The sequence below is a fragment of the Eutrigla gurnardus genome (genome assembly GCF_963514095.1).
Source record: "Eutrigla gurnardus genome assembly, chromosome: 4".
Classification (NCBI taxonomy): domain Eukaryota; kingdom Metazoa; phylum Chordata; class Actinopteri; order Perciformes; family Triglidae; genus Eutrigla; species Eutrigla gurnardus.
This window is the reverse complement of record NC_139918.1, coordinates 16130729-16202495: the sequence shown is the minus strand read 5'-3', so window position 1 is coordinate 16202495 and position 71767 is coordinate 16130729. Positions and strand designations below refer to the sequence as shown.

The following is a 71767-nucleotide window of genomic DNA, read 5'->3' as shown; positions in this document are numbered from 1 at the left end:
TGCGACTGTGTCAGGCCGTGGAGTCCATCTGGATGAAAAACAAAACCCCCGTCGCTCGCCTCATAAATGTAAATACGTGTAACTGGCTTTAATTTTTCATTCAACCGGGGGTTTGTCTTTAAAACACCTCTTTTCACGGGAACTGGTAGTAGCACACTGTAATGTTGATAAATGAGACCAAACATGTCAAATTCCACTGCGTCACATTTTATATGTTTAAGCTCTTTTGGTGAGGATTATGTTTTTATGCTGCTCCCATTAATAATAATGTAATAATATAATAATAATGTATCTGTATCATCCTCAACAGCGTATGATCTGATTCTCACAATCCGTCTCTATCTTATCAACCTATCGAATATCTGATGTCTAGCCACTTAAGAGGATATGGGTCCACAGTTCAGCAGTGAAAGTAGAAAGCCTCACAGCCCAAAGAGCCTTAATCGAGCATAAGTTTGAACGGTTTTGGGGGATCAAGAGAGATTTTGTTGAATCAATCCAGATGATAGCTTCCCATTGTTAATCACTGACCACGACTTCATATAATAAGTGGTGTTAATAAAGTGTTGTTTCAGATGCACTTAGGATAACCCTAACACTCTCTGTCTGTTCCACTGATCAGACTTTCAGCTTCGCTCAGTCTTGCGGCTTTCTGTACATGTGGCCGGGATTTGGGGGATTTATACTAAACGGCCTGGTCAAAGGCAAATTAAATTGTTGAGAGCACTCAGCTAAATAAGCACTAATTAGTGTGGGATATAAGAAGAAATGCATAAATAAATATATATACACACACATACATATTATTAATCTGCAATAATGGTGCTACATTTATCATGTATATGATATATTATCAGACCCACAAGGATCTTCATACTCAAAAGCCAGGAAGTTAATGAGTCATCTTCCAAAAATAAATACATGACATTGGAAAAGCTCTTCTAACTCCAACTCTAATTTGATCATTTGAAAGTCTAATTTGATGAAACACTCAATTAAATCATCTACCGATCATATCCCGCGGCATTTTAATTGTCTGTTATGGGTTGTTAATATTTTATAATATAATATAAGGCTATATGCTGAATTTAACTGAAAAAGTCCTATACAATATACTTATGTTTATAATAGAAAGAAAAGATATTTAAAAAGCATCCTGTTTCATGCACACAGTGTGTTTAATTCACTGGAAATACTTCTGACTTTCATTTCATATTTAAGATGTTTTTCCAGACTTTTTTTTTCAAGCTGCTTGTAAAAATAGAAATTAATCTAATCACTTGCATTTTGGGTCATGTTCTCTAGATAATGACGCTCATTTCTGTGGGCACTGTTAGCTGTTAGCTTTTTTGTAACTAGTACAGTCAGTTATTTCACTGAGGTGTATAGTTGGCTTCTCCAAAACCAAATTCTGCCACACAGCAGCAGTGAACAGAGATTTCTCTCTTTTATCGGCATGTTTGTGGTTTCCTCCATCTGTGTTTTCAGGAATCCTCTTCACTTTCCTTGTTCACATCTCTAGAAACAACAATTATGTGTTTTTAATCAGTTTTCTGTGCAGATGACAACATGTCGCTGGTTAGTTTGCACATATTTAATTTAAAAAAAGAACCTGATGTTGGCTGTCCAACACGGCGTAAATCCCTCCATAATCTTGTGGTAAATCTATATTGCGTTGTTGTTGCTCCGATTGGAGATATAGAAGAAGAAGAAAACAATTGTGTTTCTCATCTGCAGCTTTCATGTTCAACTAGCAGACAGAAGGGTCTAATATGTTAAATAAGATATACTTGAGGAATTGCTTGGAAATCTTGTGACCTTATGATTATCATTTCTATTGCAACATGTGTTCTTCTAAATCCTCTTGGTTATACAAAAAACAACATGTTTTTCCTCAAGATATAATTGGTAGAAAAGTAACACAAAATCTAAAATCCTAAAAAAAAAAGGATTAGAAGATTATCGAGGACATTCAATTGTTATGGTTGTGACCAAAGGGTCACAAAGGAACGTGTTTGCTCTGTGAAATCTTAAAAACATAAAATAATGAGTGGTTTGTTGTTGTTTTAGATGGGAACTTAAGTGCAATCGATGGAGTTGACTACAAAAATGGCTGTCATGACACAGCGCCAACGTCCAGGGATTCCCTCGGATGGTCGGAAATGACACCTGATGGCTCTCCACGGTGCGAGCCGGACACATTTGAACCTCTGATGGATGAAGATGATGAGGAGCTCCTTAATAACGAAAGAGAAGACCAAAGTCGAGACAGGATGAGCAGCACCTCATCGCCACAGAGTCCATACGAAGACATGAGGGAGGCTGAGTGGGAGCCGCTGTCTCTGTCTGCCAAGGTGAATGGCTCCAACTGCAGCCCCTCCAGAGCCTCTGAAGACCTTTCAGGCAGGAACGGCCACGTGAAGGAAGAGCCTCACTTAGAGCTAGGTGGTCTCATAGGCAGAGCGGGTGTTCTTCAGGCCGAGGCTCTAAGATATAGGCAGCTCCCCACAGAGGAGGACAGTGAGGGGGAGGCAGAGGTGGAGAGGCCTCCTCAGATGGACGGCTGGGCCCTGGGCCTCCATGAAAGAGGCCTGGAAATGGGCCGAGGGAGAGTGAACTTCAGCCTGTTGGAGCAGGCCATAGCTCTGCAGACGGAGCAACGGCAGGTCCTGCACCATGCCTACAGGGAGATGGACCGGTTCCTCATGGAGCAGATGACCAATGAGAGAAGGCATCACAGGATGATGGACATGGACAGCAGACTCACCTACCACGGAGGAAAAGGTAACAATATGGAGGGAAAGAGCTGTGATGTAAAACGATGTAAAGACAGACAGTCTTGAGATCTACAAAGGGATAATTACGGGAACGATCGGTTTTCACAAATGTACCTTCATCCAGTGTAAATCCACTTGAGACCACTTGTGATTTGGATGATTGGGTGATCCCCCCCCCCAAAAAAACCCAAAACATGAAAAAGGAATAAAAGAAGCATACGCAGGGGAGGGGAAATCAGAGGGAGGAAATCCTCTTAAGTACTAAAAACATTTTGGCAACAAGTGAAGTAATAAATAAACAGACTAAAATAAAGAAGAATACCATTTTCTGATGGAATTGCTACTACTCAGAATATTGGATTTTGATAGGAATCAACTGGATATTTAACCATGACCATAAGTCTTAAATCCTCCTAAAGTACCTCTCATGTTTCCCTCGGATTCTTCAAATCACTGGAGCTAAATGTGTAATCCTAGATGTAATCTTTCGATGGATGGGCATTAAGAAGTGAATGTTGAACTGCAGCCTTAACTAAAATGACAGATTAATAGATGCATTTTGTGAAAAAGTGTCTAGCTTTGCATGATATTTCAATCTGTTGACCTTTGTACAATATGCAGGAAAGTGCAAGTGCATTACATGCATGTTTCACTTATTCCACTTCGTGATGAGGCAAAAACAAAGGCAGGAGGGCTCTGGCATGTTTAGGCAGCAGTACAATGGATGCATTATATTTATTAATGCAAAATCTTGTTTTTACTGTGTCCGCAGATTCTCCACGTACAGATAAAAAAGACATCAAGTGTCCAACTCCTGGCTGCGATGGCACCGGTCATGTGACCGGTCTGTACCCACACCACAGGAGTTTGTCTGGATGTCCTCATAAAGTCAGAGTTCCTCCAGAGAGTAAGTCACACAAGCAGCTCTGTGTATACATGCTGTATAATGGATGGTTTATACGCCTAAAAAAACTGCCAGTTGCAGGATTTATAATCACAGTAATTGAAATCCTCTTAGCACAGACCCAAAGACAAGAGAAACCTGCTTATACATTTAGTTCAATTCAAAGATGTGCAAAAAACTTTTCAAATAAATTTAAAGGATTTTTTTCCGCTCTCTCTCTCCCTCGCTTTCTCTTAAATGCGCTGCAATGTGTGAATATTGAATTCTCTTTTTTCTTTTTCATTTTTTTTTACCCCTCACACTGGCGATTGTTAAGTCGTTTCAATATAACTCAACAAACATTCAACATTAAACAGTAATGTTACAAAAGGAACAGAAAAAGTAATTAACTTTTTCAAAAAAGCGCGTGCTCTTAGACTGGAGGCAGTATTTGCAAATCAAAGGGCTAGCTAACGCAGCATTCAAAAATAAATAGACAACTCCAACAAACTAATTGGAGAATATGTACAGAAAAGAAGTTTCTAAGGATACAGAGCGGACCTTTAACGACGCGTTTGTTTTGAAGAATATAATCGGCTGTCTTGTTACGCTCCTCTTTGCACTAAGCTATTTACATTTCAGGCACATTACAGCATTCCTCACAAAGCCTTTGGTTTTTTCCCCCCTCCTGTTTCTGTCTCTGTAGGATCTATAGGCACTAATGTACCAACCAGTTACATAAATCATCATTTAACGTATGAAAATGTATTTGTTTCATTTCCAAAATGCTCTGCATATGTATTTAGCATCCTATAATCTCTCGGTTTGACAAAGTCTTACATGTCGAATTACATTGGGCTCTTTCTGAGCTCGTCTCCTCCTTCTGTCCTCGTCCCTCCAGTCCTGGCCATGCATGAGAACGTCCTCAAGTGCCCTACACCCGGGTGCACAGGAAGAGGCCATGTCAACAGCAACCGTAGCACCCACCGGAGGTACGTCCGCAGCAGAAAGCCATTAGAAATCTGCACCCTGTTCATCGATGGGTCACAGTATCAGGCTAATGTGTTTGATTTCCTCCCCCTCCAACAGTCTCTCAGGCTGCCCCATCGCTGCTGCAGTGAAAGTCTCCAAACCTCAAGACGAGAGCCTGAAGTGCAGACAAACACCTGACCGCTCGCCGAGGTACAGCTCACTGCCACATAACTCGGGGCATTTTTCACTGCTATCGATGTGCGCAAAAATTACGTCAGGCTTTCAGAAATCACGTTCCGCTCTGGAGAAGTTGGAAAAGCGTAACCGAGGTTATGCAAAAAAGTGATAAACATGATTATTGTTGAGGAAAGTGTGGGATATTTTTATTCACCGATCCCAGCAGAATACTCTATTTCGAGCTTTCCAAGCAGCAATGGTGTGCTTGTCCTGTGAGTTCCTCTCTATTAGAGATGATAAAAGAGCAGAACTCTTTGTTCCCTGTGGATATATCATGGGCAGGATGCCCACTCCTACTATATTAATTAGTCTGGCAACCTGGCTGTGGATCTACAACACACATCAGATCCCAGACTATGTGTACAAAAGCGCTGGCATCCCTGAATGATTCAAAACAACGTCTGTACTTAACTGCTTAATATGAGCTTATTGGGCACTTGTTATTTCACAAGGTTTGCACAATAAAATTAAGTCGTTGTTTTTTTTTCTCTCTCCCAAATTGCCTCCTGGTAGAGCCATCGGCTTGATAAAGAAGTTTGAGATGAACCAGTTGAACTATAGGCTCTCTCACCCAGTAGCAGCCTTGCAAACGAGCCTCACAAAAGACATGGACAAGTACAGCAGAATCCGCTTTGATTACGCCAGCTTTGATGCACAGGTCTTCGGCAAGCAGCCTCTGATGGGGAACAACCAGGACCAGGAAATGGCACATTTCCCTGACTGTAAGTTTCATACATTATATGTGACGCAAACACGCTATTTGTTAACATTGTGTTTGGAGGCATCATTTTAGGTATGAAGCTTTTGTTCAGCCACAAATTTAATTAGTACTCAACGATCACAGATCCATATGCGTATGTCAAGTGTATCATGTTTTACAGATCTATGGTTATTATATTATATATCAACCTCCAACTTGTTTTCTATGTACGAGCAAGTTTGGCTAGTAACGCCTCGTGTCTTTGTAACTGCATTATTCACGAATGATTTGCCTTTTAGCACCTCAGCAGTATCCTGGCTTCCTCGGCGCTCCAGGTGGCCGCCTGCCCACCTCTGGTCAGCACAGCCCGCTGAGTCAATTCAGAAAAGAAGACGGTCTCCAGGCCGCAGCAGCCACAGCCGCCATCCTTAACCTCTCCACTCGCTACCGGAAGAACATGGAGGCTGTCGCCGGCCGGCCCTTGGCAACCTCCACAAAGGTAATCAAATTAGTCCACTTGGAAAGATATTTAATGTGGTCATTTTAAAGGAACTCTGATTCGTGTATAAAGAGGGAAGACATCAAAAGACAGGACTTGGCAACGGCAGCTTGGCGCTCCGGTGGCAGAAACATAAGGAGGTTTCCTCTCTATAAAGCTTTAATGTACACAAATGAATATTTGTGTAATCGCATCAAAAGGAGGAATACAAATCAGCCTTCTTTTCCCAATTACAACTAGCCATCTATTTTTTTAATAAAACATGTGGTAGTGTATTTTCTTCCGACATCAGCTGGCATGTAAAAACCCTGAACTGTTGTCTGAAACTGCCTCTTGCCCGCTGCAGATGGCAGAGGATATTTTGCTTAGTTATATGATCCAGATAGGCTGTGTGTCTACACCAGATAGCATTTAAAAGCAGTTTAATGGATTAAGCCAATCAGCTCAAGGAGTTAACATCTGAAAAGTTTAATTCGCACTAAATCCAAACTCTTCTTGGAAACGTGCGCGGGTCCAAAATCTCTTCGGCTGTCGTCAAATCTGCAACGCGCCGTTGTGTTCGGCTTTCTCTCCAAACTTCATGATTAATATTGATCGGATTCTGTGGGTTACATACTGTACTGTAGATGATTCAAGGTCCCCACACCTACACAGCCCAGATCCTTGTCTCCCAGCTTGTTGAGCTGAGAATGTGGCCCTCTACCAGGTACCAGCCCACTGAATGAATAAAACAGTGTTAGCAAGTTAATCATCTGTTCTCATTTACAGCTTAGTTGTCTTGGAGAGACGTACAAAATAAAGAACAGCTTTCCAGTCTGAAAAAAAAAAACAGGGGGCCATATTTAGAGTGTTATATGTCGTCGGATGCTTTAACTTATCTGCATATGTATATTATGTGTTGAGATATCGCACGCTAAAAGCACTGGCCTTTAAAGTGTGAATTCAAGCTGATTTTACTGATTTAAATATGTGAGATGCTTAAATCATTAATTACATTTAAAAAAAACAACAACAAAACCTTTCGTTTTTAGTTGCAGCCAAACATTAAAATCGTAATAAATCATAAAGTCTTGCACATCCTGGTGTTATTTTTGATTAGGTACGCACATCATCAAATGGCTGGATAATTTAAGTGGACAGCCACATCCAATGTTCGTGTAAATCATCCCCCCTTTAATTAATTTGAAAAGCTCCCTTTTGTTTAAAAAAATAATAAAAATAATGATGTATAGGGTTTAATGAAACATATGCGTTGAATAATTGCTTTCATTTATGGAAAAAGGATTTCAGCATTTAATGAGGTAAAACTTTTAATACCATAAAAACAGCCATAAGTCATCATGCTATTGCGTTTCAGCACAAAAAAAAACGACAAACACATCTGTCAGCGGGGAAACTTATGCCACATTAAGCTTTTTAATTTTTGCTATAATAATGATGACCTAAAACCAGCAACCCCCACTCCCCCCCCCTCACCCCCCCCCCCCCCCCCCCACCCCCCAGCTGCCATCATGGTTGTGTGTCCTAGAAAACAGATGACACAGCTGTCACTGAAAAACTACACACTAGTGATTATTTTTTTTTGTGTTCAGCAGAATTAACGCTGGCTTAGTTTGGTACTTTGTCTGGTGTGAGATAACCACCGTGTGTATTATTTAAATATGTTTGTTTGCTCTGCGTTCTAAGTCATATTTCATGTTAAGAAGAGAAATGTTGTCGGGGTTCAAGTTTACCATATCGCTGCTGTCACATTAATAAGACATCACTCGGTTTTATTTACATTCACTTTCAGCGTAATTAGAATAAAAAGCTTCTTTTTTCTGTTACATTTGTTTTTCATATGTTTTCACACTGCAACAATATGTGAGGCATGCTTTAGTTACTGAACACTTCAGCAGCGTGTTGTGACATGTATGAATTGATTAAATGTTCTAACTTCTGTGCCATCAGGACATGCACATAGAGGTGGATGAAAATGGCACCCTGGACTTGAGTATGAAGAAGAGCAAGGAAAATATCAAAGCCCTGACAAAAACACCTTTGGACGAGCCGCTGTCCCCTCCAGAGTCCGCCGTGGCCAAAGGAGGCAGCGTGCTCATCAGCCCCGCCTTCTACCAGCCGCTGTGTGAGAGAGACAGCTGGGAGAACCCCATTCCTGTCAACTTCAGCACTGCACACGTTTTACACGACACAGAGGTAAAACAGGGTCGGGATATGTTAGGCATGCAGCAAGAGCATGAGGATGAATGATGAAAAATGCTAACAGACAAGACGGTTAATAGTTTATTTTTAAATCATTGGAATTTTCATTTTCTATGTATTCAATTCAGCTGTGGAAATATTATTTTCTGCATTTTTCTCTGAAATAAACACCTCTCAGTTATCTTTCGTATCCCTAAAAATCCGTTCACTCTTAGTTTACTTTTCTTGTAAAAATAATTTACCGTTTACTATTAACATTTAATTTCCAAACATCAAGGTTTAAATGCTGCTTCAAAGAAACTTCCTTCCTGACATCAACTAATGGAAGGAATACTGAGTTGACTTAATTTACTCACTTTGTTTACACAAAAGTTGATACAAAAAATTTAAAGTTTGCTAAAATTCCAACTCTGATCTGGCCTCCCATATCATTCAAGTACCTGAATGAATCTTAATCTGGGCTGTAAAGGTTTTCTTTCCTTTATTTCCCATGTGGTGCTCATTTGTGTAGTTTTAAAAAGCAGGTCAAATGTAGTTACTCCTTTTTTATAAGAATCATATAAAACATCTGGTCACTGCATGTCTTGTCCTTCGAAATAAAAAAGGAAGTCCATACGTCATGACCATACCTCATAAATACTATGTGGATTAAGTTTGACTTTAAATGGATGTATGGTTTACTAGAGTATAAGTATCCATAAGCATAATCGCACTGTAACCCCTAGGGCTTGTGTTTTAAGAGTATTATATACAGCGCTTTTCATTAATTATTCACTTTTAGGTCACCGCCGATCAGGTTTGATATTTCAGACCCTAAAAAGGCCACATTTTATTTCCCTTTTCTGTCTCATCAGGACGATTACGATCACGTCTCTGTCTTGGACGACCAACACTACCAAGGAGACGGCAGCATGATGAGCCCCAAAGCCAAGCTGCTGCTACGGGATGCAAAGAAAGAGCTTTTGAGGTGCGTTGGGTTGTAAAAGGAAACACCGAGGCATCTTCAGTCGGTCGGCTGTTCATAATGTGAGCTTCCCTTTTAGCCGGCAGATGGTCAGTATTAACGACAAACCGCACCTTTGTTTAATTAGGACAGTGTGATATAAGTGAGCCCTGGAACTCGCATCATTGTAACTGGTATGTCTGCAGGTTCATGCGGAGCAGAAATGTATTTGAAAGTGAGTTTTTACCCTGTATGTCCCGTACAAGCTTACAACTCTTGACTCTTGTAGTTAGAGTGCATGCTCTGCTGGGTCTCCTCTTGAGAATCACACCATGAGAAAAAAGTAGGATCCTCTAGTTTCAGCACAGCACCCCCCCCCTCCCTCAGTGACATTCAGAGCCATTATTAAACTGAATGTTGAGCAATATAATAATAATTCTTCTACTAAACTTCCCGCTGTACTAACGCTTTTTTCTCTCTCTATTTAATGCCCATGAAAAAAAAAAAAAAGGTTCTCAGTGTAGAAGAAGATTCAGCTCAAGCTGTGGGAACCAAAGTAATCTGTACATTAAATGCTTTGTGCTCTCCTGCAGCTGTCCGACCCCAGGCTGTGACGGCAGCGGCCATGTGACGGGGAATTACGCATCACATCGAAGGTAAATAATCACACTCTCGTTAGCCCATATACAGACGAGGGGAAGCGGCCGCTTGTGTTGTCGAGTTCACTTTAAATCTTTTTTTTTTTTTTAAAGCACAATGTGGAAAAGCTTCCTCGTGAAGAGGAGGCGGAATTGTGTTTTTCAAATGATTTTGTATAAATATGCTTTGAGACATTGTATTAAGATGATTTAATTCAGCTGTGATCAAAGAGTGCATTAAAGTGACTGTTAGCTCTTTATCCTCTCTAGTGTGTCTGGATGTCCCCTGGCTGACAAAACACTCAAATCACTGATGGCAGCCAACTCTCAGGAACTAAAGTATGCCTTTTCAAAACTGTTATTGTTACTAAAAAAGATTGTGCACGTTTAAGCGGCAGCACCGGGGGGGGGAGGGAGGCATGATTTCTATGTATTCACGCATACAAGTTGCTGCATATTAGCATGAATCCGCCGCTCTGCTCCGAGTCTTCTGCTGTAAATAGCACCTGTCTCTGTGTCTCTCAACCTGCAGGTGCCCAACACCTGGTTGTGATGGATCCGGACACGTGACCGGGAACTATGCTTCGCACAGAAGGTAGCAGAGAAAAATCATCGCAAACCGAGCATGAAATACATTTGTCAGATGCATGACATTCAAACAGATGGTGAAAGTCTCACTTTCTGCTGCAAACATGCTGCACTTTTTGAATTCCTGTTTTTTTTATTTTTTTTTTATTGATATTTTTGGCTGCCGACTTCTTCGGCGATTAAACATTCATTTGTGGAGATTTATACATTTACATTGCTTGTGCAGTTCAACCCCAATAGACCTCAGAGCTGCCTGTAACTGTTCAGCGCTTATTTTACTCTTAAATAGATTTCCTTTATGTTAACCCATACTGTCGCCGATCATTTTTAGCTTGTCAGGATGTCCACGTGCCAGAAAGGGAGGTTTGAAGCTCACACCAAACAAGGATGACAAAGATGAGCAAGAGCTTAAGTAAGAGATTTTTTCCCCTCATCCCATGCTGTCATGTGTTTTTTTTTTTTGTTTGTTTGTTTGAAAAAATAAAAAAAAATAAAAGATTGCGAAAATGCGTCATGCTTTTGCGGCCGAGGCATTATACCTGGAGGCCATTAAGTTAAACAAAGAAAATAATACTTCTCTTGTTGTAACATTAGTGAATTATTTTCTGAAGGATTAGCAGCGTGTTTTTGTGGGATTTTTTTCAGGCTTTTGCATTTTTCCTATTTTCTGAATGGAATATCTGGCTTATTACTCTTCACTGAGTGCTTCCCTTATAATTGTTGTATATCAAGAAAATGTCGAATTGCCCACTCTGATGGCATTGCACTCATTTGCAGCTTAATCATTGTCTGTGAAAGTGTTATTGGAAAAAATAATAATAATGTAATTGATTTGCAGTTTAAATCCAGAGTCAGATATATGAGCCCTTGTTTACTTATACATCTGGACTCCTATTTGTTTCTTTTTAATTACTAATGCAAGGGCATGAGCTTAGGAATTAGACTGGAATAGATCTCATACACATTAAGAGAGAAAGGGAGAGAGAGGGGGAGGGTAGCAAATGTCCCTAGATTATTGTAAATAGTGGGCCATATGGCATGCCTCCATTGTCCTGATGCCTTACATCAAGCTACCTGTAGTAGATGTAAGTAATGGGACTGGTGTTGTTTTGTCCTCTAAGTGCTGCTGCTGCTGTCGAGTAACAAAATGCTGAAACAGGCTTTTTGCAGCAGCACTCTGCAGCATGTGTGCCATTTGTATCATCTCAGGTGACCTTTCACCTTTATCAATAAGGGAAAGGGTTCGCCACCTCCAAATTACATTCTTTCGCATGAGGGGATACATGACAATTATCTGTAATTCATGTCACTCCATTACTGACCTGCAGAAAACAGGCTCTGAAAATGCAACTGACAAACTCTTAATGATATTCAGCGTGACTTGTGCTTATGTTTTCGAGCGCAAAATATCAGCAACCTGAAAAAAAAAAAACGTAGGCGCTGAACAGAGCGTTCGTTCTAACTCAAGTTTTAGTGGATTAGTAACTTATAGTTAATGCGATTATTTTTAGTTTTGGCGACTTCATTTTTAATCAGCATTTGGCTGGATTAATCAACTTAATGGTTAACAAATCTTCCGGTCTAGTTATTGAAAAATAGATTTTTTTTTTTAATGATGTGGTTGTTATTTGTGAGCACTTAAATGTCTGTGTTTTCTCTGTAGCATAGGAATGTCATTAAAATGAAGCTTGGTTACATTTTGCCTGCGTGAGTCAGCAGTGTTTACAACATGTATGGCTTTTCTCTGGTAGGTGTCCAGTAATGGGATGTGACGGACAAGGCCATATATCAGGAAAATACACATCCCATCGCAGCGCAGGCAGTTGTCCACTTGCTGCCAAAAGACAGAAGGAGTCGTCCATCAATGGGCTGCCCTTTGCCTGGAAGGCCAATAAACAGGAACTGCCCCATTGTCCCTTGCCTGGCTGCAACGGCCTCGGACATGCCAATAATGTGTTTGCCACTCACAGAAGGTGAGGTCGCCAGTCCTCCATTTTATCTCTAAACAACACTGCCGGTCATCATGTAGCATTCTTAACTCACGATCTCTTTTCATGCTGAAGTTTTGTGATTCTCCCACCTAAATATTGTGATTTGTGACCCGCGGGGCTAGCTTGTCGGGTTGCCCACTGAACGCACAGAGTATCAAGAAAAAGCACTCCGAAGAGGAGATGATGACCATCAAACTGAAAACCAGCAGTGGTGAGCTACTACTAAGTGCTGTTGCAGTTGCATGTGTCTGTGCATTCAAAATACCAATGTTTGCAGTTTGAACATGACAGATTAAATGATTTGCTCCACAACTCAGGTGTTGAAAACAAAGAAGATATTCAACATTTGGATCATGAAATTAAGGAACTGAACGAATCCAACATGAAAATAGAAGCAGATATGATGCAACTTCAAACCCAGGTAAATATCCACTCTGGCAAACTTTATTTTAAAGAAAGAAAAAAAAGGGACACGGGGTTTGATCTTTGCACGCTCAATTTGACCCTTATTTGTTTTTGTACCCGAAAGCAGATATCGTCTATGGAATGTAACCTGAGGACAATTGAAGAGGAGAACAAGATGATCGAACAGCACAACGACAGCCTTCTGAAGGAGCTCGCTCGCCTTAGCCAAGCCCTCATTAACAGTCTAACAGACATTCAGCTGCCTCAAATGGTACAGTAAGCCTTGACCACAGCCTCCACTACAACTCATTATATCTAACCTGTCCTGGAAGAAATCTCATTTTTCTATGAATTGATGAATTTCTGCTGTGCTGTTTTCACTAATAGTCAAACATGTTTTTGTTGCAGGGACCCATCAGTGAGCATAATTTTGAAGCCTATGTGAACACTTTAACTGATATGTACAACAACTCGGAGCATGAATACTCTCCAGAGTGCAAGGCCCTCTTGGATAATATCAAACAGGCTATTAAGGGCATCCATGTTTAAGCCGTAGAGCTACCAAGAGGTTCCTTTGACTTGGGATAATGGCACTAGATAGCTCTATTTTACTGAAGAGTGATGGCTTGGCTGCATGTATAAGACAAGGCTTCTGGAAATGTGTTTGGCGTTTCCCGGTAAATACACTGCACTGAGAAAATTACCAGCCAGATTTGTAATGCTTTTACTGTTTCTGCATTCACTTGATATGTTTATCCTGGTGAGATTTTTACCCCTCTTGCACTTAATTATTTTGTATGGTTTGCTTGATTTTAATCTGTATGTGTTCATGTCATTCTTATATTATCGCTATTTATTATATTTGTTCATCAGTGTATTTATTTCCTTGATTTTTATTTATTTCTTGAATTGTAAATGCTTAATAATTGAGAAATATGTTTGACTTTCTGCACATTGTAAATTTACATAGAAGCACATTCCAATTTCATGGCATACTTTCGCCATCTAGTGTTGAAAAACTTATATTATTATTAAACCATATGTTGGATCTCCCTTCAAAGTAAAAACCTACCAAAACGACGAAGCGTCGATAACTTTTAAGCATTGCTTTTGCTTTCTTTATTGGAAACTGAATGTATGGTGAGACATGGTGAACATAGAGATAAAAACAAAAATGCAATGCAGCTGTACTGTACCTTTTTCTTCTTAAACCAATAACATCTGAATGCAACCAGGAAGTGACAGAAAAAAAAAAAATGCAATGTCATTAGGTGAACCCGAATGTCAAGATTCAGCTTTGCCTAGCGTGCCACAAGAAGAGTGCAACAAAAATCAGAAATCCACTTTGTCAAGATGTCTTTTTTTTTTTAAATATAGATATTAAACTGCCTTCTGTGCACACACTTTGGAGTGTGCATATAGTATGTGCCTAAATGTATATGAATCCATAAAAGTATACGAGTACTATGTTTTGTGGTAGGACAGTATTATGTGGATGGTGTCTAATTTATTATACAGTACAATTATTTTCATAGGAGGAAATGTTCCTGATGACTGTTTAAATACTGTTGTCTCAGTAGCTGTAATCTCAGAGCCAGGTTTTAAAATCACAACTGATTTTGAAACGTCTGGTTATTGGTTATTTTAACTTTTGCTAGCATGGAGAGGTTAATAAAAAAAAAAAACAAGCCCAGCACCATCTTTTCCTGTTTTATCTTAAACTGCTTACAAGCATTAACACGTCAACCGGTCTTGAATATTCTTGTAATGCTTGGGGTAGATTTGAATAGTAGCCATTTCAAAAACCGAGCTGTCTACCATTACAACTCGCAATTCGATTTCAATCAGTAAATGCAACAACAATACAATAACAATGGGGGGGAAGCATAGAAAATGGTAGTTGTTGGCATCGATTGCACTTTTGTATTTTCAATTATTTTGTATTTTTAGTTCACCACACTGACCTTGACTTCAACAAAAAGAGGGACACTGTTGTCGCATCACTGTACATCTCAATTTTACATTAAGTTAACCCCACTAGAAAATGACACGGTAATTTATTTGAGCAATACATTTTTCATTTCTGCAAAAAAAAAAGAAGTCAAAGACATGTAGCCTAGGACAATTCGAAGAGAATGACAAAAATGGAACAGCAAAAGAGCCAAATTACAAAAAGTAAGACCCTATTTTAAATCCAAATACTCAATGTTTTAAAGAATTTAATCTTTTAAAAAAATGTAATCAAATTCTTTGAAACTAGCAATCCTTTATTTATAAGTTTGTATATTTAATTCCTATACCACACATTGTTTGCTCAGGAAGTTTTGTGAATAATATTTATTTTTTCCCTGTTAGTATTTGATGTTTTGTAATGTGAAATGCTTTTGTGTGGAACGATATTAGTATGATATGAAATTGTATTGTATCGTATTTTCTTTTCTTTTACATTAAAATGTAATGCTTTTTTTCAGTTGAGGTAGTTTGTAAATTGAAACTTCCTATTACTTTTACTATTTCATAATAAACAGATATGCGCTGTGTTGTACAGTTTGTGTATGGTAGAAATAAACTTTTCAAATGGTTGTTTGGTTTTTCAAAGCTTCTGCAGTACAACGATCAAGTCGGGTATTCCATTTCCTTATACATTAGCACCACCTTGTGGTGCATACAACGTATTGCATGAGTAAAAGGGAGCAGTCAATGGAGACGAGATGGACGAGCTGCTTTGTTTAGAAATCTAAATAATGGTTTAAAACGCTGATCATGTAATTGTAATGGTGTCCCCTGTCTCCTCTTCACTTTATCCTCTACAATCCCCCAAAATACCTGAACTAAATCTAAATATAGTACACACTACAATCATCTTCAGTGGCAACTGATGATGTATCAGTTAATCTCCAATTATTGTTTTTAATTGTTTGGTCTATAAAATGTTAAATCAGACCTTCCTGAAGACTAATGTGACGTCTTCTCATTGTTTCTCTCCGGCCAACAGTCCACAGCCCACATATATTTAGTTTATCATCACATAAGACAAAGAAAACACCAACTCCGAGATATCCAAAGAGGATATAAGTGTAGCTCAGGTGTCTGCCTGGTGATACAAATAATCAATAAATCAATCAAATAAAAGGCTGTTCAAATTTGGTCCTACTGAAAACTTGACCAACGACAGAAACAAAATGAAACCCTAAAAATTATTATTATTATAGCAGCGACGACCCATGTCCTTGCCACCATTCTCAAACGTTTGATGTGGAAGTGTGTTCGCCGCCGTGCGCGTTCTGATGTCACACAGGTTTCTGATGTCACAGGTCATGTGACACGGGCCAGCTGAATATGTCAAGGCTTCTCTGGCACAACCATTATACAAGTAGTAAAAAATATTTGGAGGTTATGCAGCCACCCTATTTGTATTATCTTTATATTGTAATTTAGTTATTGACGTTTTTATTAAGGAATAGATACCAAATGAGTAGCTTGTCAGTATCAAAGTATCAATACGATCGATCGGCCAATAAACTTCCCAATCCTGTTTTGATCATCAGCAGTAATTAAATCAGATATAATGGCCAAAGTTACACAAAAAGGGTCTTCTAGACATATATCGCCTCCATATTTACATACTCTCTATGTCTTTGATGCATTCAATGGCCAGATCAAGTGATGAAAAGAGACACAACATGTAAAGTGCAGCTGAAACAAAGGTTTGTGGTAACAACACATTCAAAATATGAGTTTTTAGGTCACGTTGGATGGACATATTTCACCGTCTCTTACATTTTGTGGAACAGACGATCATTTGATTGACTGAATAATCAGCAGATTATAGTAAGTAGTAGCAACATGTTTATTATTGCCATCCTTATTTATTTTCAAACAAACAATTATTTACTATTATTACTTTTCCATTTTCTGTATGTATTCATGTCAAGATGACTATTTGGAAGTCTAAAATTAAAAATATGAGTCTGCTGTCGGCTCACACCCCACACCACCACAAACGTTTGTGGTCTTCCTGTAATGTATATGCTGTGTGTAGCTGAGAGAGTGCCGGTACAGATATATAAACAGCCACATACTCTGACCTGAGCTAACCCTGTAGGTGACAATGTCTGTGTACATTTGTCTAACGATACAGACTGCTATTGAATATTATGGTTTCATGGAAATAATATATGAAGCAAGTGTGGCCAAATTAATTATCTCGCTTTTGTGTGTTTTTTTTAAATAACTAAAAATGTGCTCTGAGGACACTGAGGTCATGTCCTCACTCAGTAGTGTAATGAGCGGAGGAGTTCATATTACACAGTCACAGAAGTGAATTAGTAGTATTTAGAATTCAGGCCCTGGTTTCATGTATCACATACCAATAATGATGTAAACACCAGCCATACTTGGAGAGGAGATGCTGTCAGCGGGGCTCAATACGTCCGTATTACGCAATGAAACTGCCGACTGAGGAAGTCACACATTCTTCACTTTAGAGAACAACCAGCACCTTGCAGCTCAACACCGCAGACACAAAAAGAGGTCACGTATTTTGCCAGAAAAACATTTACGATAGAAGAAAGTTAAATACAAATGCTCCATTATGAATGCCGCTGGATTTTAGTTTGGCTCTTCTACTCCATCAGCCACTTTGCAAACTAATCAACCAGAAAGTTTTGTGCTGCAAAAACAATTTGGACTCTTAATATTATGTATAACATATTAGGTGACTATGCTATGAGAAGGAGAAACAAAGGCAGACTCTTGGGCTTCAGTGGTCTCAAAACAGGATGAATGTGGTTCAGTTTCAACAAGAATTTTCATTATGTAAATGTAACAAAAAAATGTTTTGACGCCAATATCTCTGTAATTGCAGCACTGCAATAAAATGATTGCTTTGTCTTAAAACTTACTGTCTTGCACAGAAAACTTTCCTGATGAGTAAAAGATGAGGTGAGGCGAGGTCCCTGAAACTTTGGCTCTCTGCTGGTGACGGTCCCAAACCTGCAGAACAGACTAGAAAACCAGCTGCAGCTGCTAAATTTAAACCTTTCCTTTGGGGAACGGTGAGGTCACAAGGTGGGTGAAACATTCCAGGATCTCCACATGTTGAACTCACTTTTAAAAGGAACTGATAATGAACAGAAAAAAGGTGTATACAACTAAATAGAAGATAAAAAACAATAGAAGTAAAAATATGAACCACACACACACACACACACACACACACACACACACATACACACACACACACACACACACACACACACACACACACACACACACACACACACACACACACACACACACACACACACACACACACACACACACACACACACACACACACACACACACACACACACTTCGCTGACGTTTTTTGCTTATTGTAAATGTCCGTCAACAGAAACTATTTTTTCCTTGATGAAAAAGCCAGGATCAGGTGAGAGTAAGGTCAAAATAAGGCTAACTGATTGCATTGCTCACAGCAACTCAATATTCAATTAGAAAAATGTACCCCTCTTATCATATTATAAATACTCTGGTTGTTATGTGTGCACTTTGACAGCAGAAAGAGGGAGAGGAGAGAAAGGGAGAGAGCAGAAAGAAGCAGGTGATAGAGAATGAGCAGATATATTAGTCCAGATTGTCATCGCGTCAAAACAGTAACAGCGTTTAGCCCAGAAAAACACCTCATTCCATTCACAATATAACGTCACATACATGTTAATGGATGCTGCGTGATTTGGCCCACATTAAATGCTTTCCAGAAGTTCTACACCCAGAACATACTGTCAACGGATTTCGTTCTAAACAGAACATCTTTATTAAAACACTTTAGTAAATATGCTATTTGTTTATTCTCCCAACACAAGTGAAAGAGAAGAACAAGGAGAGTCTCTGGGAGATGAGAGCGAGAGAAAACAGCAGGGTCTCAAGATGTTGGATAACGACTCAGGTCCCAAACAATTAAAGTCTTCTCAGTACCCACAGGACCAGTTTGGCACACAAAAAGGAGCTTCCCAACAAAGCTTTAAATATCTAGTAATTCATTTCAAAAGTCGCATCGCTATAAAATACTATATATAGAAATGCCAATGTATTCATTGTTATCCAGTGAAATTAGTGATTTACTGAAGAGTTTGATTACTTTAAATGATACTGAGTGCATGTTACAGTCTCAGCTGATCCTAGTTTAGTCAAACTATTGGGTTTAAGAGGAAAGTTACAACTTCAACAGCACAAATTAAAGACAGATTGTTATTTTTCTCTGTAGTGCACTAAACAACAATGATTTGATGAGTTAACTCTAGAACATTCTTCGGAGGTGCATGCACAGGCAGACAGACAGCTAGGCATACAGGAAGACAGACAGGTAGGCTGACAGACAGGTAGACAGCTAGGCATACAGGAAGACAGACATGAAGGCTGACAGACAGGTAGACAGCTAGGCATACAGGCAGACAGACATGTAGGCAGACAGACAGGGAGACAGCTAGGCATACAGGAAGACAAACAGACAGACAGACAGCTAGGCATACAGGAAGACAGACAGGTAGGCAGACAGACAGGCAGAGAGCTAGGCATACAGGAAGACAGCCATGTAGGCAGACAGACAGACAGACAGCTAGGCATACAGGAAGACAAACAGACAGACAGACAGCTAGGCATACAGGTAGGCAGACAGACAGGCAGAGAGCTAGGCATACAGGAAGACAGCCATGTAGGCAGACATACAGGCAGACAGACAGGTAAGCAGACAAACAGGCAGGCAGACACACGGACAGACAGCTAGGCAGACAGACAGATGTATGTGAGCAACAGTGCCTCCCTCTATCGACAACACTTTAAACCACGTGACCTGTGTTTACATCCTCTCCTCAGCTGTTTCTTTCTTCCTCCACTTCGACACAGCGGCTCGCCGTTAGCAGCTCCCTTTGCCTCTTCGCCCGAACCAGCTAACTAGTTAGCACGGTTAACCAGCAGTTAAGCAGCACGTAGCTAACGGTTAGCCAGCAGTTAGCCTCTGAGGGAGGCTGCTAGCGTCTCACACACTGACCGTCGCACTGCACAGAGCGTCCAGTTACAAGGAGAGTTAATGCGACACGACTTTGTGAGTATGTTTTTGTTTTATTTAAATGCATTTTGTGTGTGAGAGTAAGTCTGTTTGTGTCGCTGGCAGCACAATAACAGCGTCGGAGTCACTGAATACGACGGTGTTGTGCGTTTAGCTAGCTGGTAGGACGAAGAGTCGAGCTTACCTAACCTGCTTTGTCTCTGTTTTGATGATGGCGCACTCGGGCCCACGGAGCTAACGTTAGTTAGCCGGGTTCATTGGCCAACTAACACGGCGCCGTGCCGACACTTTACGTCAACTAAAAAAAATACCCACTTCAAACTCGTCGTTTCTACATTTTCGCGTCTTTCTAGTTTACGTGTCTTTTTCTGTTGCAGCCGTTGGTTTCAGCGGGCGGGAGGAAGCGCCGAGAAATCCACGTTTGTTTGTTTTGGATGCTTGTTGTTGTCGTCCGCAGCAGTTTCTAAAACATGGCGGGATGTTTCGACCTCTTTTGTTGTTTTTGTTGTTGTTTTTGTACACAAACCGGTTCAACGAGTCGCCGCTGAAAGATTGAGGTTAATCGCACTGCAGAGAGAGAAAGCTGGCCAGCAAATGCGTTTATGGTGGACAAGTGTGAAGAAAAGCTGCATGAACGCTCAAACACACACCGCCTTTGTTTAATATGTGTCAGGTCGTGTAATGAAAGCTCGAGCCTGCCTTCTCACAGGCGTGTGCTTTGGCCAGGATTTAAGAAACGGCCGTGATAAATAAGGCTTCGCAACGTTTCATGAAAACGCTGTTGTTGTTTTGCTCCATCGTCACACGCAGTGCGAAGAAAGTGTCCAGCCGGCTGATTGGCTGACGGGCAGCTATCTGTGTGGCAACCGCACCACGTGACCGGCTAGAGCGCCGATTGGCTGCGTCGGGTGTCAGTTGTGGGAATGTAGTAACATCTGTATGTATGCCGAGAGCGGACCATAAGAGCATCTATCTGTATGATGTGAAGCGGCACCCCTGCTGGTTGAAAGGTGTGTTCGACGTATTAGATAACGCAGAAGAGAACGCACAACAAATTCAGAGGAAAGTTCCATCGACAGTCCAAATCCAACATGTTCAGTTAATTGTCAAATAAGGCAAAGAAAAGCAGCACATCATCTCTGAAAAGCAAAAATCTATTATTTATGAGTCATCTCTATGATGGCATGTCATAATGGATAGGGTCACAACTAACAATTACCAAATACTCGAACGGTGATTTTATGTAATAGTTTTGTCTATAAATTGTACCCAAGGTGACATCTTCAGATGACTTGTTTTGTCCCACCATATACTGTATATCCAAAACACCTATGTATTCAGTGTAATCTCATACATGACAAAGAAAAGCAGCAAATATTCATATTTCATAAGGTGCAACCAATTAATCTTTGCTTGATTTAGGTTATCAAATATTGTTGTCAATGAATTTCTGTACAGTCCATTATTTGACCGTAAACTTAACTTAAAGTTCGTAGCCTTGCTGGCATCATTCTCAGCACACCAGAACAAACAAAAATAAATCAAATGTAAATAATGCAAGACACAAATGGTGGCAGGTTCATTTAGGTGCCACAAATTCAAAGATTCCCTTTATCCCAAAACTGTATGACCTCTGTTTTTGTGTATATGCAGGGTCAACAGAAACAACTGGAGTTCTGGTAAATATGTTTCACACCCACCCGAATGCAGTTGGTTCCTGTTGTTAGCCGGGTACAACAAACACCTCTGCTGTCACATCCCCTGGCTGTTTGTGGCTAATTAACTCAGAGTCCAGTGGTCAAAGTTGCATAAAAAAGAGAGATGGATGCAAATACACTTTTTATTCAGTCAGATTGCATCATAAATATCACTAGCCTGGAGACAGAGTCGGAGGAAAAGCCGTATTGTTACCTAAATCAAAAGGAACGATCCGCTGCTGAGCACAAACATCTTCAGAGGTTTTCATGGCAGTCTTTTTTATATTCCAGTCCGACGATGGCACTAAAGCAACGGGTCATTATGGTGAGCGACTCATTAGACTCTGGAGAGACGAGACATCTTGTATATTTGTGGAAATGAAAGTCTTTAGCTGATAGTACCACTAACTTTGACAGAAACTTTTTAACAGGAGAGGAAGACACGGCTGTAATGGCAAAAAAATGTTGGGTCTTTATATAATGCATCAAAAAGGAATCCTGTCTCACAGGATTTGAAAGACAACCAGTTTGTTAGAAAGTAGATCAATGTGGCCTTTTTATAGAAGTGGAGAAAATGTCCGGTGGTCATCCAGGTCAAAAAATATTACATCATAAACATTCTACTGTGACTATCTGCCCTTTAGAATATGCAATGATGCATTATGTGTAAAAATGTTTCCCTTGGGGTTGACCCTAGAAGGAGAGAGGGGGTCAGTAGGTCATAGCATTTCAAAGGGTGTATCCTCTGAGGACCATAATGCATTCAGCAAATGTGACTATATTCTACAGACTATATATGGAGGTGCCAGAAAAAAGATTATTGGGTGACGAAGATCATTATGGATTTATCTTCTGCGTGCCATGGATATCCACGGAAGATTTAAATGGGAACTGAGTCTTGAGTTTTTGACGTATCGTGTCATGAGTTTAAATTTCACCTGCTGTTGCACTAGATGACGACTCAGCGTGGTTTAATATTGGTACAATACCGGTAGCAAATATTTGTTACAGGAGTGTTGTTTTGAATTACAGCGTGCAAGTGGTTTTCACCCCACTCAGTGTGAAGAGAACCAGCACAGTCCTTTGCACAGAGAAATACTCTGGTGTATATACGACTCCAATAACATTCAATTCAGGTAGCTTTGTAGCGAAAACAAATGAGCACTAACAGGAAATTTGCATTTGTAAAGCATATTTGCTCAATGTATTAATAATACATTTGACATTGCAGAGAAAAGTCACTGAATTTATTTTCCATACAGACACACCTTTTTAATTACACCTTCCCAAGTCTTTTATCCAGTATCTTATCCTTCAATGTGAAGCCAACATGCTCACCTTTTTTTTTTTTTGCTGCAGTGAATATGGGACAAAGCATTCACTCACAGGCGTAAAGAAATTCAATTTCACAGGCAGAAATCACAAATACAAACATCAGACTTGTGACTGGAGAGTTATTGTTACGTGATTATTTTCTACTAATAAACATTGCTCTGGCAATTTGGTCACAGAGGAACGGACACCATTTACTCTGCTGAGAGAACTGATTAAATGTCTGGATTTCCACTGTAAAGGCTGGTTTGTCTCACACTGCCTGCTGATGGGCATGCTGTACATGTCTTTGAGCTGCCTAGACAGGCCTTTGGTGTTTGGTTACAGCAGCAGGGTTGGTCTTGTGCTGCCGGAGGATCGGCTACAAGTTTAGTCATCCTGCGTGGTTCAGGGAGTCGTCCCTAGCTGCGTCAGAGCAGTCATGACCTGACATGGCGTCAGTGCACTTTCCATACACACCAGGGTTCAACCCAGGGCATCCAGTGTGTGTTTACAACTGGTTTCCTGTTTACAAACCACCCCCCCTTCACTGTGGCAACACGTTATCACATAGCTTGGACTTTTTTATTTGTCTCAAAAAGTGTGGTTGTGTAGTTAATGATTAATCTTTTTCCAAGAGTACAGCTGTGCCCAATAGCAGTTTGCATGAAGAATACTTTGCATGACCCAATTTCCCAGATAAAATGCAGGTAACTCAAAAGGACTATGCATTACAGAGAGGGTAGAGGTGGACCACTATAAAAAAAAACATATCACTGTACATGGTGAGCAAATCAATGACTCTTTTTGCCTGTGAGAAAGAACCAATAGTAAATGACCTTCCCGGGCCTCCCACTACAATTACCTCTGAATCTAATCTTTATTAGCTGAGTCAGATGTGGAGATGCTGAGGAGGCACAGAGGGAATTCAAGACTCGTCTCCCTCGGCTGCATCTCCAGCTCAACCCTTTCATTATGTGCCAGTGTGGGGTACTTTAGACATCAAGGCATCTATAAAATGTTTAAAAAGCAGCATGTGGTCAGAATTTCCTCTTTTTTGTTACGATATGGTACTTAATTGTGTTACGTAATAAAGCCAGTAGCTCAGTAATCACAATGCAAGTAGAGACAAGTAGAGATCCGTTTTAATGGACCCAGTGAAGTGATTCGGGAATTCTTGGCATTCGATTATACATTCAAATAATAGTTTCATCTCTAACAAAATATGTCATCTATACAGTATACAACTGAAAATGGTCATCTGAAGGCTGCCTAAAAAGGCCACTCATTTTAATATCAAATTTAAATGCCCAATGTTGTATTATTAAATTGTTTTCAAAACAGGTAATATGTATCTAATAAATACTCAATTGAGTCATCCTGAGGGGATATCATTTGGAAAACCACTGCTCAAAAATGAATTCATTAATCCTTTCAGTTGTTAATTTCAAAGACGATCCCAATTGTGGGAGAGGATTGATAATATCAGCAGATTTAAGCAGACTGTGTTCTCCTAGCAGGAATGTTGCCATAACGTGTTTATGTACCGTCTCTCAGGTCACTTGCTGCCTGGACATGACCGTAGTCTGAACCGACGCTTGAGGAGTCACAGCGGCGTCGTCGTTCAGGTCAGCCGTTCATCTCCATGTCACTCTGAGGAGGAATCACTCACCCCGAGTACGAGTTCGGCCCTTGTGTTTCTCTTCTCTTTTCACCATGGGGGGAGCCGTGAGCGCCGGGGAGGACAATGATGACCTCATTGATAACCTGAAGGAGGCCCAGTATATTCGTACAGAAAAAGTTGAACAGGCTTTTCGGGCCATAGACCGCGGTGACTACTACCTGGACGGCTACCGGGACAGTGCCTACAAAGACTTGGCGTGGAAGCATGGCAACATACACCTGTCTGCTCCGTGTATATACTCAGAGGTGATGGAGGCCCTCAAACTGCAGCCTGGACTTTCTTTCCTCAATCTGGGCAGTGGAACTGGCTACCTGAGCACAATGGTTGGCCTCATCATAGGTGAGCATGGATCCCCAGCTGTGTTTTCATGTGTGGGAAGTCATCTGATGTTCTGTAACATCTAGGTTAATCAAAAGTACATCATGTGCCTACAAATCAGTGATAATAGGACTGAAAATAGAACATTTTTGATTAGTCTTTCTCGGACCGTAAAAGTTGTGAATGATAGGTGAAAGGACTGTATCAGCTTGCTTGTATTGCCAACAGTCCAAAATTAATAGATTTCTTTTTGAAAAAATAAATAAATATAAATAAATAAGAATGTGATAATGATAGGAGATCAATGTCTTGTCTATACACAAAACAGCTACCTGTTGTATCTCTACGCATAATCCCAATAGGTAATCCTTTTTGTTGAAAATATTGTTCCTGTGTTTTTTTGCCCAGGGCCATTTGGTGTGAACCATGGAGTGGAGCTCTATAAGGACGTGGTTGAATATGCCAGAGAGAAACTGGATGATTTCATCAAGAATAGTGACAGCTTTGACAAGTAAGTACATCCTTAAAAAGAAACATTTCATATTGACAAGTACACCGATTTGCTTTCATGCCGAGAGTTGGATTAATAAGATCAATACCACCCTCAAAACCGTACATTATAAGGATGCAGCCAGCAGTTGGTTAGCCTAGTTTAATGTAAAGGTTGGAAACAAGGGAAGGCAGCAGGTCTGACTGTCTGAATGTAACAGAATCTGTTCATCAGCACCTCTAAAACTCAGTCATTTTATATCTCATTTGTTTAATCCTTGCTTTTGAAAATGACTATTATAACATGTTAATTAGTAGCGTCTCATTAGATTATTAGCTTATTTATTTTAACAAAAACGGTGTTTGTTCACTGTTGGCAGTTTAACCTGTTTTGCTCTTGTGGACAATAAGACAATGTACTCTAAATTAAATAAATATCTACTTCTACCCATCTAATCTGCGTAATGTCGTTAAGGTTCACGATGTGATGAGCTGGAACGAAAGGAAGAGAACAGTTTTCCATTGTTGTTTCAAAACATTTTATCCACTAATTATTTTTTTCCACAGGTTTGAGTTCTGTGAACCCGTCTTTGTTGTGGGGAATTGCCTTGAAATCTCGACAGACAGTCACCAATACGACCGCATCTATTGCGGTGCAGGAGTGCAGAAAGACCATGAAAATTACATGAAAGTACTGCTCAAAATTGGAGGCATTCTGGTGATGCCCATAGAGGATCAGGTAAGAGCTGCAAGCCACGAGTGTGATACAGAATCAACACATCATGATTACTATTCAAAAAGCTAACGCATGAGGGAAAACGCAGTAAAATAGCTTTGACCTACAAGACTGGTTATGCAACTTTCACATGCATTATTGAGCCACAACTGGCCCTGGATTTGAGCAGCATAAGGAGCTCACACAGGGCTACATGTTTTATTTAAAAAAAAGGTGGATGGGTGAGTGTGGACAGACTCTGGGGCATGTGAAAGGGCATTTAGAAAATGTTGGGAAGTTGGTGGAGGATTTGGGGAAATGCTTGACTAAGTTTAGATACTGTGACCGGAGATTTTATTTTGTCAGTTATTTAGGGCTTGAGTGTACTCTTAGTTCAGACTGAGAGGGGCATTACACGTAAAATAAATCAATAAGATGTTATGCTGTGTAGAAGGGAGGTAAAAGGCTTTAGTAAGTACGAAAACAGCCTCCACACACGTATGAATCATGCTGAAAATAATTATACATAATTTGGATCAGAGATCTGAACCGCATAAGAGCGCTACAACTCGTTTCCACTGAGAACATGTCCACACTAATGCAAATCATTTTTCAAAACAACTTTCCCCTCCCTTTGTTCTGGCTTTAATCAGCACCAAAAAGAACAAATATTACTCTCCACAGCAAACTCTGAAACATGTAGTATGAGAAGAACTGAGCTTCAAAGCCGTGGCTGGGTCGAGACCTCCCTATTCCACTCATCCTCTACTGTTCATGTTGGTAGACGCTCTGGAAAAGGGATCTCAATGCAAACGCTCAGGAAAAACTGTTAGCCTTGTTTTTTGAGGACCCTTAACCAATTATTTATATATATATTATAATTGTAATAAGAATCACCTTTACTGGCCAAATATGTGTAGACATACATTTTCATTTGCAGACATATGTATTGCTCTCAATGTACACAGAAATAGACAGAATGGTTAGGACCAACAAAAAGCTGAACAAATAAGGAAAGAATAGGACTATAATGTGCGCACATGTGGGGAAAAAAAATTAAACAAACATTTATATCCACTCAAGTGTGCTGCTAGTTGTAAACTATACAAAAAGTATATATAAACTGAGCAGATAAACATGGGCTGGATGATGATATTGATGGATGTCACATACATATTAAAAAACTGTAGAAGTACAGTCTGTAACCGCAGCAGTGGGTATTTTGTTGTCGTATGGCTGATTTAACCGTTCAGAGTGATGGCCTGCAGGAACAAACTGTTCTTGACTGTGATTATTTTGGCATTCAGTGCTCTGTAGCGCCTCCCTGAGGGAGAAGTTTGAAGCAGTTGTGTCCAAAGTGTGAAGGGCCTGCAGTGATGTTTCCCGTCGGGTTCCTGATTCAGAAGTCTTGGGTGGAGGGCAGACTGACTAATGATTTTCTCTGCAGTCAGTGCTGCCCAGTGTTGTCTTTTCCTGTCCTGTTTGCCGACTGATCCAAATCACACAGTGATGGACGTGAGGAGAACAGACTGGATTATTGTAGTGCAGGAAGTATATCCTCTGCTGGGCCATTTCCCCGTGGTGGAAAAGGCCAATGTCTGTGTTGGACATCCATTTTAGTTCCTGGGAGATGAGCAGACATGAAAAATCTGCTGAAACTGCTCCCGACAAGGTCTGTTGATTACCTTGAGTAACGGCATGGTTTCTAGAAAGGGACATCGCTGTGGAGTTTTTCAAATTCATTTTTTTTTTAACTTGCCGCTTTGAGCACCAGAAGCTGAGTACCATCTAGTTGCATTATATTGAAGAGAAGGCAGACATCTATTCGGTCGATATCTCCAACAATCGGCAGCTCACACCAAAACAATATAGGTAAATAGCAGTACAGGGAAGAGGAGACATGGAATTTTGATTTCCTTTAACAGAATATTAACAAAATATAGTAGTAGTAATAATTGTTTGGAAAAGCCCCCAAATTAACTCAACATGACATTATTGTAGAAGCACTGTATAGAAATACTAAATGTGGCATTAGAAATCATGATGGCAATGTATTTGAGCCATAGCCTAACGTGGCTATATGGTTAAAACATAGGTCTAAATAAAAGGCATTAAATCCGAGTCGTCAAGGTACTTTTTTCCTTTGAATGAACTGTCACTGCATTGTGACTTTACTGGCTGCTTTTACATGTTGCATGAGCAGTTTCTGAGATGTTGGTAGCTACTGCAGGCAATCAGGAGACACTCGCAGTGAATCTTTGGGTCAGCCAGGTTTAATCCAGCCTTCAAAAAAAAAATTACAAATTTAAGATGGATTATCTTTGATTAAGATATAAACAGGAAAAAAGGTAAGAATACTGATGGTATAACTTGTCTTTGTGGTGCTGGTAAGTCCCGGGGAAGGGACTCTAGTGTACTGAAATACTGTCTGATTTGACCACCGGGACCACCCAAAAACACAAGATGAAAGTTCGTAGTAGCTTATGAATGAATACCGCTCTGCTGGTATTGATGGACCTGTATGCTCCACCTCTCCCCAAGATATCCCTTCATTATCATCAGCCTCATGTGGTTTAATTGTGTTTTGATAACTGTCAATACTGTTGAATGGTAATTACTTGTTATGTCCGGTGCGGTCATCTTCTGAGGGCCGTGTCTTACATGCCTAACGTCTCACAGCACCAGACACTGATGATGTGCGTGTCTGATGGGGGCGAGTGCTATGGTGATGTCGTCCACTAGATACTACGATTCTAACAATTAGCAATAATTAGAAAGAAGAAAGCTTTTCCGTTTGTCTGACATTGTAGTAAACTAAATATCTATGAGCTTTGGACTGTTGGTCCCTGGGAGATGTCCCCTTTGGCTTTGGGAAAATGTGACGGCCGATTTCTACAGTGTTTTGGGGACCAAACAATTTTTATTTATCCATTATTTAAAAAAAATCATGAGCATGAGCATATACCATGATAGCTATTCCTTTAATATATCTGGTAGTTTTTCCCCATTGTGGACAGTGTTGCAAATTCTGAACAGAACTGATTGATGGCAATATTACATTTCTTAATGACTTAATTCATCCCATTGGATGAATTCACACTTCAAATTGGGCCTTTTTAAAGATTGGAAACTGTAAATGAAGGTAATTATATTCTGTATGATTTTGCATAAAAGGTCAAAGCATTCCGATTTATCTGGTTTTTAAATTTGCTGGATTAGTATCCAGTTACAAATTCTCAGTTGAGATTTTGGAGAGAAAAATCAAATAAAAAACAATACTACTACATATCAGTATTACAATTTGATAAAGGATATTGTCTATAATTACCGACCCTGGTCCAGTCATGTGTACACCTTGAGATCATTGCCTTTGAAAAACAATTTCACTATGCTGATGATGCTCACACTTGAAGCCCATTGGCAGTAATTCGTTCACGTACAAAGAAGGTGAGGGAGTTAATTTTCCATGAACCTATTTGATCCAGCAGCTTGTATGCAAATGAGATGGGGCTCATTTCTTCTCCAAGGCCAATGTTGATCTTTGGTTACACAGTCTGTGTACATCAGCCAGCCAGAAATGAACACTTGGGATTTGGATAAGATCATTAGATGTGGGAAAGTTGTTTAATAAGCAAACAATGTATTGACAGAGATAATTGCGACAGTATATCTGGAGAGAAAAAAACAGAAAAGTCCCCATAAGAATCATCTCCATTCAGGTGGCAAATGCACAATAAGCAAAAAATAATAATTTTGAAGAAGCTGTGCTTTAGTTCTTGCTCCCCAGTGGCACAAAAGTATTTCATATTTTATAAGTGTCGAGTTCAGGTCTGGTCTCTTTATGCAGCTGACCCAGATAACCAGGACTGGCCAGTGCACATGGGAGAGCAAAAACATCTTGGCGGTGTCCTTTGCCCCCTTGGCTCAGCAGAGCAGAGCTGACGGAGAGAAGCCCGACGCCGTCCAGCTGCGTAAGTTCTCCAGCCTCAACAGAGAAAAACTCATTGTTTTATTCCTCCTAACTTCCTCCTGTAAAGCAGGCCATATTTCTAAGTCAAGACAGTGCATTCAAAGTGATGCGTCGAGACAATTCCGACAGCAATATCCTCTTTGACATATGACGCTCGCCTTGCAGCTGCTCAATACAGCCAGTTGTTTCCCATCCTTGTAACACTGAGACACATCTCTCTTTGATGGCCTCAGTTGTTTATGCTGGCTGAGTTGAAGGACTTGTGCAGCTACATGGATTATTTGTATGTTTGTGGCGTATTGCCCTGAAGGACCGTGTCATCTGTCTTTGTCCTCAGCCCCGGTGACCGTCCGCAGCCTTCAGGATCTGTCTCGGATCTACATACGCCGCAACCTGAGAAACCTGGCCAACGAGGACAATCAGGGGAAGGGGCTGGTGCAAAGAGTTCCCCAGAAGCGCAAACGCAGGCGCTGCAGACGGCGACGCATCAACACCTACGTGTTTGTAGGCAATCAGCTGATCCCCCAAATGGTGGAGAGCGAGGAGGAGGAGCACGCCGAGGAAGAACCCAAGGAAGTGGAGGAGGAGGAGGAGGAAAGAGACATTGGCGACATTGAAATCCTCAAGCAAGTGAACATGTTGAGAGACCAAATAATGGCTTTACCGTTGCCTGAGTCCCTAAAAGCATATTTGCTGTATTACAGAGAGAAATGACTGATTAGCTCAAACCCCACTCTTAATGGGTGCAGCACGTGCTGAAATGCTTCTCTTCACCCTTCTCAGTACAAATGTAGCATTATTTCCATTAAATCTTGATGGCAAAACTGTAACGGAAAGAGACGTCAAAGATAATACTGGATAATAATGTTACGATTGTCAAGAATTAATTGTCATTTTCTTTTGATTTGTATGTCATAAAAAGAATTGTAAAAAGTATTCTAAATGGACAGTTTCAGGAAGCCATTTTCAGATGTTATCACAATGTCAGAATTTCTGCAGAAATTTGCAGAGTATAAAATTGTAAAAGACAAAGTTCTTATTATATTTGTTTAAATATGATCATACAAAGAAGAAGACATTTATTGCAGCTTTTTTAGGAATTTTAACCTACACTTACATCAGTGTTTGGTGATTTAATCATCACCAGAAAAGGAGTTAAAAAATACACTGAAAGTCAAATAAGGCCACATCCTCCCATTTTGCGTTTCAGAGTAAGGCACCCTTGCGTAATCATGAATGGGGCACTTGTGTCATTACTCTTGAGATTTCTTCTACTTTCCTATTACAAGCGAGCGTTGAGAGACTAGATTGGCTCATCGTTTTTTCTACAGGGCACCTTTTGATGTAACTTTTTCTACAGGGTGCTTTCATACTTGTGTTTCCTCACTTTGTATATGAATAGCTGACAACCTACTTGATATGATGAGGTGTTATAGGCCCCCTCTTCTCCATGGTTTCCCTTCCATTGTTGATGCAAATAGTATATCAGTAGATTAATCATATCTGCGGTTTGGAACAGTGTAAAACTGATGATGGGTTTTCAGTGGTTGTTCACATTTTCGGCTTTGTTTTAGATCAGACTGGTAAAGGGGAGATGTTAGTCAATAATGCATGAATTAACTGTGTATGTATTGGGTGTTTCTGACTTAACTTCACATCTTATGATCGGTCACTGGAGGTGATGTCCCATGTGATCAACTTTGGAAATTATTTGACAATAGGAGAATTTTTTTTCCCAGTAATATTTATCAATTAGATGGCCTTGAGACAAATCTCAAATTCTGTATAGTACTTTTTTAAAAATATAAATATATAAAATCAACAGCAATGCAAATCAGAATCGCTGAGGATTTTGAAGCCTTTTGTATTCTGGACTGCAAAAGTGTCCAATGAAGCACCTTAGTCTGCAGCCTCAAGAAAGAGAAAAAAATAATGTGGGCCGCAGACTGGAATTGTAATGTTAATCCTGTTTCATCAAAGTACAATTTGCTTGCAGAACTTCCCTGATAGTGGTGGCTTTTAAGTGCCAACATCCCCCATCACATTAGGGCTTCTGTGAGTTTTCTGGCACAGTCAATTTACCCGGACAATGGTGTATTTCTACAAAAACATTCCACGGTGGAAAAAATAACATGAAAACAGCACATCACTGATCGATGTCACACGTTTCCTTCCTTCTTTACAGTCACAGACTTTGGAGATTTTGTTCATCTTACTTTGAATGCATCATTTAGTATTCCAAAAGCTGAGTTGAATGTTGTTGATATTAATTCTATTCAATATAAAAAGTGATCTATATGTTGTTATCATAGGATTCTGCATACCGTTGAATTTGATTTGTTGTAGCGCCCTCTTGCTGTACTGTATCTTGACACTGGGAACTCTGTAGATCAAAACTCCACTGCTGTCTGTTAAATAGATAAGATATATTTGTGCTTTAAGTCTTTCATTTTTGTTCTGGTGTAATGAAAAATATTTTGTTTCAAAACAGGAGTGATTATTATATTAGCCGTTTGTGTGTGAAGAGGTTACATTTATTTTGTCTTTTTTTTTTTTTTTTTTACATTCATGGGAAAGCTTCGCAAGTGAGCAATAATGGAATCATTTCTCAGCCTCTAATTACCAATAACTTCATAGTCCCATTTGATTTGTGTAGTAGCCATTCAAATTCTCATGACCAATTACAAGCATGCAAACGTTTTATATACCATTATCGAAAACGTAATTGCTAATTAGAGAGCACATTAAGCATTGAAGCAGGGGACCTACAACCTCGACACTCAGGTCACGCCTTGCACCAAAGTGAATGTGATTGCTGTGGTCACATTTAATGTGGACCAGATTTGACTACAAAAATGGCACCCGGTAGAGACCAAGTCATGGACACCTCTGTGCTTCTATATTGAGTTGATTTGATAAGAGCCAAAACAGTTGTGTTACTGCTGTTAACAGGCCCAGGGTGATTTCTCATAGTGCGTGCACTTCATTTTGAAAATGTGTTGTTTCTCCGTAAATGTTTGGCACAAAAATAAAAAGGTCACAATCATTATGTCTCTTTCAAATCACTTTTTTGTGTCTCATTTGTCAGTGATGTTAGAGAATGTGAGCGAGGTGGTCCAGTAGTCAACGAGGCGTCATTACAAGCATATTAAAAAAAAAAAAAAACATGGAAAAGTGCCAATACCTTTTTTTTTTGCCCGCCTTTGTAACTGCTACTTTAATTATTAATAACACAAAGAAAAATAGGTTTTGATCTAACCTCATATTATGGCTTTTCTGTCATATTTATAGATGTTCACTTGTGTACGGTTGTTGCAGTACAACAGGCCCTTATCTGCACATGAAACCCGAGACTCTGCATTACAAAAACGTCCTCTATACGTTTGACTGCCGTAACGTGCATGTTGTGAAATGGAAGATGTTGTGTAAAAATGGTTTGTTCAACCGTGCAGTACACTGACGGAACAATTTAATTTTATATGAAAGAATGTGAAAATGGAAAGCCACTGTTGAAATAGAGGAATTAAAGCTATTCCTATAATGCAATAGCAGCTTTAATGAGATGCAAAGAGTACTGGAATCGTTTTACTCAAGTACAAGGATCATACTTTAAAAAAAAAAAAAAAAAAAAAAACTTTCCTCAAGTAGTGTCAAAATGTATTTTGATAAAAGTTTTAAAAAGTATGTAGAACACAAAATTAAATATAGAAAGTGTCATCATATTACATCATCATATCCAGTGTCCAGACAAATCCTCACAGACAGTCAAGTAATGTTGTCTGATGTGGAACAAAAAGGCTCGACTTGGTTTAAAAACTCTCCACGTCTTGAATAAAATGATATAGAAAAGCAGAACAGCTTAGTCAAGGACTCATGGGGAAAGTAGGAGGATCAAGAAAAAGTACAATCCACTTTAAAAATCGCACATTTCGTGTCCACTGCCTCATTATGAGTTTTCTGAAGTAGCGGTTCGTGTTCAGGGCCACAGTTATAGACAATTACTATGATTTTACTTGAAAGACACTTTCCTCGAGTAGGCCTCATTGTTTGTGTAAAAATATACTTTGGTGAAAGTAAAAAGGTATGTCCATTAAATGAGCAAATTATACTGTGTTACAGGTTTAACAGTGGAAAGAAGGGTGAAGACCAAAAATGCATAGGCTGATGCTATAAAATAAATGAGCCTCCATTAACATGCTGGGCTACAACCAACAGCACACCATACAAACGGACACCACGGCGGGTGCAGCAACAACATTGAGCCAAACTACTTCACACTTCTTACAGCAGAATAAAATATCAGCAAAGTAACGTCAACACGTATCATTTTAACTCCACAGACACAAACAAACTCATTTGAAAAATGTTCCCGGTTCTCCTCCGGAGAAAGTTCCAGACGTCACGGCGAGCGTGTTGCTGCACTCACCAATCAGAAGACAGTCTGTGAGCCTCCATCATTACCGCCAAAGTCCTCAGCTACTCCCCTTCGCTGTTCCCAGTGCATATGAACTCCCAGTGGAACCAGTCCCCAGTGCGCTCCTTCAACAGATAGATAGAGCATATCTACACGTATCACTGCTGGAGGAACATTGCAGCATTTAGCAATTAGCTGGACAAAACGACGTGCACCTGTTGATGATGACGTAACGCGTGGGTGTGTTTGATTCGCTCCACTTGACGTGCTCGCCGTTCGGTGCATCAAACCATAGGTTAATTAGTTAATGCAACTTTTAAAATGGCCGGATATAACCATGTTCACCACGAGCCACAGTGATGTCATTATTTTTTTAAACATTGCCGTGTTGAACCGGTCACCAACTGCTAGACCCCGCCCGACTCGTTTCCCAGGTGAACAAAACAAACATACCTGGAGCTTCTTGTGTTCTTTCCTTCGTCCCATTCCCACACTGGTAACCAGGACGTTATGCTGTGTGACATTTGGTTTTACTCTGTAATGGACTTGAAATGTAGTAAAATTGATTTAAATGAAGAAAATGTAACGGTGTCTCAAAATGACATCAAGTGTCTAAATGTTATCAAGTTTATATGTGTACTGCTGGTGTGTCATTAAATGATTTTTGGACATTTTGCACTTATTTCGCTTGCTTTCGGCTTCAGCATCAGTGGGTGTCGTGAATTATTCCTGTCATGTAAACTCAACTTCATGTGCTAAATCGGCCAACACATGAAAAAATGAAACCCACCACAAGGGAGCCGTGTTATAAAAGGTCTTATTTATTAATTTACTTCACAGCATATTTGTTAATAAAACATCTGCAAAAAATAAACCTCATTCTCTAGATCCTGTGATATAAGGGTATGTGAAGCAAGATAATTTTATAGGACAGAAGCATCACTCAAGACTTCCTTCTTTGCATAGACCGCACCAGCATTACTCTCCCTCAGACACTCATGTCAGCTTAACAAGCCCGCACAGTGCAAAGCACTTCACTGACCCCATTTAATTTGCAATCCTCTAGAGTTTACTTACCCACGGGCCTCTTCTGTTCCCAGTCTGCTTTGTAAATGGAAGGTAAGAGCGTGACTAATTGCGCTAATTGACCTGAACTCGTTTTGAATATGATAGTTTAGTTGTCACTCTGCTGCGTTGATAAACACTTTAATGCAGAGTGAAGTTTAAAGGGGTATCTCAAACCTTCGAAGGCCATTTTTTTATTTGTTTTTATTGTCAATGAAAAGTAGTCGTATTTACAAGCTATCCCAAAACACAACCATCACTAATTTCACTCCTCTGAATTGGTCCACGGAGTACAGACGACAAAGAGCGCACAAGGTTATGCGGTTATCTACCTGGTCGTCTCTGGTGCACATCAAATTAACAAAATGCCATAATCCCTACAAGTAATCCCTCAAGTAATCACTGTAATTCATAATTCTTTTGAGTTCATTTGAATGTCAGTGTTTATTTACATAATCAAGATCTGGGGAGAAAATGCTATAAACATGATGGAAGGTGTTTTCTAATCATGTTTAGTTTGATTGTTAGATTATAGATTATGTGTGGTTGGTCATTCTTTCATCCGTACCATAAAACTATACCTTCATACAGCCATTCTTACCTCAACCTCTGCGTAAACGACATACAGAGAAAAATAAACTACTCAGTATATTCATACAAACACATCAAGAGCGTTCCTTTCATCCAACCAGAGTTGCCAGCAAACGTCTGTGTAATTAAGTTTTATCCAAGTTATTAGATCCAGAATCAGATTTATGCTGCCATTTAGCTTTTAGTTGGACTCTAATTACACTCCAGTGGAAATAAAATTCAAGTATAAACGGAGGCAAAAGTTTTCACCTCAAGAACGCACACAAAGAAATGAAATATAGAAAGTGTCATCATATTACATCATCGTATCCAGTGTCCAAGTGATGTCTGATGTGGAACAAAAAGGCTCAACTCGGTTTAAACTCTCCAAATCTTGAATAAAATGACATAGAAAAGCAGAGCAGCTTGGGGAAAGAACTCATGAGGATGTCGGAGGATCAAGAAAGAGGACAAAATCACTTTAAAAAAACATTTTAGAATCATTTTGTGTCCACTCATTGTGAAGTTTCTCAAAGTAGTGGTTTGTGTTCCAGGAAACCCTAGAAATCTGGAACTCCTCACCAGATATTAAGTACATCTCCCAACAAAGGTCTTTTATTCCACTGCTTTATGCAGCCGTCCTCCATAATGTCATCACTTTCAGTTCTCCTGATCACGGTCACAACTGAAGTGCAGCATCCGTCAGGTGGCGTATTTGAGTTTAGGTGGCTGTGAATTACACGAGATGCTGCAAAGAGAAGGGAAGCCGGCGGTGGTCGCCGTGCCTTGACTCTCCAGAAAAATGGGGTCCAGGCAGGCGACTTTGGCAGCAAAAAAAGCGTGAATACAATGAAGCACGGCGAAGAGGTTTGAGAACTCCAGCTCCTGAAAGAGAAAAAAACAAATCGATGCTCAAGTCGTGCGCGAGTAATTCATTTTCAATAACCTTGTTGCTTTGAAAGGCCCGTTGAATAACCTTTCGCTTGAAGAGCGGCATTAAAGGATCTCTCAAAGTGAATTACCTTTGCTTCAATGGATTTGGAGTCTTGATTTTGGAATAAAAACTTGATCTTGCTTTTTCCATCGTCAGACGATCCTTTTAGTTGGGAGAACTTGTATCTCCACAGGACTGCCTGAAATGTATAAAAGGACAAAAGACGATACGAGCGTGGCTTTAACTAAAAAACGATAAACCTTTATTTAATTCCCTCTTACGTCACTATTTCATGAATAATCCATGTTAAAAATCCACATGGGCCGAGTGAGAAACGTCAGCAGATCAGCCGGCGAGAACATTTTTTGCAAGATGGAAACTTTTTTTTTGCGACCTTCAGCTATTGTTCGAGTGAATAAACAAAAGCTGCACACTGAGCCATACTGTTTCCAGACTTCCTCCTCAGGTAGACAGCTGGCCACGCTTTCACATGAATATGCACGCGTAATAATTACCGTGTCACCAAGCTAATTCATTACAGCACAAGAAATAATGTTTAACCGCACGCAAGAAGTCTCACTGTGAGATCTGGCACACACAAAATAAACACGTTTAAATCGGATGTTCATGAAACGTAATCAGAGTGGAACGGGACGAGTGTCACCTCTCCGGCTTTCCTTTCACACCCAACGTGACAGAGGAGACAATATCAGCATCTTCATGCCGATCACAAGCACCTCCTGTTACATTATATCTGTGTGTTCATTCGGTTTCCTCATATCACCACACTCTGCGTCTGCAATGCTCACATTTACGTAAGTACGTGTTATGCTATTGTATATTTATAATTTTAGTAAATATACTCTTAAATGTGTGACAGCTGCCGATACTGGATAGAGATTAGGGTTTTACATTTATTATTCATACATTGCTATAAAATAAATCACCCAACAGATTTATTAAGTTAAGATCATTTAGCTCTGCTTCCATCAGCTACATTAACTAAGGCTCTAACATTAATGGAGCAGTACAAATCCAACATTATTCAAACATTATAATGTTTAATGGCATAACACTGACAGTGGCCATTCTTATAATGACATAGTCATAACGACCATTTTTTCACTTTTGATCCTGCAAGAGCCCTTTTTCATGTATTTAGAATATTTGCTTTGTTCTGGATATTCACTTTAGTTATGGTGAGTTTAGGTCAAGTATGTTGTTTTTCCTGGTATTTGTTCAGATTGTTCTGTTAGACCAGGCTCTGGTTTCATACAGGTAGGCAGGTACAGGACCAGCATGCACCTGGGGGACTGAGAGCAAGAGAGGACTTGTCTGAATGGACAGTAGATGAATCTATCTTGGCGTGGTATTACTGCGTCTACTTAAGGATCTGAATACTTCTTCTACCGGAGCAAGAATGCAGTTTATGATCCATCCTTTCTGTCCTCATTCATATCATACTGATCAAAGAGAGGACCTACAGCTAAATTATTGACGGACTATTCTACAGTGCTTTAACCATTTATCCACTAGTGATGAGGCGATGTAAGATTTTTATCACGGATCAGGATAAAAAAAACCCCACTTGTGTTGAATTTTCTTTATCCGGATAATCTTGAATATCTAAGTGAGAAATGGAGCCTGCTTTGATTATATTTAGGATAATTTGATTGTTTTTCATGTACCCCTTCATGTCACATGTCTATGAAGGAAAGCATAGATGCGAGAAATAATAAAGTAAAAAAAAAGTATTATGTTTTTAAATATTATAAATACTTGCGAAACATGGTCTATATGTTTTTTTAGTACGGGCACGTTGCTGCTTTTGATCAATATAAATAATAATAATAAAATATCTCATTGGATCCCGAGCCAGCAGATACAGATCAACTTGTCAAACAGTTCTATTTGTGCTGTTTCTGATTGAAACTAATTCTAACATCCAATTATTTTTCTTTTAAATTTGCAGAGAGCGGCTTTTTAATTACAAAGTAATCCGACCAAGTGGATTGTCTGCCATTGCAGTTTACAGATGGATTGTGGGGTTTGTGCATTTCTCTCTGCAAACAATACGCTGGCAACCTTTTTATTTTTCCTTGTGTGACATTGTTGCTTCACGTTGCCGGAGATAAGGCCAAAATCTTAGAGAACAATATGGCGGTGTTTGTGTCCTGCTCATCCACATTATCAGCACCAGTGGAGACGTCTGCATGGCTCTCACACTTTAAGGCCCAAAAGTGTGTGTGTGTGTGTGAGTGAGTGTGTGTGGGGAGCCGTCAAAACAAAATGTGCTGACACTCCCAAGATACACAAACAGTGTTTAGTAACTCAAAAAAAAATACTAAAAAGGGGAGGCTGAGGCACTCTTGATGCTAAAGCACCGTGTCACACTCACCTTAGAAGCTGCATCAAAGCACACGAAGCCCATGCTGAAGTCAACTGTAAGTCCCATCAGGTGGCTCTCCATGATACAGGCGTATGTTTTACACTACAGAACAGGAGAACAACATGTTACCAACAAGACTCCAAAGCCTCTTTTTTTTCCCCTCCGCTGAAAACGTCACATGAGCATCGTCGATCGTTGTAGCGAGACGACTGATCGGCCACCGTGTGTTAAGATTAAAAATCATCCCAAGTTTTAAAACCTGTATCCTCTCCACCTCCAGGAAAGTGGCCATCTGAAAGGCCTTTTCCCAGATCAGCAGCTCGCCCTCCAGCTCCACGCTGAAGAACATGTCCTCCCCGCTCTCCGTCTGGACGCTGAAGCAGTGCTTCCTCTTGTCCAGGAGGTCGTTGTCCTGAGAGAAGACGATGCTGATCAGGTACATACGGGCAGAGTGACGGAGACGTAACAAAAGGACGACAGCGATGCCGTTTCCTGAATCTGAAAGGAGGTTTTGTTACTCTGAAGAGGCTGCAGATTTAAGGTAATTTAAGGTAATGCACACTATTTTTACCCAAATGCATCTGTTTTATAGCTTTATGTAATTCAAATAGCATTGTGTAATGGGTATGGCAGAGGAGGTCAGCTAATATCTGATTTAATATGTGAATCTAGATGAATCAAATTTGCCGTTGTGAGTTTCAAGCTAATAAATTGCAAATAAATTCTCATAATGAAATCCAAAGTGACCAGGAACCTGCAGAGAATGAACAATACAATCAAAAAAAACTTGAGTGTGTCTGTGGATTGAAGTAGAACTCATCCAAATGAATCAGTGAGCTGTAGAAATGCATTCCTCAGTTTTCTACTTTATATTCTCTCAATGTATCCGGTAGGAGGGGGGGCTTCTCTAAATGGTCAAGGAAGAAAAAAAGAAGTGGTTGCCTTACCTTTAAAATCTTGCACATGATCTCATACACGGTAAAACTTTTCTCTGCTCTGGTCCAGTCCCATGTTGTCACCTGAAAAATGCATACATGTTATGTTTGATTAGAACAATGGCTCTAATAAAAAGGGAAAGAAAGCAGAATCATTGTTCCTTAAAGTAAAACGGAAAATACTTTGAAATAAAATTACAATAACATGTTTGCAAACCAAAGCCCTTAATGAAGAAGTTAAAATCGAGGAAGTTCACGTCGCCCGGATTGGCGTCACCGGGGCCCCACCCTGGAGCCAGGCCCGGGGTTGGGGCTCGCAGGCGAGCGCCTGGTGGCCGGGTCTGTGCCCACGGGACCCGGCCGGGCACAGCCCGAAAGAGCGACGTGGGCCCGCCCTCCTGTAGGCCCACCACCCGCAGGAGGGTTCAGAAGGGGCCGGTGCGGTGGGATTTGGGTGGCTGTCCTGGGCGGGTGCCCCGGCGACCCAATCCCCGGACGGTGACTCTAGCCATAGGGACATGGAATGTCACCTCACTGGGGGGTAAAGAGCCTGAGCTAGTGCGGGAGGTAGAGCGCTACCGGCTACAGGTAGTCGGGCTCACCTCCACGCACAGTCTGGGCTCTGGAACCCAACTCCTTGAGAGAGGCTGGACTCTCTTCTACTCTGGAGTTGCCCGCGGTTAAAGGCGCCGAGCTGGTGTGGGCTTGCTCATAGCCCCCCAGCTCAGCCGCCATGTGTTGGAGTTTTCCCCGGTGAACGAGAGGGTCGTTTCCCTGCGCCTTCGGGTCGGGGATAGGTCTCTCACTGTTGTTTCGGCCTATGGGCCAAACAGCAGTGCAGAGTACCCGGCCTTCTTGGAGTCCTTGGGAGGGGTACTTGAGAGTGCTCCAACCGGGGACTCCATTGTTTTACTGGGGGACTTCAACGCTCACGTGGGCAACGACAGTGTTACCTGGAGGGGCGTGATTGGGAGGAACGGCCTCCCCGATCAGAACCCGAGTGGGGTTCTGTTATTGGACTTCTGTGCTGGTCACGGTTTGTCCATAACGAACACCATGTTCAAACATAAGGGTGTCCATCAGTGCACATGGCACCAGGACACCCTAGGCCGGAGGTCAATGATCGACTTCGTGGTTGTGTCATCTGACCTCCGGCCGTATGTTTTGGACACTCGGGTGAAGAGAGGGGCTGAGCTGTCAACTGATCACCACCTGGTGGTGAGTTGGATCCGCTGGCAGGGGAGGAAGCTGGACAGACTTGGCAGACCTAAACGCGTTGTGAGGGTCTGCTGGGAACGTCTGGTGGAACCCTCTGTCAGGGAGGTCTTCAACTCCCACCTCCGGGAGAGCTATGACCAGATCCCGAGGGAGGCTGGGGACATTGAGTCCGAATGGACCTTGTTCTCTGCTTCCATTGTTGACGCGGCTGTTGAAGCTGTGGCCGTAAGGTCTCCGGTGCTGTCGTGGTGGCAATCCCCGAACCCGGTGGTGGACACCGGAAGTAAGGGATGCTGTCAAGCTGAAGAAGGAGTCCTACCGAACCTGGTTGGCTCGGGGGACTCCCGAGGCAGCTGACGGGTACCGGCAGGCCAAGCGTGCTGCAGCACGGGCGGTCGCTGAAGCAAAAGTTCGGGTCTGGGAAGAGTTCGGGGAGGCCATGGAGGAGGACTATCGGTCGGCCTCGAGGAAATTCTGGCAAACCATCCGGCGCCTCAGGAAGGGGAAGCAGTGTTCCACCAACACTGTTTACGGTGGAGGTGGGGAGCTGCTGACTTCGACTGGGGATATCGTCGGGCGGTGGAAGGAATACTTCGAGCATTCGACCGTGTCCCTCGTGGCATTCTGTGGGAGGTACTTCGGGAGTACGGGGTCGGGGGCCCTCTGCTAAGGGCCGTTCGGTCCCTGTATGACCGGAGCTGGAGCTTGGTTCGCATTGCCGGCAGTAAGTCAGACCTGTTCCAGGTGCATGTTGGACTCCGGCAGGGCTGCCCTTTGTCACCGGTCCTGTTCATTATTTTTATGGACAGGATTTCTAGGCGCAGCCGTGGGCCGGAGGGGATCTGGTTCGGGAGCCACTGGATTTCATCCCTGCTTTTTGCGGACGATGTGGTCTTGTTGGCTCCTTCGAGCCAGGACCTCCAGCATGTCCTGGGGCGGTTTGCAGCCGAGTGTGAAGCAGCCGGGATGAGGATTAGCACCTCCAAATCTGAGGCCATGGTTCTCGACCGGAAAAAGGTGGCTTGCTCCCTCCAGGTCGGGGGGGAGTTCCTGCCTCAAGTGGAGGAGTTTAAGTATCTTGGGGTCTTGTTCACGAGTGAGGGAGGGATTGAACGCGAGATTGACAGGCGGATCGGTGCAGCGGCTGCAGTAATGCGGTCGCTGTATCGGTCCGTCGTGGTAAAGAGAGAGCTAAGCCGAAAGGCGAAGCTCTCGGTTTACCGGTCAATCTACGTTCCTACCCTCACCTATGGTCATGAACTTTGGGTCATGACCGAAAGAATAAGATCCCGGATACAAGCGGCTGAAATGAGCTTCCTCCGCAGGGTGGCGGGGCGCTCCCTTAGAGATAGGGTGAGGAGCTCCGTCACACGGGGGGAGCTCGGAGTAGAGCCGCTGCTCCTCCACATCGAGAGGAGCCAGTTGAGGTGGCTCGGGCATCTGTATCGGATGCCCCCTGGACGCCTCCCTCGGGAGGTGTTCCAGGCATGCCCCACCGGGAGGAGACCCCGAGGAAGACCCAGGACACGCTGGAGTGACTATGTCACGGAAGAAAATGGATGGATGGATGGATGGATGTTTGCAAACCCCCACCACACTCACAAGCTCTCCGCTTTACAATATTGGCAGACAAACCACTTTTCACTATTCAACTTTTAAAAATAATTCATGCAAATGTGGCTCGTTGGTTGTTTTAACCAACAACAGATAAATGTTAATACTAACGCTAAACCAGACACTGACATTTAGGAACAGCACTGTTTGACATTAACGTCAAAGCAGATTAAAACACTTCCAGTGCGTTTAAGAAAAACAAACATTTGTCAGTGTCTCTCTCACTACCGTTACACCGCTTCAGCATGCAGAGAAAACCGACTCTTGACCAGTGTGCAATTCTCTGTGCCTAGTTACGGTTGCTAAGCTGTGATTGGTCAATCACTGTTTGGTGTGCATGCATGGGGTTTAGCCAGGGATCAATTATTGATGAATGTTGTGGTTTTTCAAAACTTTCATCTTTCCGTTGGAGGGTAGATATTCCTCAAACTGGAGGTAAATAGTGTTCAGTAATGAAGAATCCTGTTGGATCGCCTGAACAAGCAGCCTCCTATATTCCACCATCCACTCACATTAGCATATTCCATTTACAAGAGCGCCATCGAGGTGAGCTGGCAATTCCAGCTTTCTATCAATCTTTTCTCATCTCCAGTACCTTCAACAGCTTATCCTTCTTGTCATAATCACTTAAGTGGCTGGCAGAATGTAAACAGATTTAATGTTCATCATCAATCAAGAGGAAGATCAATGCGGCACAAAGGATTATGAGTGAACTGCTTCCTTCTTTTTTTTCCTAACAGGAAAGCATCTCCCCCTTCAACAATGCATTAACATGAAATGAATAATCTCCCATGGAGTTAAACGACATTCAATTCATCGCCGAAGTTTGACGGTTTGAAGGAGAAGTTGGCATGCGTCAGACGAGGACTCACGGGAGGTGCTGAAAACTTGAAGAGCGAGGAACCTCTCAAAGCGAGGAACTTTGGTGAATACATTCGGTCCTGAACGGAGTCCTGCTCCTTCTCGTCCACCCAGCCCATGTAGATAATCTATCAAAGAGATGCATTGTGGTCGTGAGGGATGTGGAAGGTAAAAACAGGGATCACAGGCAAACGGGGGATGGACGATATGGAAGAAACTAAAATTAAGAAATTGTTTAAAAAGCCCTGAAAACCTATTTTCTTAATCTATGAGCAACATCTTCTGAAATTAACATGTTAAAGGATGACCAGCTCTCTTCCTATAGTATTGACACTGCTGTCAATATTGGCTGTCAATACTGGCATCAATAGGATCAATACCAAATAGAATGCATGTTTCACATCGGATCAGGTTTGGGGTAGACTCTGCTGCTGTTCTGCACACATGCAGCATTCACATCATTGGTTCAAATCATTCACACAATAAACATTTGTTATTTAATATTAGCATATGTTTGGTTTTTAATCAAGTAATGCATTGAGAAAAATAAAAGCAAATCTGATGGAATGTGATATGGTCTACGGCCCGAGAAAGAAAGTAAAGCGAAGGATCTGAGACATCAAACGTGTCTCCCCATCAGTGCTCATTAAATCCAGACTGACTGCAGCCCGAGTGAAATGGTTGCCTTGTTTTTTCAGTTTGGAGTTTTTTCTTGGATGACAAAACAAGCCAATGAACAATCCGGGACGAGTAGTCGTGTCTCATGCCATTTCATTTGCTAAAATAATTGTCAAGTGAAAGAATTTGTCAGACAATACAAATAAGAAAACAAAACAAAAAAGGAGCCCCACCATCACATCACCTCCCCGCGTTTAGACCCAAAATTAACACCGCCAGTTAACTGACTGAAGGCACTCAAGTTGTTTTCTGATGATTTCTCAGCGGACGGGTTTTAATGACGCAAACGTTCTCCTTGTGTTGCAATAGTTGGCAAGATTGTACTTTGCCTTTTTCTGTGACTAACTGACCCGGTTAGATTCACTTGATGTTTAAGATGCGGATGAAAAACACAAAATGAGAGTCAGTCAAAGCAAAAGAAGGAAATGAAAAACGAGCAGCGGGAGCTCAGCCGCTTCCTGGAGAAACATCTTACCTGCTGGTTAACTGGAAAGTTTCGGTTAATCTTCTTCACCTGTTCAATTAAACAACAACATCAACAGCTCGTTAACATATCTCCCGCTAACAATCAGACACCGATTACAGGTAGAAATCTAACAGTGGGGAGACTGTGAAAAACAAACTATGAATAGGAACGGTATCTGTGCTAACATGTTAACCACAGCACTGAATGGATACTCTTAGAGCTACTTCATTTATTCAATGCATGCAAATTAGAAAATGAGATAGATAGTCATTTCCACAAGGACCCGGGGCTCTTCCTGAAAGAGAGAAAAAAAAAATGTCCATTTAAAAAAATCCATTCCCTCCGTGATAATAAAAGCGGGGGAAACTATCGAGAGAGCAGTCAGGCTTTAAATTAAAACATTCTGCTCAGATCACAGGTATCACTCGCCTCTAATCCTATACTATACTATCAATATAACTTTCTTAGCAGCAGAACAGCAAATTAAGCATTCCGGACCCGAACCCATCCTAGAGGCGAGTCACAGCCTTTGAAATCTTACAGAGGTTGTTTTTGTTTTTTTCAGTGGAGGAACTGACACGAAACAAATAACTGCCAAGATGTGAGCAGTGTTTGGATATATATATAAATATATATATATATACTGGCGGCGGCAGTGTCTGTGTTTGGATTCCGCTGTTGGTTGTCATCGTGTCAGTCACCCTTTTGTAAATACCAGGAGGCCAGGGAGCTTTGGGGACACACCAGCCTGAAACGTTTTCATTGTCCCTGATCTAAATATTAGCATTTTAAGAAGTTTGGAAAGCAAACAATAAGAATCAGGGTTGATGATCCACTACAATCTGACAACACAGAAGAGATGATCGCAGCACATCTGAATATAAATGTGTTTCGGTAAAATCACACTATCCTCCGTCTTCAACACCTGACCTTTTTCTCTCCGACTCCTCACTCGTCTCTCCAGCTACCAAATATAAAGCAGTAACATAAATAATTCAAATGTCCTCTTTGTGTTTGTATCGTTTTGGATTTGAACTCAGGTGAGTTTTTGTTTGTGTTGAACAGAAATGTCCTCCCGTCCATCTCGTCCCTTCCCACAGCTGAGATGTGACTGACAGCCAGTTTGGTGAATGTATTTACATCGCACTTTTCTAGTCTTCCAACCACTCACACACACATTCACACACACATTCATATTGATACTATGCTGATGACAGAGGCTGCCAGACAAGGTGCTACCTGCCCATCAGGATTTCACGCACATTCGCACCCTGACGGAACCGCCTTCGGGGGCGATTCGGGGTCCGGTATGTTGGCCAAGGATGATGTGTAGTCGAGAGCCGGGGATCAAACCGCCAATTTACCGGTTACATTGGGGTGAAAGCCAGACCAACGAGCCAGCGTCATTGGCTGCCGTTTAATGTAGTGCGACTGCACGGGAAGCTATTGGTCAGAAGATGGAGTGTGAGTGGCATTGAGCTACAATTATCTGAATCACGCTCTGCATGCTTTCATGAATGTGACAGCTGGAGTTATTGTGATTCTTACAATGATCAGAAACATCCTACACTCTTTTGTTTTCCAGGCTCAACACTAACGTTTCAAAGGCTTTTGCTTGACAAACTGAAAAATAGAGTTGACATTTTTAGTCACCATATAGTTTGAATAATTTACATACTGTGCCGTTATATGTCAGCGCACTAACGTAAATGTCATGTTGTTCTTGTTTTGCAGTAAAAATGTGTTTTTTGTTCGAGTTGGTTCTTTGTCGGTTGAATCAATTTGCAGGTTTGTCGGTTATGTTGACCCTAGTTTCACCTTTCCTTAAGCACTGACTGTAAGTAAACGCACACAGATATTTAAATGTCACTAATGCAGCATATATTCAATATTTATTTATTTGTGGTGCACAGTCTTATGTTTGCCGTCTTCACTTTATTGATGTTAAAACGTTTTTGCATCAAGTTTTTGCATATATTCAATATTTATTTATTTGTGGTGCACAGTCTTATGTTTGCCGTCTTCACTTTATTGATGTTAAAACGTTTTTGCATCAAGTTTTTGCATATATTCAATATTTATTTATTTCTGGTGCACAGTCTTATGTTTGCCGTCTTCACTTTATTGATGTTAAAAAAGTTTTTGCCACTGATGGCAACCAAAGGTCATGATTTGGTTGCAAATTTCTGAAAATGGTTGCTAATGGCAATGCTGATCTCTTGCTCCGTCTGCTAATTGCAGTGTGATGCATCCGTTATTATAACCTTTGTTTATTCAGGATCATCAGGAAACCTGCCACATGGACAATAATGCAAGCTACTGAAGAATAATAGAATAATATTAATCATAACTTAAAAAACATGCTAATCAAACATGACTCCATTAAAACAAGTACAGTTAAAAACACTGAATTTTAAAAGCAGGTTGCTAAAATGCCCCAAGGGTCCCATACTGTGGATCTTTAAAAAGCCTTGTAAATGTTATGAAGTTCCCACATATGCTGCATTTCTGTGCCAGTAGTTTGTAACACTGATGCACCTTTCTGTCCAGCAATTTAACGACATTTTTCCTGACAAACGGCGGAATGATTGATACCAAACAGCTCAGTTGCAGCTATCAAAGACAGACTGAAGCTGCTCTGCAGGCAAAGGATGACTCACTCTAAATTCAGTTCACACATTTTTAGGTGTTTGTGTTATTTCTGTCCATTTTTATATCTCATTTGCAAGGTTTCCTGTTTAATATGTGGAGCCCATTAATTAAATGTTTTTACAAAAAAGGTCCATCTATGAATATTTATTTTGACTTTGAAAAACGGGTGAACATTTGATTAAACAAGCCCCTGAAGTATTCTCTTGTTTTACAGTTTATTGGGTTTTTTAAGGTCTTTGTGGGACTCTGATCCTCAGCATAATAAATCAATCAATAAATCACTTTATTTGTCCCAAAAGGGCACCTCGATGTGCAGCACTAAATGAGAACACAAAATCGCACAAACACAACACATTATATTACAAAACAAAATGAGACAATATCTAGTGTGTGAATTATAAGATATTATAAGAAATTATTAAATATGTTAGAATTGCCATCCTGTTTGGAGCAATTAAGCTGAATGATAGTGAATATAATGTTTCATATACATCTGTTATATTAACTTTAAATCAGCTTCAGGTCTGGTCTGTTGGTTCAGACTGAAATAACAGCTGCTGGACATTGATGGTCACTCTGTTAGATCAATGAACCTTCATTGACAAATTGCACTATTTTTTAACGATCCCTTCACTTTTCAACCATCATCAAAATCTCTGTTTGTCAGAAACCTTGGCGTACCGTAAAATTCTCCACAAGGTAAATATCATACTTTAGTATGTTAGCGTCGTCATGGTGTCGTCATGGTGCCCGAGTACAGCCTCACAGAGCTGCTAGCATGGCTGGACACCCTGTTGCTAAAGAGACAGCATCTCTTTTGGATTTTCTTGTCACGTTTCAATTCACTTTCTATTACCGGCGAAGGCACTTTCTGAAGAAAATGATTGCTTCTAAACTGAGGTGAATGGCGCGCTTCCTGTGTGCAGCAAAAAAAAAAAGTAGAAGCCGACGTCACATCACGACAATATTAAATTCCGGTGGCGATGACTTGTCTCCCTCTTGGGAGCGCAGGTCATTGTCTAAGGAATATTGAAGCTTATTAATAATTGGCATCACTGATGCCGTGTCAAAATCAAAGTCAATTCCATTAGACGTCCGTTTCTTTCAGCAGAAATCTGTCTATGCCACATCCATCTGGGTCGCTATCTCACTCACACAACTCCACAACGCCAGACAGAGAAATCCACGCTCCATTGTTGAGGTCATTCAGGCAGTTTAGTCTGCCAGAATAGTTCTGTTTAGTACATCCCTCACTTCATCCACTCCAATTAACCAGGCCTCCATTATTCCCCACAGACTGTCTCTCTCTCACACACAAAGCCTCGCCGGTGGACACATGATAATTACAAATCCCCCCTTTTCCCCACTGCTCTCTGTATGTGGTATTCGTGTTGTGTGGAGAGCCGGCACTACTCGCTGGTTACATCGTTGTACGAGGCGGCTTAACAAGTCCTCGAGAAATGGAATTTAAAGTATGCTGCTTGGAAATACCCAAAAATCTATCGATCCGACCTATAAATGTCTATACAGTGAGGAATCCCTGTCTGTCTGTCTGTCTGTCCTTCGCACACCTCTAGAGAACGGCTCATCTATCTAATCTAATTCACACTAGCAGGGTGTTTCACAGCAGGGGACCCAAGGGAGAGCTTTGTCGAATCTGACAAACATTTATAAACATTGAATGAACAGGCACACATCACTCTGGGGGGGGGGGGGGGGGGGTAGGCTCTGCTGCAGACAACAGATTACCTGTTGTCTGCTCATTAGTTGCATCCCAAATCAGCGGCCGCATCCTTCAGAGGCTGCAGCCTGCGTGGACTACATCGGCCGCATCCTTTGAAGACTGCGAAGGCTGAGCAGAGCCTCCTAAATGAGAGGGTCTGGTCTACAGAGGGTTTCCTGGTCACCCGCTGTTCGCCGACGCTTAGCAAACAGCTGCGGTTGACATGAAAGAGCATCGGAGAGGTAACTAACGTTATACGATCAAAATGGATCCAGAGATGTATTGTTTCTAAATGATATTGTGCTGGAGGACATTTCGTACCGGCACAACCACCACATGATATATTTCATGCTGGGAAAGTGTATTCTGGTGCATCTACGGCAGTTGATACTCTCCTAGTTGCCGTCTTAAAATGCAATCAGCGCTGGTGCGCGACAAATCTCGGGTTAAGGTGAGCTGTGAAGGATCCATCAGGACCCTCTGAATCTGCTAAGAGGAGGGCGCTTGGAAATGGGACACGCATTCATTCTCCAAATGCAGCCTCCGAAGGATGCGGCCATCGAACTGGGACACAGCTAGACTGGCTTTCCCTTCACAACCGGACTCTTCTTCACTTCCCTGGAGTCGATGCAAGCAGACAGGAAGCAGAGTCGAACCGAGTGTGTTTCACGGGTGTGAACGTGAACGGGTCGTGACTCCGGTGTGCTTTCACCACACGAGTGACACTAACTTTTTAAACTGATGTTCACTTCAAGTGAAACGTACTTAACTTGTTCAAGGTGTAACCTGCAGTTCTATGCCAGATAGTTTAATACATAATAATGTTTGAATTGTTGCATTTTGTGAGTCAAAATCAAAATCTGCAATGTAACCAGAAACATTTCTCTGTCGATATAATATCAGTATGTTTTTCTGTAGAGAAGAAGCACACAGTAAATAGTATACGGTTGCTCTGGGGGTCTTTTTAAGTTACTTTGGCGTCCAGTGAGTTAGAATAGTAACATCATTCGATACTTTTCCCTGTGAACCACAGTGTATTTCGCCAGCGTTTCTAACCGCGAGCAGCTCAGCACCACAGGCCGAGCCTCCTGCCCATTCTGAACAGGCACATTGTCAACGGGCACTGCACTGGTGCTGATAAATGTGTCAAAAATAGATACTTTTTGTCAGGTTTTTGTATGAGCCACTGCACATGATGGAGCTTGTTAGCAGTGTTTGTATTTGATCTTCCTGCTGAGCATCGTCCCTCCATCTGGGGATGGGTTCTTTAAAGTGAGAATTTTATGCTCACCCCAAGAGGAAGAAGACGGGATCCTTCTTTGTTTCTGCTGCCTCTTGCTATCATTATTGTATAACGTACTACGTTGAATTATAGATAATAAGAGCATGGGTTCGGCTGGAGGGATTAGTGCAGTGCAGCACAACCGCTGTTCCTGTGACCTTGGGCTTCTAGAAATAAATGTGTACTTTACTCTTAGTGCAAAAAGGCATTAGTATGTGTCTACTTAATGCCGTGACATTTGCACAGGGACTGTTCGACGTGCCACAGACTGAAACTCTTTGGCATTAACTCCCAACCGAACATCTTATTGGTTTACATGGAGGACGGCACGAGGCGGCACAGCTGACAAGTGTTATTATTTCATACTCACATTGTGCTTGGTGAGACTGGAAATGTTACTCGCTATTGCCTGGAGCCAGTCCAAGCAGTCTTCAGCTGTTTGGAACTGGAGAACACCGCTGCAAACTCCATCCACAGCTATGACCTGGAAAGCATTGTTTCTGAAAGAAGTAAGAGAAAAACAATCGAGATCACGGGGTCAATTAACCTTTTATAACAACCTTTTCTAATATTCATAACCACTTTCATTCACTCACGACGTTCAACTGAGCCAATCGTTTCCATTCGTATCAGTAGCGGATGCAAAATGCAATTTCCTCAACTTTATTTTCGGGTTGTCATCAGCATCACACAGAGTCACGAAACACATTACAGTGGCTGGGGGCTGATTGCTCTTAATTAATTATGTCTGGGTGGTCATTTTATTCAAACCTGTAAAACTCTGGGCAGACTCTCTGAAAATCCACATGCAACACTTCTTATCTAACAATAATAATGCAGTAAAATGAAAAACTATTCTTTTTAAACCCGCAATTGCCTTTTTGGCCACTTGGGGGCCACAAAGTGGTCACCAAGCAGTTGCATCCAGGAGTTGGAATCATCGAATATCAGAGAAATAATTCATCTCTTTTACTCTGCTAGCTGTTTTTAGTCTTTAAAACCAATATTGCCTTTTTAGCTGCTTAATGTGCCACGATGTTCACCAGCTAATCACCAACTACAGTCTGCTGTTTGGGGCTCAGCAGCCAGTGAACAGGGTTTTTTAGCTTCTTTTTTGCCTCTTTGCTGCCCGATGCGAGAGCAGTGAGAGTGAATTGCAACCAGACAGCTAATAATGATAATAACAATAACAATTATAATATCAACAACAATAAAGCTCTGGCAAGTCAAGGGAAGCTGCAAATTCAGGTGATAATCCTCAGTAAGTTCTTTACAAGCGACCTCTTTCCCATTGTTGTCATTTGACACATTGTTATTACAAAAATACAAACGATAACTACTGTAAACAACACATTAACACATTAAAACAGAGCCTAATTATTATTTCATAACCAAAATAAAAAAATTAGGTTTCACAAATTACATTTTTTTTTACCCTGATCTGTTTTAAATCTGATGTGATAAAAGATGACTTTCATTCTGTCATAAAATAAACACATCCTATTGCCCACTAAATGGCTAATCGATCTAAAATCATCCGCTGGTTGTAAAACTAAACTATATTTACTGACCACTTAATGGCTTATTACATCAAACATCTCCTATGCAGTATCGGTTTCATGGCAGACGATATTTTGGATTGAATAAATAGCACAAAAAAATGACATCTTTACAGATTAGGCCTGGCATTTAGCTCCATCCGAGAAGCCCGGAGCATTTAACAAGTAAGAGATCTTTGTAGAGCCTCACAGGCAGATAACAGCTCTGCAGGTGATAAAGACACCGCTGATCCTTCAGGATGGAGGTCCCGCAGCTTACCTGCAGACGTCAGAGCCCGGGTTGTACTGCGACAGGCGCGAGTGAAGCAGTGGAATAAGGCGCAGGTCCACCCATCTCTTCTCCCATCGGAGCCCCGGGGACGTGGGCCAAGACGAGCAGGACAGCGTGTCCTGCAGAAGTGTGAAACGCAATTAAAGGAGCTCGTCGTCTCCCACGTCGCACATTTCCAACAGGCGACGCACGGGAGTCCTGCTGCTGTTTGTTGCTGCAGGTGCAAAGGCAGGCCGGGAGGGAAGCTGATTCACCCTCCTCACAGGATAAAGATAGAGCTTATCAGCGAGCAGTGACAGTTGCATGGAAACAACTTTTATGGCGGCGGGAACGCCGCTGCACGGTTATAGAAAAGTCAAAGAAGAAGCTAATGAGTACCGTGTTGTTAGGATGGTAGTTCAAGTGCAGGCCGCTATCGCACAGAGGAGAGGAGGTCCCGCTACTCTGGTCGCTGGGGATGCCTGAATGCACAGTGGGGACACAAAAAGAAAGTAAAGCTCCCAAACTCAGAGCAACACCTCCATCTATTTCACCTCCATCTATTTCACCTTTATCTATTTCACCTCCATCTATTTCAAGGTCCCCAACCGCAGCCAATCATAGGAGGAACACAAACAAAAGTATGTTACCCTGTTCTCCTCCAGTGAGGTGTTACTGCTCTGTGCTGATTTGTATTCAGGCGACCGGTTGGATGGCCAGTCAACCTGTCCTATATCCACGTATGAAAGGGTTTCATGAACGCTTTCATGTCTGATGGCGGAGGCCGAAGCTTTCCCACGCAAGAGCAATAAATTACGCCACAATGAGCGTCGCCAATTCTTTCAGTTTAATCGAGCATCTTTTGTGAAGCCCTCCGCTTCCTCTCTGCAGAAAATGTGTAGCAACTATATTTGTAATTCTCAAAGTGACTCTTTGCAGTTTACAGTCGCCCAGTCCTAGACTGAAATTAATACCAGCTATAAATACCCATGCTTAATTATTTTTGCAGTGAGGTAATGATGATAATAGGCCTCGTCTTGAATGAAAGAGTGCGTGTGGAGGTTCCTTACAGGTGCAGTCTTCACACAGGGGCAGTTTCAGAAAGGCAGGAGTCTTCTTAAGGAAAGAGACGGTGAGAGTCACTTCTTCACCGGCGTTTCTCAAAACCTGGACCTGCGATGTTTAAAAAAAACGCGGGGAGATTTTCATAGCAGCCGCTTGCTGTGATGAAACATTGGGTGCCAACATTTCACTAAGAGTGGAAAGCAAAGATAAGAGATTTACACACACATTTCTTGCAGTTACATTTATAAAAGAAGAAAAAAAAGCATGAAACAGAAGCAATTGGCTTTACATGCCAAAAAGATACAAATCCTGAAGTGAGACAAGATAAGCTGTCAAAAGAGCTCTTGCAGTGCACTGTTGCAAAATATGAGATATGAGATGACAGCTTACCACTTCCTCGTGGCGATAACTTCTAACGTTTATTCCATTTATCTGGAAACAACAGTAACAGCGTTACCCTAAATAATACTGCTGGCATCACATCACCGTAGCTCTATCTTCAAAATGATTAATGAGGCAGGAATAATAACTGTTATGGCATCTGCGCCCAAAACTAAATAAGAGTCACATGCACAGTTGCCATGAATACAGAGCGTCTTTGGCTGGCTTGTAAATGTTTCCTCTGCTTCAGATGAGCTGGGAGAGATCGTTTTTTTTTTTTTTTTTTGGGAATACATGTGACAAATGAAAGACTAGGGATGTGACATTCACCCAGTTTTGTGGACACATTCATTATTTTGCAGAGTAGGATGTATAAATAAGAGCGTTGGCATTTCACCTGAAGGATGCCGTCACCGATGAAAAGCAGCCCAGAGAGTTCAGCTGGAAAAAAGAAAATCACTTTAATGAAAACAAACTAGGGGCGGAAAATGGACGGTTTTTGTTACACACAATATAAAAAAACACAATATACCTTTTTGTTCTTTTGATATTTTTGATACCACAACGGGGATTTTATGCTCTGCTCCACCCTGATGACAAAAACCATTCCATGGAATTAAAAACGTTCACAAACACTCAAAAGCAAACCAATTTGCAGTGAAGAAAGGCCGTTATTTCAGTTTGACAATACAGTGATCAATAACACTTGTTTGGATTTAATTCAAAGCGGTCGGGACGAGCAGCCTCATCAGATGGGATCTAAATTACCTTGATGCTCAGGCCAAACCCTCCAATTGTCTGCCTCCTGATCGTTACAGTCCTCTCCTGGAAGAGATTCAGTTAGAGCCGAGAAATGAGTTCAGACTGATGCTGAAGCTGAGGGAGCCGACCACACAAGTAGGAGGGGCAGCTTCGGTCAGACCTCAAATGCAACCAGAATGAAATCAGTGCAGAATAAGACACTAAGTTATACAACCTTATATCATTCTATAAGGTACATACATATACAGTATATATGAAGTAGAAGCAGATAATAATATTCTCATGTTTAACCTTTCTTCCATTCGATAAATGAACGATTGTGAGCAACATTTACGTACATTATTATTACTTATTTACGGTTTAGGGAGCCTGTTGTTACATCTGGCCAGGGACTGGACATGGAAACTAGCCTTCTGGCTAAATGTGGCATATTTACGTTATGTGTATTAATATGCACGGTGCCTGTCAAATAAAAAATACATAAATAAATAAATAAAAAGGAGTAGACAAGACATTTTGGACAGAACGCTCTTTTCAAAGTGTACTTTGCAAAATGTCCAAGTGGAACACAGTTCATTGCTTTTAATAGAAGTTGTGTGTGACTAGGCATACATTTGCCATATCCTGAAATATATTGGAAAATATATTTCATGAAAATAACTTTGCCTCAGCTACACAGTGCTTTTATGTTATCAGACGCACATTACCATTCAAATGGTTTACATCCAGTCAAAAAAAGTTTTGAAAAACTGTTGGTGGGTAAATGCTAAATAATAGTAGTATTTACTGAACTTCAATAAGTTTGTTTTTTAATGCAGTGTTTCAATAACCAGTCAAAAACACACAGAAGACTTATTGAGTCTGGACTGATTGTAGTCCGATCCTCTTCCCCTTCAAGACTAATTGGTTTTGTGTATGGATCTTGAAATGTGTTGTTTGTCTCACATTAGAGATGTTTTTGTTTTATTTTTACAATGATTGATTCTATAATTCACTCAGGCGTTCGTGATGCGACTCCCTTCTCCACCGGTTGCTGCTGCCTGTGGCTCCACTATAAAGGTGTTGTTGTTTCATGACTGACTCTACATTTCAATGCATTTAGTGCTGACTGGAATTTAACTCTTTCTTTTAAATGCAAACCCCAGTCTGCCGCCATGCTACGGCGTTTTTTTGCACGTTGTTAATCGGCAGTCATGTTTCAGAGGACACAAGGGCTTCCTCTGTTTATCTGTGAAGATTTATCCAGCAACATGCCGCCGAATGAATAATGACTTTTTGAGAAACGGTAATGGACTCGGGCCTCAGCGGAGTTGGTTAAATTAGTAAATGTATTAATATGAAGAAAAAAGTTGTCAGACGTGTGGTTTAATGATTAGGATCTATATGCCGTACAATGATCCAGCAGGTGAATCGCTATTTAATAGCTTCATTTGATTTATGAGGAATCCACCGACGTAGATTTGTCATTACAGGACGCCGACGTCTTTGTGCTGTAACCTCATGCAAACACGCTCAACACTGCACTTCCTCAGGCCCTGAGCAATACACCTGCCATGACATTGTATATGAGTATAAGCAACCTCATTGAGAGTGCAGAAGCTCAAAAAGAAAAAAACATACATCTGTTCTTGACTGTACTGTAGCGAGTGACGAGGAGAAAGCTGAAGTCAGCATGTTCAGTTTTATAACCAAAAACAGGGGTCCCATCTCAATACACTCCACAAGCTGACATAATACTACTCGCTGCTGCATCAGTGACTTCTTTAAATCACTTCTTAAAGCACCCTTTTATAGACTTGCTTTTATGTGATGTAGTCTTTTTTAAACGTTTTAATTTCTTATTTTTATTTTATTTCTTTTTTTATTTCTATTTGATTGTCTTTCTACTGTCTTTTTACCTTAATTAACCAACTCTATCGTTTCTCTTGCTCTGTGTGAATGGACCCGTATGTGCCTTATTCTGCTCTGTCAAAAGCATGCATTTAAAAGGTGCTATATAAATAAAGCTATTATTAATATCATAAATATGCCACGTCGATATCAAGGGCTCAGCCTCAATACTGCACTCTTTCGGGTCCTCAGCAGTAGTGAAGTCGATCGGGCGAACAATTGTGGAGAGAATAACGGCACAGACAGAGAGAGTCGTTCCATTTAAGTGAGATGAGCATGTGAAGTGTGACACGGTGGCATTTAGTCATTATGAGACGTACTTACACTCGAGTAAAAAGGCTCTCCCGAGACACAGATGACATCTTGTTCTTGAATGGTCAGAATATCTTTGGCCAAGTGTAGTCGAATATTAAACGGCTCCTCATTACTTTCTTGCATCAAATAAATCCCAGTCTTTGTCTGCGAACAGTCAGAGAGATACAAATCATTCATCATCCCTCCACGAGTAAATTAACTGGCCATGAAATGAAATGTTGTTGAGAAGAGTTGCTACAGGATCAACATGGAAGTTTGTTATTTTCTCTCTTTTTTTTTTTTTTTTAACTACTTTCCTTGTTAATGTTAACGTTGGAACAAATAACCATATTGAGCACTCTGAGTACTTAACGCGCATTCAGATCATAAAAAAACATGCAGACAGCCGCTGATTTATGGTTTGAAATTACGAGCGGACCCTTTGAGAAGCGGCTTCTCGTGAGTCGTGTGCTTTGAATACATACGCGCTGAGAGAGCGAGAGATAGGAAAAAAAATTAGATCATCTAATTTGTTCTACGCGTAACACTGATGAGGATGATGGCAAATTAAGAACCTGTGAAATTAAACGGCTGGAACCGAGCTCGTCCTGCACATTTGAATTTCCCTGCTTCATACAGGCGACTGTTTCCAATGAGCCATTTAAAACATGCTAATCCGCATAAATTTGCATTCTGCATATCCTTCCTCCTCCCTGGCTAATTGCGATGCCTACCCCGTCCTTGACTTAAAAAGGTCTCAATAAAAGAACCACCTTCACCTGACAAGACTGCTAATAGAGAGCGGGGAGAGCAAAGAAGACACCAGTGTCAGCATCCTTGTCACCTGGGATACGCCGCTCATCAGTTAACAAGGCGGTTGGGCTGCACGGTCGCTATTCTTAGACGGAGTATCTCAATTGCAGGTCAAACTTGAATCAAAGTCAGTTTATGCAGCATATTATCTCACGCCCCGTAATGAGGAATGTGGTGGAATGAGCCTCCGCCTGCAGCTCCAGCGTGAGGAATGAAACGAGGGGCACATTAATTCACATTATTTGAAGTAATGTGTGTGCGAGAGTCATTAGCCGAGCAAGATGAGGTAGTGCCATCACCGTATATAGCTGGGTCAGACACCGTCTCACATGGCGGAGCATAGTTTGACCTGCTGTAGCTTGCATTGCACATAATTAGCCTTATCTGTGATCCTATTGTGTCTTCATCTATTACGCTCCCCTCCAAACACCCCTGTTATTATCTACATCATTGCCTCTAATCTGATAGTGTGAGCACAAGCATTTCCTCTGCAATCCAGGGGTGTATTAGTGAACTCGCTACCAAAGGGCCCCACAAGGTTGTCTGATTATTTGTTGCTTCTAAAACAACGGTAGTTTTGCTGATGCGGAGGACTTTAAGGTGAACTTTGAGTTAGAAATGAAGGTAAAATCACGCTAGCGAAAGAAAAGAAAGCCAGGAGCGAGAAAGAAAACAATCATCCTCACGTCGCTGAGGATTTAAGTTCAAAAGTGAAAATAAAAAATGTATAAAAAGAAATCAGATATGTATTTGTGAAAAATATAAAGTAAACTTGCAGGTTAGAGAGAGCTTTATTCAGTGAGCGTAGCTCATTCAGATGTTCTCCTTTTTACAGAACAGCTGGGAATTGGATTTCTTCTTTCTAAGAAGCCGGTTTTATTGTGTTTACTTGTTAATTTGGTTATTTGTGCAGGTGTAACAATGGATTTATTAAAAGGGGCGGGGGAGCCTCCAAGGCTGCATATATACAGGGCCCCAGATTTACGTGCCGTCTAGCCGCCCGCATTCAGCGTTGTTGTTTCAGGCACTTGAAAATGCCAAGGCTGTTTCTATAATCAGTCAATTTACTGTCAAAATGTTACATTGATTGAATTCCACCAACCTCTTCATTTGAAGTCTTGAAATCCATGTGCTTCTACGCAGTGAGGGATACTGCATGGTGGAAAAAACAAGATCGAGTTAGACAGGAGGAAAATGCTTAATGACACCGCCGACGCGCTGCAGCAGAACCGTGCAGCCGGTTTCAACGAACATTGTTAGCAGGATGCCCACTTTCAATACAGAACTCCCAGATATGAGCCTCTTCTCACTCAACTTTAAAACAATCCCCACTGAGCAAACTCGGGAGAAAACCGGAGCCCATTAAGCGCTAATGAATAATTGATCAGCGAAAAAGGTGAGAAGGTATCCTAATAAATGTTTCAATATCGAATCCAGCATTCCAGAAATGAACTGTGTTGCCTCATCAGACGGGCCGCTGTGGGAGAATACACCACGACTTGACTCGTATTGTGGAGAAAAAAGTGACAATGCCACAATCTTTTTACAGTGTTCGACTTGCTCTATACGGACATATACGCAAGTAAACAGCCTCGGAAGTAATGTTAAGAGAGCCTCATTTACATGAAACAGTTCCGCTTCAGTTATAATCAGACACGACTCAACAAAACGAGTACACAACACAAACGCCTCACACTTGAATTATAGAAGCTGTGCTGCCGAGGCAGGGTGAGACCTACCTCAGAAGAAAGGCCCCCAGCGCTTTGTACGGCGAGATCTAGCCATCAAGCGGCGAGTCGATCCCTGATCTGAGCCCGAGCAGAGGGCCTCCCCGAATCATGGCTGTCAGACTGGGCTGGTTGGAGAGCGGCGCCGTCACTCCTCCCGGACGGCTGTGGGCGGTGAGGAGCTGGTGCTGCAGAGCAGAATGAGGCTATCACTGTTGTGGTGGGGTTTCACTCCCGGAGGTCCCTGATCCGTGCTGCCGTGCTGCAGGAACAGGAGGAGGATGTAGTTACGGGATCATTCTGATGTAAGCCCACTCGCAGGTGAGGAGCTGCTGTTCAACACAAAGGAACCAAAAACGTAATCTAGGTCTTCAAATAGCTTAAGAACAGCCGAATGTGGTCGATTGTTGCTTGTGAATAGATGTAATCTACAGTCGGCAGCGGTACAGAGGAGTGTGATGTTCCATGTACGTGGCGTGTTGAAGCAGAAGACACTCAAAGCTTTATTCCCCTTATAAGCACCTGGTCCAAAAAAAAAGATTCAAAGGCAAACTCCAAACTGAATAACATTCTTCAGCCTCTGATGAAGGACCCTCTCAAACACCTCACTCCAAAAAAAAAAATGGATTCATGTGCACGAATACTAAACCGCAATTAACTCATATTCTTCCATTTCTGTATGGGTAGCACAAATTGCTCTTTCAAAAGTGTTCCGATACAGCTCGGCCTCCAAAAATCCTAATTAGTATGAATTGTTGGCTCGACGGCACTTTTTTTGTTGAGTCGTGGCGTTAACCATGATGATTGTTGTTCTACAATACAGGTCTGCAAACTGTTTTCCTCTGAGAGCTAATTTGAATAAATGAAGCTAAAACTCCTCGCAGGGCCGGGTTGTACATCGCCAATAGCAGACATCCTTTCTGCCTTACTCTTACCACTTTAATAACGTCTCGGCCACCGCAGTCATCGCCTCGGTTACAGTTTCATTAGGATGTCCACAACTTGTTCCGTCCAGGTTGGGAGAGAGTTCCTGCCTCAAGTGGAGGAGTTTAAGTATCTTGGGGTCTTGTTTACGAGTGAGGGAAGGATGGAACGGGAGATTGACAGGCGGATCGGTGCAGCGGCTGCAGTAATGCGGTCGTTGTATCGGTCCGTCGTGGTGAAGAGAGAGCTGAGCCGAAAGGCGAAGCTCTCGATTTACCGGTCAATCTACGTTCCTACCCTCACCTATGGTCATGAACTTTGGGTCATGACCGAAAGAATAAGATCCCGGATACAAGCGGCCGAAATGAGCAGGGTGCAGGGTGGCGGGGCGCTCCCAACTGGCTCCTCGCCACATCGAGAGGAGCCAGTTGAGGTGGCTCGGGCATCTGTACCGGATGCCCCCTGGACGCCTCCCTCGGGAGGTGTTCCAGGCATGCCCCACCGGGAGGAGACCCAGAGGAAGACCCAGGACACGCTGGAGTGACTATGTCATCCGGCTGGCCCGGGAACGCCTTGGGGTCCCCCCGGAGGAGCTAGAGGAAGTGTCCGGGGAGAGGGAAGTCTGGGCGTCCTTGCTCAGGCAGCTGCCCCCGCGACCCGGCCCCGGATAAGCAGAAGACAATGGATGGATGGATGGATGGATGTCCACAACTAGACGAAGCCTCTGCTGCTTCATCTTCACTTTGGTAAACAGACGGTTGTTTTCAGTTCAGTTACCTTCTTTGTGCGTAGATGAAGAAAAGTCGGAAATTCCCATGAAATGTAGCTGTGGACTTTGGTGAAGCGACGCGCCACCAACTGAAACACCCAAAATGGGCCATATTTGTCATTCACATCCATGAAGTTCTGGAACCCATTCCTCATGAGTACATTTTTGCTTTTTACTGGCCTGGCTTTCTTCTACGTTCATCGTCAAATCTGAATTATCTGGAAAACATCGTCTAATGTCATGCCTTTACTGAAGTAGCCAAACTGTAAAACAGCGAAATTCATGTCAAAAAGGGGATGCGGATGTCTGTGAATTTTATTGGATAGACAATTAAACGGGTATCCAAAGTGACTTTTTGTGTTTTTTGTACATACCCGTTGTACCTTTAGGTTGCCCATAGCGGGTAGTTGGCTAGCTACTTATTGGAGACCTGTTTAAAGCAACACATTCAAAAACCTCCACTATATATGCATTTCAGATACATTTTATCCATTAATCATTGCCTATTGGTCATACAATTACATTAATAAAACTTAACGGATGAATGAAGAAAAAAAAGTACATTTCCTGAAGGCGATTCAACTCTTTAATGGTAAATCGTTTGACTTAAATCAATTTTTAGCCTTCTAAATGTGTGTCGAATATATTAAGGTTGTATCCTTTGGCACTTTAAGCCATATTATAGGTTTTATTTATTTTATCTTTTATGAATGCTGTCCTGCCAGTTGTGCTTTATAAGGTCTAAACAACATTTTTCATAATGGCTGTAAAGTTAGATATTTGAACTGCTAGCATGTGGATTATCTCTAAAGGCTCCCAGCGACCCGTCTAACGGTCTGACAGCTAAAAGTACAAACAGCAGCAGAAGTGAAGTGCTGACTGAGCTGACAGTCTGTACATGAGGGTGAACGGAGGCCGTGTGCTGGACGCTTGTGCGACGATGCTGTGGGTCGGGACGGCGTTATCATTTAACCGCCATGGGAGAGCGGTGCAGGGCGGCGGCCGGTGGAACACGCTCACCTGAACCAACAGGCAGTAAAAGCACAGGCCGCCGGCCCCGTAACCACGCAGAAGCCCAGATAACAGCACACAGGAGACTTAATTCTCTCCTCAGGAAGATATAACACATTATACCTTCACATAACAAATAGGTGCTGCTGCGATGTGAATGTTGAGAACGGTAAGTACAGCTCCTTTCATACTGATGCCTCTCCATGACCTACATAAGCACACAAGACCATCAGCGACTAGATCGGCTATTTCTACGTAGTTATTCTTAACGCGTTTCATTGGCGAACGGTATGCAGCCTAATATAAACGTCCTGCAATGAATCCACATCAAAGTGTACAGAGATGTTGATTCAACTCCATTATCGTTGTGGAGGCTGTAGGTTTGTGGTGCTGTTGAACTTAAATGTATTATAATTAAAAATATGACTAATATGGTGTCCTTGTATAAGGGTGGAATTTGATGTGATGGACGGCATTCATTGTACCTGATAAGCTGGTAGAGAAGTGTACATTTAATATATGAATACATAGTGTGGCATATATCACATTACTGATGTCATACAAAAGATGATACTATTCATTTGATAAAATGCTGTGACAATTGGTTGATTAAACATTCATTGATCGAAAGAAAGTTCAGGTTAATGATAATCGGTTTATTGTTGAAGCCACTTTGTGGAGAAAAGATAATTCCAGCTTCTTTGTCTTATCTGATTTAATATCGTTGGGGTTCAGAACGTTGATATTAATGTTGTAATGTTTTTTTTGTTTTTTTTTTACAATTATATGACATTTTATCAATCAATTAAATGTCAAATAACTCAGGTAACGCAGGTAATAATCCATAATCAAAGCAATTTTTTGATGTGGCTCCGGTTTCATATATTTGATTGTCTGACAGTTCTATTAAGTTGTATATTATTCATATGTATACATATGAAAAAAATAGATGCACATTTGCAATATTGCCGTGGAAACTATGAGTGATATGCATTTCAAAATATATGCAGACGCCTTTCCATGTATTTCCATGTATTTGTCTTCAATATTGTTTTCCAATAAATGAGAATGCGCCACAGATTTATTATTGAAGTTTTATTGACTTTAGAAATTCAATTTGAAATACAAGACCCCAGTTTTTCTCTCCGCCCGCCACTACACTCCCCATATCGAGCTGTCGGAGACGAGCCAGCTCCGTAATGGATGTAAGAGAAATCCTGACATCATTTGTGGACCCGCTTTGAAAATGAATGTCTTCACGTGGTCCGGCTGAGAAATGTGTCCCGGGCATTGAGACGAGCACTTTGTCTTTGCGGCTGCCCTCCTGTACATCCTCGTCAGGCGCCACTTCCCCCTTTTATTTGTCGGCCGAGAGACCACAGATTAAATAAGCCGACCCCTTTTGTGCTTTTTTTAAGTCGAGTCAGCGCCGAGTCCTTTTACAACCACAGCGTCAGATATTTCCGGTCCCCACCAATTTGCAGCGTAACGTTTTTGAAATAACGCTGTTGTCTTTGACACAATGGCAGAGAGAGATAGAGAGAGAGAGAGAGAGAGAGAGAGAGAGAGAGAGAGAGAGAGAGAGAGAGAGAGAGAGAGAGAGAGAGAGAGCTAGATGCCTGGATGATGTGGAGATTGCAGTGTGACATCTCCATCTCTTAGACCCGAGGACAGCTGTGGCCCCGGCAGGATAAAGAATGGCCGCTTGTAAGTGCAGGTGAAGCCGCGGCCTGCAGAGTGCTCTGCCAAATGTAGTTTTATTACTCCAAAAATTTAGATGGGTTTCACTTACTGTTCTCTTCACGACCAGAGACACATGGTGTCTGGGAGCACGGCTTTTCCAATTTGGCGAGCGATGATGGCAGATATTGTATTACGTTGCTCAAACATTATGCCATCCCATCCTGCGTCTCGTCCGTGCCCTTTAAATCCTCAATCTTATTTTTCCAACATTGGATCAATTATCACAAGATTTACCTTCCAAGAAATAAACTTTATAGCAACAGAATTGTTTTTCTTCCATGTTTATGAGACTAAATCTGGAGGAAGGCTGATTTATTTGACAGGTTTTGTTCAAGGTTACAGGTCCTAGTTGGTTCGTGGTCTTCATGTGACAACAAAAGATATTTTATTGTTTTTGCTTGTTATTGTTGCCTAGAGTTACTTTAGTTTCTTTCTTCTTATTGTGTGGTGGAACTGTTGAAGGGCTTTGTGGAAACGTTAGCTATAGAAGTGCGACTCCTTTGTCTCAAAGCTGCAGCTTTGTGTTGGAAGTTTAATAAAATAGCATCAAATATGCCTTGTTCATAGAAAAATGAGAGGCAAAGAAAGAAAACGTACATTCCTCACATGGCCTTAAAGCTGCAGTTTATAATTACATTCATTATTAATTCATCTCCAGATGATTCCTAATCAGTTGAGGGTATGGGCCATAAAATATCAGAGAATAGTGAAAGATAGTGAACACATAATCCTAGAGCAAAAAGGTGACATGTGCAGATTGCATATTTTGTCTGACCGAGACTTCAAAAAGAACTCAGATTTAATTTACTACCATAGAATTAAAAACAGCAAATATTCACATTTAAGAAGCTGGAACCAGTGCATGTTTGCAATTAAAAAGTACATTTCTGTCTTAGGCCTCAAATGCTAACGATTATCTTCATTATTGATTAAGCTGCCAGGAGTTTCTCCCTTAACTCTAGAAAATGTCAGAAAATGCAGAAAAGAAGTCCATCAATATTGCTAAGGGCCCAGGGTGGCAGCTTCAAAGTCTGAGTAACAGTCTGAAACCCAATAATATTCGATTTAGGGTGAAAAGCAGCAAATCCTCACATTGAAATCAGAGAACGTTTGATGTTTCCTGCTTTTGTTTTGTCTTTTTTCCCCCTTTGATTATCAAAATGATGCATATTTATTTTCCTCTCGACAACACATTTGAGCCCTAAGTGGCTTTGATCTAAAGAATAGTGTGTAAACGTGTGCTTGTGCGCAGATTCCTCTTCACCCGACACATTAATAAACTCCACTGTCAGTCTGCCTCCTGCTCGTGTAAAGAGGCAGCCGTTTGAGCAGTTTTGTATTTGCAGAGCACATCTCGTCGTCGACGGGGCCGGTTCTGTGTACCGCTCCAGGTTCTACTTCTCAAGCTTTCACATTAACTTCACGATGGATCATTCAGACGAGACGAACAGAAAATCTCATTGTGTTTTCAATTCTTTTAGAGGATCCGTCACAAAAAAAAAAGAAGAAAAAAAGTCTCTCATTACCCCACATGTCAATACATGAGTCCTGGCAACAGCCAGAGCAGCTCTCCAGGCCAGATGCTCATGAATGATACGCAGGAGTAAATTAGTGATGGACACATTTATAGATTGAGCGCTTGACCTTCTTGACTATGATGTATGTATTTGGCAACAGGAAGCCACCAGATATCAGGTGGGTGCCATCTTAAATCAGTGAGCATCATTTTCTAAAGCGTTACATCGCTGATATCAGGCAGCAGAACACGCATTAAACCGAACCCGACCGACGGCCCCTAATTGGACGGGAATCTTTTTTTTATTTAACCTGGGATATAATGGTGCCGCGTCCGCAGATAAATGGATTGGCCGAGTCAAGCATGTTATCTTACATGAGGCTCATAATTAGGCTTAACACACAGCCTTTATGCTATATTGAATAACATAATTCACTCTTTTAATTTCACTGTGTGAATATAAAGTCATTTCTGTGTTTCAACCAATGAGGCGCGAGCAGCCTTGCAGGGGAAGACTCGGGGGCCTGGAAAAGGCACCACGCTGTGTGTGGAGTACATGAAGAGGATAAAGAGCTCAGCATATTGCTGAAGGCTAGGCTACGTCGAAATGAAGCCACAGAGTCCAGTCTCACTTAATACATATGAAGTAGGGGAATATAGAACTGGTTCTCAATTGCTCTGGCAAATTATTTATGAATTAAAACTGCCTGACATGAAACAAATGACTGTCTAAGAGACATAAAAGAAGTTGTGATCATGAACCCTAAATAGTACAACCTTTTATTGGAGATAAAAGCATCAGTTAGAAACTAATGAGGCTTGCACGTTTCCTTTATTTCCTTGAAGATTTGCATGATTCCCTTCGGGTCATTTACAGCTGCAAAATCAGGCGTATTTAACTGAAAATGGCTACATTTGTCTGGAGTGCAAATAATGATAATTTTCTTTATCAATTAGTCTGGTGGTTAGTCTTCAGTTTATGGGTGAATCGTTAATTCAGAACCAAAGTTACTTCTTCAAATGCTTTTTTTTTTTGTAGATCAAAACGCAAATTTCTTGAACTAATTGCGATATAAAACAAAAAAAAGCAGCAAATCCTCACATATGAGAACAACATATGGCATTTGTACTTAAATGACAACTTAATGTCGGGTTGAAATGAAAAATGTCCATCTAGATCACATCGCAGGTCATAATGGGCTCTTATTTAACAACATATTAAGAAAGCATTCAAAAAAAACCCCAACTCCTCGAAAACAAAATATGACTCATGCTCACATCAGCTGGAACCAACCAATTTCAAACACTAATATCATGATACCCATCAATCATTTGCAAAACCGGGCTCGGTACAGAAGGTCGTGAGCTAATCTTTTCAACGATCCAATCAAATCAAATCCCTCCCAACGTGATGTTGGTATCCTGTTTCACTCAGGAACACGTCACCATATGGAAGTTAGATCCTTTTGAAATAGCTTTTTCAGCTCCACTTTAAATGATTCATAAATGATCCAAATAGCCTGTAATCTGTGACTACCAATAGTTTCAGCCCTAAACGCTAAACAAATGTTCACGGTGCGTTGACGACCGTTCAGCTAACGGAAACCATGGCGGCCATACAGTCTGTTTTTGCCACCCTAAGCAGAAATTGTGAGGTGGGTTAATTGCTGCTCTGGGCTATTTTACTATTCACAGGTTGAATGAATTGCAAAATGTTCCAAGGAAACACAAAGATGCAATTTCCAGTGTACAAGCAGACTGATCCGGGAAGCCAGGGCAGCAGCGCTTAACGCATAAGCAGACTCTCTGCATCAATCAACTGTGACCTAAAATTGTCCGGCCTGGGCTACTTCCATGTCGTAAAAGCTTAAAAGGAACGAAAAAGGAAAATCCAGCGCTGGAGGTATAGATGTGATTTCTGAGGGGTTTTGTCAGTTGTATGTGAAGCGGCGTGCTCGGATCATAAATCACTGTGTGTAATCTCTCCCCTTATTGCTTTGCTCAGGGCAGTTATCACTTACGTGTAGCCTTCAGTGCGTCGGTCTGTGTTGCAGTCCTGAACCTCTGAATCAGATGGGCTGGTATATGAGGCGCATATAAATGAGAGTTGTGTCTTCTGTCTTCCCCGCGCCATGAGACTTTGGTGTGCATTCGCTTCATTAACCATCAGTCTCCGCCAAGACAGACTAATGGTTTTCTTGTTGCATGACAGTCAGTGACTCTGTGGCACGGACCCTAAAATCCCTTTCCTGCACTCTCTCCGAGCGTGATATCTACGGTTTGTTTTATTGGGGCTGCTTGTACATCACAACGGGGGGGGGGGGAGAGGAAAAAGCATATGGCTTCTCCTGTGAATTCAACATCTGGAGCAGTTTGTAAGGATGGTCGACCAAACAGTTGCTAAAAGCCCTGCAGAAACATCAGGTGCGATACATTTTGGTCTCTGTGGCGAGGCAGTGATGAGGATGTCCAGCCGTACAGTGACATATAGGCTCTCTCAGCTGCCCTTTAGATAGAACAACCGCTGCAGGTAAAAGGATCGCTCCATTTTCGAGGAGCTGTTTTCCTTAAAAATGCACAAAAAACTGCAAACTCATGTTTTGTTACTTCCCCTACCACTCGGCTCCTTTCCAATTTGTTTCCCTCTACCAGCCTTGTCAAGATTGCGTGCGTCATTTTCAGCACAGCGCTCCTTTTCATGATGAAAATAAGCCACTGAATGAAGCCACATGACATTACAGCACCAACGTATGCTTCGCTTCCCAGAACTGAAAAGTGTAACCCTTGAATATTCAGAACAACTCCGTTACATATCAAGCTGCTGGGTGTTGCTGGGGGAGTGGAACAACATTATGAATATGTTTACATACATAATTGATGTCGGTGTGTACGTACACCATTTCCGCCTCAGGACAAGCGATCCTACTTGTACGTTTGGAGACGTTTAGCTAACCCGGATTGTTAAACGATCCGATGGGATTCGGTTGCGGCAGAAAGAGCAGATTATTGATTCTTTAAGTAGGGAAGATAAAGTGTGGAGGAACTCTTTGTTGTGCAGTGTGTAGCCAATGTTTCCAGATCCTGATCGATGCCGGTGTGCTTCGGATCGTCATTGTGTTGGGTAAAACTTTGTGACAGTCTCCTTTCCCTGCCCCCTCCAATTATCAGCAGATCCACTCCATAGATCCACAGGATTCAAACAAGTTGTCCCTGCCTCTCTCGCTCTCTCTCTCTCCAGCCTGACATATTGACCGGACGTGACTGACACCATTTCAATCAGGCCAGTGTACCTCTGTCACTTGGCCAAACTGCTTTTTGATTTAGGACGTAAGCAGCACCAGGGGGGAGGGGGAGGCGTACGCTAGGTCTACATAGGAAGTGAGACCTCCAGTACATCAAACGGATTGCTCCTGACCTATGACCAGCGGATGGACCAGCTCACCTCGGCTCGGCGTGCTCCGCATGGTGGCAGAAAGACGTGGACGTCCGACGACTCCATCGCCGTGGGCTTGTGGATACGAAGCCTGCTGATTGCCTGTCGTCTTGAGGCCCATAATGACAGCCCTCCTGTCGTGTGCATTCTGACACGCCATGCTTACGGCTAAAGAAGCAACACACATTTTGTGAAACACCAGGAGGATTCAAGGAGCTTCCTGCTGAGGCCAATGAAACACGCTGGACATGCAGCAGCAGGTTGATCACGGATGGACGTCGCCTTGATGTTCTTTCCAAGAAGCTGATTTGTGAATCCATCATCTCAGATATGGATATGTTGGGTGTGTGTGTGTGTGTGTGTGTGTGCTGTGGGTTATTGGCATCCAGAGCAGAGAGGAGAGTGAGCAGCCCTGTGGATGAGAGGTCTTGCTGCCACTGCACTGGCTGGAGGAACTGCGGGTGATGCTGCGTGTAGCTGCTACACCTGCAACCGAGGCAATGTGTAGGTTTCTGCCACCCCCCTCCACACACACACACACACACACACACACACACACATTCCCTGCAAATCACACACTAATGAAGGGGTGTTTCATCACGAGGCCCATTAATAGCCAAGTGCTCGGCTCGGTGCATGACGCGAACTGTGAGTGACGGATGGACGGGATGCTTTATTATGCATCGGATCATATGGGTGATTGCTACATAGTCGCGGTGCGCAGCATTAAGGCAAATGACATCTAAAAAAAAAAAGTACATTGCAAACGGATTCATGTTCCGCTTCATGGGTGTTTGGAATGATTCTGACGTCCGTCGTACATTGTAGGCTATTAGGAGGCACTGGAGACGTAAAACCCAACAACACAACAAAAAAAAGGTCTGCCAGGCTTACCTTGGTTTTCTAGTAACAGGTGGTGATGTCTTGCTGGATCCCTTTCGGACTCCAATCCCTCGTGTGACGGGCTTTCTTCTTTTAATGTATGCAACGGTTGCTAAAACATCTCGGCGAAATCACAATGTATCCCTTGTGGCAAGCATCGCCCACACGGCATCCTGGTCCGCTGTAGCCGACTCCGTAGCGAGGTGCACAAACCCACAGGAAAAATAAAATAAATAAAAAAACAAGCCCGCACTTCGCACGACACACAACCACATTTGTGCATATTTCCTGGGCAGCGGCGGTTTCAGGGATTCCTCTCCGTCGACATGTCTGCCAGCGGGTCCGGGTTCACAGCTCCGCGTCCGTCTCCCTCTCTCGCATCGTGCTGCCAAAGCGCACTGAAGCCGGAGATCACATGCGGCTGGGTTTAACGCGCGCGTCAATCCACTTCGTTTAGCCGAGGAGGCGCCGGCGCAACTCTGGCTCCATCAACATGACACGGCTCTACTTTTGTCGTACTGTTTCTAGGTGCTGCGTCTGCCGCCGCCGCCGCCGCCGCCGCTCCGTCCCACAGCACAGCCGCGCTAAACACGCACAACATCTCACAAAGCGTTTCCCCCCCCCCCCTTCCTCCCTGCCAATTACATTTACGTGCATTGCGGTTGTGTGCGCGCGCGCGCGTGCGTGCGTGTGAGTGTATGGATCCACTCGGGATTCATGCCGAGGGTTTGCCCGCGTACAGATGAGATCTGCGGCAAAAGACGAAAGAAAAGGAATATTTGATTTCTTTCAACGCCCGTACTTTAAAGTTATTTTCATATTGAAGTGTTGCAACTTCCTCAACGTAATAATGTTTAAAGGAGCACATAAAGCAGGGATGGATGGACATTTTTTTTTCAGCCATTGCACAATCAAACTCTCATGAATGACTCAGTTTGTGTTGTCAGGGAACACACACACACACACACACACACACACACACACACACACACACACACACACACACACAGTGGGCCTACATATGCAGTCACTCGGTAGTATGTGTTCGGTTCCCCCGAGGCCCCTCTCGTGAGCAGCTGCGCGAGTTGACCAGGTGCGCCTCATTGCTGTCCTCGTGCCAGCTGAAGAGTCTCGCTGCTTCCCCACATGATGCAAGCGGAGTCTTCTGACGTGACGTTGATCCCAAACCAACCTGAGCAGCGTCATCGACAGAAATGCAGCATTTCAACTCTATTCTGAAAGGCTTGTTTAATTGAATAGGAATTCCTACTTTTTTTCTCTTAATGCTGCAGCAATGTTGGATGCCATTAGGGCAGACCTTCCATGGCACCTTTAAATTTGACATTCTTGCTTATGTACTGTGCGTTCCAGTCCCCCGATATGCCAGAAAAAACATTTAGTATACCCCATTACATTGGTATGTCAGCTGGTAAAAGCTGTAAAATGCACTATTAGCCGAATCCAGTTATATTCCTTCACTCGTTCATGTAAAAGATCCTGAGAACCAAGCCGGACTGAGGGCTGGGAGGCAGCTTTAAAGGAAACACTTGTTAGCTTGCTCTCTGGGCCCATGATGCAGAATATCTGGGTATTTTCATCTGAATTGTATACTCCAAAATAAATAGATTTTTTTTTGCTTCATGCACCACTGAGCAGCTTTCTGTACGGGGTGCTGCTTGTACGGCTATATCCAGCTCTCTTCATACTTCCGTGGTTTCAAGTCTCAATACAGCATCGTGTTCATTAATTCAATGATGGTTCCCTTTAGAGTCAAATAGATGATAAAGCAGGGTATGCTGTAGGGCCACGCTACCTCTCACAGTGTGTTTTCAGTCCAACGTGTCAAACTGGAGGCTTCA

General features: G+C 41.8%; 3 protein-coding genes across 6 annotated transcripts in view; 2 read left to right on the top strand and 1 right to left on the bottom strand.

Annotated features, from left to right (window-relative positions):
- The window catches only part of st18 (ST18 C2H2C-type zinc finger transcription factor), a 40121-nt gene extending 24704 nt beyond the window's left edge, over window positions 1–15417 (top strand). For 2 of the 4 annotated variants that reach the window (XM_084008174.1, XM_084008177.1), the window contains 17 exons: window positions 2071–2784; window positions 3550–3684; window positions 4562–4652; window positions 4750–4842; window positions 5383–5591; window positions 5869–6068; window positions 8019–8264; window positions 9125–9237; window positions 9807–9869; window positions 10122–10190; window positions 10384–10446; window positions 10771–10851; window positions 12191–12412; window positions 12553–12641; window positions 12748–12851; window positions 12960–13106; window positions 13244–15417. In XM_084008174.1, the coding sequence (XP_083864300.1) occupies window positions 2071–2784; window positions 3550–3684; window positions 4562–4652; window positions 4750–4842; window positions 5383–5591; window positions 5869–6068; window positions 8019–8264; window positions 9125–9237; window positions 9807–9869; window positions 10122–10190; window positions 10384–10446; window positions 10771–10851; window positions 12191–12412; window positions 12553–12641; window positions 12748–12851; window positions 12960–13106; window positions 13244–13384 (2780 nt within the window). In that variant the 3' untranslated portion in view covers window positions 13385–15417. The remainder of the gene's footprint in view (window positions 1–2070; window positions 2785–3549; window positions 3685–4561; window positions 4653–4749; window positions 4843–5382; window positions 5592–5868; window positions 6069–8018; window positions 8265–9124; window positions 9238–9806; window positions 9870–10121; window positions 10191–10383; window positions 10447–10770; window positions 10852–12190; window positions 12413–12552; window positions 12642–12747; window positions 12852–12959; window positions 13107–13243) is intronic. The other 2 variants (XM_084008175.1, XM_084008176.1) reach the window with 2 other exon arrangements.
- Window positions 15418–19719: 4302 nt separating this feature from the next.
- pcmtd1 (protein-L-isoaspartate (D-aspartate) O-methyltransferase domain containing 1) lies at window positions 19720–32219 on the top strand. Its single transcript, XM_084008109.1, has 6 exons — window positions 19720–19940; window positions 24470–24935; window positions 25323–25425; window positions 25971–26142; window positions 29966–30089; window positions 30426–32219. Exons 2-6 carry the CDS (start codon window positions 24629–24631, stop codon window positions 30800–30802), a joined length of 1083 nt encoding a protein of 360 aa, XP_083864235.1. The 5' UTR covers window positions 19720–19940; window positions 24470–24628; the 3' UTR covers window positions 30803–32219.
- A 3093-nt stretch (window positions 32220–35312) lies between these two features.
- Window positions 35313–70358, bottom strand: sntg1 (syntrophin, gamma 1). Its single transcript, XM_084007837.1, has 19 exons — window positions 69921–70358; window positions 59643–59892; window positions 59006–59055; window positions 57121–57255; window positions 54913–54969; window positions 54677–54734; window positions 54542–54585; window positions 54154–54195; window positions 53769–53871; window positions 53098–53180; window positions 52708–52838; window positions 51260–51389; window positions 45242–45280; window positions 44100–44216; window positions 40408–40479; window positions 39720–39872; window positions 39470–39562; window positions 37160–37270; window positions 35313–37022 (listed from the first exon to the last, which is right to left on the bottom strand). The coding sequence occupies exons 3-19, from the start codon at window positions 59030–59032 to the stop codon at window positions 36840–36842; spliced, it is 1578 nt and encodes a 525-aa protein (XP_083863963.1). The 5' UTR covers window positions 59033–59055; window positions 59643–59892; window positions 69921–70358; the 3' UTR covers window positions 35313–36839.
- Window positions 70359–71767: the final 1409 nt, after the last annotated feature.

Bases quoted from the DNA above. Each gene is read 5' to 3' on its own strand.
- sntg1 (XM_084007837.1), bottom strand. From the start codon at position 59,032: ATGGATTTCAAGACTTCAAATGAAGAG. The intron at 39,563-39,719 runs GTTTTAAAACTT...CCTGTTCTGTAG, and splicing joins TGGAGGTGGAGAGGATACAG to TGTAAAACATACGCCTGTAT. The intron at 37,023-37,159 runs GTAATTCACTTT...TTTCTCTTTCAG, and splicing joins CCAAATCCATTGAAGCAAAG to GAGCTGGAGTTCTCAAACCT.
- pcmtd1 (XM_084008109.1), top strand. From the start codon at position 24,629: ATGGGGGGAGCCGTGAGCGCCGGGGAGGACAATGATGACCTCATTGAT. The intron at 25,426-25,970 runs GTAAGTACATCC...TTTTTTCCACAG, and splicing joins AATAGTGACAGCTTTGACAA to GTTTGAGTTCTGTGAACCCG. The intron at 30,090-30,425 runs GTAAGTTCTCCA...CTTTGTCCTCAG, and splicing joins GCCCGACGCCGTCCAGCTGC to CCCCGGTGACCGTCCGCAGC.